The sequence below is a fragment of the Solanum dulcamara genome, chromosome 6 (assembly GCF_947179165.1).
Source record: "Solanum dulcamara chromosome 6, daSolDulc1.2, whole genome shotgun sequence".
Classification (NCBI taxonomy): domain Eukaryota; kingdom Viridiplantae; phylum Streptophyta; class Magnoliopsida; order Solanales; family Solanaceae; genus Solanum; species Solanum dulcamara.
Genome location: NC_077242.1, coordinates 31,560,962 through 31,611,572, shown reverse-complemented (window position 1 = coordinate 31,611,572; position 50,611 = coordinate 31,560,962). Strand labels below are relative to the sequence as shown.

The following is a 50,611-nucleotide window of genomic DNA, read 5'->3' as shown; positions in this document are numbered from 1 at the left end:
TCTCTCCGTCTATTTTTCCCTGCCAAGACCTTGTATGAAGCAAGAAGTTTATGTACTAATGATAGTATTATTTTCTGGGATAGTTTCAAATATTTATAATCAAGTAAATAGTTTATAATAAATATAATTATATTTTATTTACATAAAAAACAATCAAAAGTCATAAAAAGTATATAAGAATATACAATACAGCTTATCAAAAGTCATAAATAGTATACACTGGCTATACAATATATATTACTTATAATGAGCTATAAATGAGCTATACATTATAATACAATCTAAAAGCTTAATATATGTTAACTATACATGAAGTATACGTTAATTATTCAATTTCGATCAACTCAAATCACCTTTAAATAGTCTCAAATTTTAGATATGAAATTCTCTTGATGTTTGAATCTTTTGATATATAATTCGCTCAAAACGATTTTTCGTTTGTTGTATGTCAAATTTTAAAGAAGAAAGAGAAGACATAGCAGAAGAAAAAGAAAACTAAGAAGAAGACACAACGGACAATGTTTTAAAAAAAATTAGGGCCAAATGACCATTTTAGGTGAACTATAAATGGAAAATTAGTTGAGTGAGTAGTTTTTATTAAAGCAGTTGGTTGCTTGCTGACTTTAAATGGAACGAAGAGCTTCTTGACTATGTTAGAGCCTAGAGGGAAGAGACCATATTCTGGTGCCATAAATTAGATTTGGGCAACGAGGATTCTGACAATCATGTGTTTAGAGAAAAAATATTTTGTGACTCTTGAAATTCTCTTGAACAAGGGAGTCATGAATGTTGATGACTGCAACATACCAGTTTTTGAAGATTGTGAGTTCCTGCCCTTAATTCAACCTCTATTAGAGCTATTTCTGATAATATTGATACAAAGTAGAATAATGAATTATTTTTCAAAAAAATTGCTCAACGAATCATGGAGTTTTGAAAAATAAAATCGACTTACGAACCTCCCTAAAAATTTCAATAGTACCGTGTGTGGATCATACTCACTTGCGTTTATTGAACATTTGATAATGGAAATTACTTTGGAACCCAAAAAGACTTTATTGAATGATAATACTGTTAAAAAAATGTAATGAGTTTGGACTTCTGGGATAAGCATCTGGGAGCTTAGAGCCTTAATGTGTAAAGTGATATCATCTTTGTAATTAATGACAATATTTTATGTTTTGTAATTATCGTTTATTTTGTCAACTTCATGCAATATTTTATATTTATTAGTCATCACGGTTATGTTTATTAGTCATGAGTTGCAACATAATGATCATATGTTGCAACATAACACTCATGTGTTGCAACTCCTGAGTCATATGTCGCAATATAAGACTCAGGAGTCGCAATATATGAGACTTATGTTGCTACATATAAGCTTATGTTGCAACATATGACTCGAGAGTTGCAACATATAGGCCTTATGTTGAAACATATGACTCACGAATTGCAATATATGAGTCTTATGTTGCAACATGTGAGTCTTATGTTGCAACACATAAGTCTTATGTTGCAACATATGAGATACTGCGTTAATATATATGCAGTCATAGTCTATCACCAAAAAGGAACAAACACCTATTATTATTATAACTTATCAACAAAAAATTAACTCCAAGTTACAATTAACCATAACCAACGATCTACACTATTCAATGGTCATAAAATTTTGATCCGGAGGTATATTTGTTTTCTAGGCTGTCTTCGTGGATCTCCATTGTCACTAACATAGTCATTTTGAGCCTTTATAAATTCATAATTCCATAAAAGAGGGACATATCTAATATGAAGGGATCCAGGGACAATTCCAGAAGATGGTACTTATAGTCCATCACTTCAAAACTCAGCATATGCAGCAACAAAAAATTCACAATTCCTGCATTGTTTATCATCTATTAAAAAACTAATAGCATCATGTAAATAGTAAAAGAAAAAATTGTAATAAGTACAAACTATCACTTTCTTGCCGGGCAATGCCATCAACATACTTGATTTCAAATGGGAGAGATTTGTTATTGCCCTTGTAACATTCAAGGGCTGACCAGTTGGTTCGGTCTCTTTGCTCAAAAAAGACACAATATTGAAGGAACATTGACAACATTTGAATCTCACTAGATCTTCTAATTCTCTTCGATGAGGAACTCAAATCATACGCGTTTATGAACTGTTCCTTCAATACAACGACTGCTAAGGCCCGATGAAACTGTCAATCACAATTTATCGGGACACACAACTCATCTGTCAGGGGCCAAGACAGTCAAGCGGCTATATGAAATTCTTTGATAATGTCACAAATTCTCTCCTGATGATTCGCAAATGTTTTGAAAAAACAATTTGTGATGGTGTATCGATATTGAAAATTATTTAGTTTCTTCGACTTCTTTCGCAAATATTACAAAATAACATCCAAATACCGCGCACACACATAAACAACAACATAATGTATCAATTGGTTGTATAAATGTATCATTAGGTTAATCAAAAGATAAGTGTAAATAGTTATACCTCATCATTCCAACACTTGTTGGGTTGGGACATTAAGTAGAATCAGTCCTTTGTATTGGAATATACAATGACAAAATTTAGCCGTTTCAATCTAAGACTCGAGCATTTATCTGTATAGTGCTCATCCTTTGCATTCTTGTAATTGTATAAATATTAACTATAATTAATTAGTAGACAATAGAAACATTAAAAATAGTTGATTGACTTACTTTTGTGCATGTTACTTGTGAAGGTTCTCGCGTATCCATTTAGAGAAAGATGCCATTAGTTGAGTTGGACCCTCGCTGGAAATGGGATAACCTTCAAATGGATATTTTTTCAGCACATAAAAAGTGACTTTCTCTTTGGCTATTGAGATTGAGTTAAAATCTGTCAAAGGTATCACAAATAGTGGAGCAGCAGGAGTTGATAATGGTCTTTTTATTTTTTGATAGTGATCTGCAAATTAATTTTTTCGAACTCCTAAACTTCTTCGTCAAAAGATGTGCATTCTTCTTTGGTGGAATGACACTCCTATTATGTGTCAATTCCTTAATAGTATTTGTCAATTCAGTAACACACTCAATAAAATTCTCATGTTTATGTTGATATTTTTTGCATTGACAGGCAGAACATTTGTTAGAAGAGGAAGTAACAAAAGATTGAGTAGATGGTATTTTTCCTGACATTTTATCTACAAGGTAAAAAAAAGGTTACAACTGATTCAAAAAGTTCAGAAAAACTTCTTCAAAATGAGTTAGCTATTGCAACGTATAATTCATATATTGCCATATATGATCCTTATGTTGCAAAATATGACCCTCATACGTGTCACCAATTACAACAGATGACCCTTCTATTGTTGTAACACATGGATTATCTGTTGCAACATATGACCCTTCTATTGTTGTAACACATGGGTTACCTGTTGCAACATATGACCATCCTGTGGGAACTTCTACAAACATATGAGTCATCTGTTGCAATATATGACCATTCGTCCCCAAAAAATTAGGGTTTTGAGGGTTTCTCAATTTTCTTTCATAAACAAGAAAACACAAATACATTAACCCAATTATTCATGTTTCACAACTACAAAAACGAGTTCAACAGTGTACTTGTTCACAAAATCATAAAAGTTTCAAAAAAATGACTTACGATCAACGACCACAAGGTGAGGTTGTTGGTCGAACAAGAGGTGTCTTTTGAGTGTTTGGATAGAGTGACAGTGAAGACGAGGTGAGGTTGTTGTTTGTAAAAGAGACGAAGCGAGGTTGTTGGTTGCAGATGAGCAGTTTGAAAGTTTGAATGATTTTTATTTTTTCAATGAATATATTTTATTAAATGGGGTAGTTAAAGAATGGGGTGTCTTTGAATGTTAAAAAGATTAAGAAGTTTTGATAATATTAATTTGGTCCCAACTTAACTTAATTAAGTATTAAAGTGACTTTGACCCTTTCCTTGGTCAAAATGTTACCAATATTAAAAACAAAACTTGAAAGACACCTCTTGTTTAATTTTCACAACTTGCAAGGAGGCATAAGGGACGACTTATAAATATGTCTTGATGAAGATACAAGACAAGCTAACTCTCTTCATTCCTATTTATTTGTCAAATATTTTTAATTTAATTTCTTTTTTTATTTATTATTTTTGACAAATCAAAAAAAAGATATTTTTATTATATCCTCAATTTGTTAACATTGAATTAATGTCTTTGAAAAGTATAGTGAGTAAATGTGTTTGAAATCCTATCAATTAATAGGAATAAAATAGTAAAGTCACTATTTCAATTATTTTTTTCTTAATAGGTATACCAAGTCAAAATTTAACAAGTAAATAGAGATAGAAGAAGTAATAAAAAAGACAATTATTTTGTTTGTATCATCCTACATATATGTATTATACATATTTTGCACTTTACAAGAACAATCATGTTCCTCCTCTTGGCATAATCCTCACTAAGCGAATGAGCTAAATCGTCAATGTTATCAAATGCGAAAAAGAAAGCAGTGAAATCTAGGGAGATATGGAAAGGACAAATAAAGCACGAACTTTACTAGTATGTATGTTCAAAATTATGTAGACAATAGAAGGGGTGGGGGGAATCATTTACGCCCTCCACTTTGATTTAAAAAACATTTCCTTCCTTAATCAAACTTCTCTTTTTATTTTATTCATTGTCCATTTTATTTTTATGATATCACATATATGTAATACCTCTTTATATTATATATAATTTATTTTTTAATCTAAATGTTATAACTTTTTCTTTAAGTTCATTAACATTATAAGTAAAATAATATTTTTATGAATTTGTCATAAAATTTAATATTATTTTTGTGATCGTTATTTCAGTATAATATGCATTAAGTGTGTGTTTATGTATATATGCATATACTTTTGTCTTTCTCCACTCTCTTACTTTATGTATTTCATATTACTTAGATCTTGATATGACTCCCCTTAAAAAAAATTAATTAGAGGTGTATTTTACTAAACATACATTATTAATAATGCTTTAAAAATTTAAATTTGACTACTACTATTACTTTATGCAATTATTTAATATTAAGGATTGAAATAAAAAAATATTAAAAAATTCTTTTGATTTCATAAATTAGACAAATAAATTAATTAAAACTATTTTTAGAATGAGGGTCAAGTAATATAAACGGCGCGGGTATTCTATATTGGCTACATAAATAAATAAGTTTTGATTGAAATTGATAGAGTATTGCATAAATTATAATTTAAAATCTACATAAATACATTCTTTAAAAAATTGACTTTAAGGACAATTGACAACAGAATGCAATTTTAATCATTATTTTCATACTAATTAACATTTCCCACTAAAAATGTAGTCAAACAAAAATGAATAATTATCCCAAACCTTTCCTTCTCTCTTGAGGTTGACCCAAGAGACAACAGAGAGATAATCTCCATTTGTGCAAGTGTAGTAGTCTTTTCATTAAGAGTAACAAGTGATGATGGAGAAACAGATGCTTGAGGTGAAGACATGCAATCTAAGCTTAAACTTTTCTTCAACTGAATATCATAACAACAACAAGAAGATGAAGAAGAAATATCAATTAGTTGTACCCCAAAGAGCCTTAATCCACCAACAAAGCTAACACTAGCACCTAACTTGAAAGTGCTGCAAGTTCTTGAATTGTGACCTATATTCCCACAATGTGAACACTTTCTCCCCATTTTTACTAACATCCACAAAAGAGTTTAGATCGACTTAGGGGGGTATTGGAAAGAAGAGGAGATGGATCGTATATGGCAACAACTATATATTAAGTGCTTTAATTAATATGATACAAATAGGTTTTGTAGTACAAGTTGGGTCTTGTGAAAATAGGAGCACACCAAGTGAACATGATTGGATGGGCCAATAGGCACTAGCTATTTGTTTATGTGTCCAACTTGTTTCATCACTAGTAAGATAGGAATGATAAACTCTTGTTCGAGTGTTAAGAATGGACAAACTTCGTAACATTTTTTTTAGTGAGCCTTATATAGTGAAATCAGTAAATACTAAATACTGAATGATTATACTTTAAAAACAAAGTAGGACATGATTTAACTTTATCTTATGAGATATCATAATTACAGTACCAATTTTCTTGATTTCAATATGTATAGTTGTTGGTTATGGTTTGAAAAAAGAAGGAAAAAAGGGTCAAAAATGTTGGTTATCCTACATCAGTGGATAGCAAATATAAATAGCTTTTGTTAGCTATTTAAGGAGCTTAATTCCATTGTTTGCAGGTACATCAAAAATCTATCAAATACCAAAATATATAAAATATATGGTATAATGTTTTTTTACTATTGAGAGATTTGGGGAAGGTCTTTTGGAGATCTCTTAGGTATAGTATTTTAGGTATTTGGATGTGTGAGAAAAATATTGTGTATTATGTGGTTGTAATAATTTTTTCATATAGTAAATATTTTTCTGGGTGGTCCGTGATTTTTTCTGCATTAGGTTTCCACGTTAAATCTTGTGTTGTTATTCTCTTTAAATTTTTCTGTTATTATTTTCTGCTTAAAGACTGTTCGAAAGGGATGTGAATTAGTGGTGCTTTTTTTCCTAGTGGGGTACTTGCATATATTTGCCTTGATATTCCATGCATTGGCATGTGTTTAAGCATGTAAAACATAAACTAATTAAGATGTAGCCATAATATCTCATGTAATGGAATATTTGTCACACCGGCCATTATCTCATATCTCAACAACTATTTTTTATAAAATAAATGGTCATCAAGGTGATCATGTTCAGATCATCATCGGATAAATAACCTTATCTACAAAATTAAAAAAAAGGTTTTCTCTTGGAATATCTCTGGGAAATTTAAAAAGTTTTTTATTAAGCATTAGTAACACTTACTCTTAGTCTGACTTTTAGTGGTAGTCAGCTGTCCTCGTTCTCCTCTTTGAATTGCCCTATTGAGTCAGGGTCGGTGCTTGCAAAAATGTCATTGTAGAGTTTATTTTTTAAGCGATCACTCAACCAATAATTATTATATCAGAAAGTCATTTATTTTATTAAAGAAAATATAGAAATTACAAAGAAAAAGTAATTTTTAGGATAATAATTATTAGTTGAATAGCTATTTGAGAAATTAACTCGTTAATTATACCTCACAAAATTCATTATATTTGTTTAGGACAATATAAAAGTGCCCCAGATACGGAAAAAGGTGATGCCAAAATGAAATTATCTTTGTCCAGTGATCTGGAAGTAGGTTGATGAGCTTGAGGGAGGACTTCGATGGATAATAATCGAACTCTAGAAACAAAGGTGTCCACCGCCAATCAATGGAAAAGTTGAGCTATAGAATATTATTCTTTTTATTCATTTCTCACCGAACTAGCTCATTGACAAAATACATAATGGGAAACAGATTTTTACTGAAATAATGGAAAGCTTTCTAATTTTTTCGTATAAAAATATTAGTATTTTCTTTTATTTCATCGATTAATTATCAACTGTTGTTGACTTTTTAGTAATGGGAAGAGTATTGATATTGCTATCAATTATCAACTGTTGTTTGTTATAAAAAAAAACAATACATATGTAAGAGAAATTTTCTATTTGTAAATTTATTTATAATTTTTGCTAGAAAAATCAAAAGAGAAGTTCGTTCCAATAGGCTGGTTCAATCCTTTGAAGATAATATTTTTGAAATAAAGAGATCAACAACTTGGCATGTCAACTATTCTGGGTCTTACATTTTTATGTTTTATAATGTGTACTTTGTCTGCCAATGACTTGGCTGCTACACTATTATCATTAATTAAATCAATGAACTGACCAACAGTTTACTTAGATTAAGAGTGACATATTTTAGTATACTCAAAAAAAGTTTCGTGGATAGCTATCTTACTCAACTAGACTTTATCTCATAGTAGAGTTCTAATTAAAAAAATAGAGACCAATTGTTATTTTAATCAAATACTATATGTGAAAAAAGATAGCTTTTTTTAATGATTTTATCTCTATCCTTCTAGAGGATTATGTAATTTATGGTCAATGTACTTAAGCCCAACCAAAATCACGATTTGACATTATTTAACATTATTTTTGGTGGAGCTGTAATCTTTTAAATCTGTTTTAAAAAGGAAAAATTATCTAAATAGGTAAAATTTGTAACTTATTTATTAAAAACAATTATAGTTTAAAAATATTATAAGAAAGACCAATATTTTAGTTGTATAGCAAATTAATATTTTCTAAGTTGGTTCCTAATTTAAGTCATATTAAGGCCACATTTTAAGCATAAAACTAATTTTTTTCTCTCTCATTCAATTCTCTCACACACTTTCTCTCTCCGATTTTCAAAATATTTCAAAAGTGAAAATTTATCTCTCATCAAATTTTGCTCTTTTTTGGTTCTTCAATTTTCATTATCTCGCTTCTCTCTCGTCTAATTTTCTCTTCTTTTTTTTTTTAGAAATTGGAAAAATCTCCTAAAAGATTTACACAACAATCCGTTTGATTCATGTATCTTATTTTTTATACGTGTCATTTGCGATTTTTCTATATTTTACAGATTTGTTATGTGTACATGATCAAAAAACTAATGCTCCCCATAACTAATTTGTATTCCAATAAAATATGTATTCCAATCATCCAAAGATACAAAATTACAATTATAGTAAGATTAAGAAAAAAGTAATATTACAAACACATTGTATTTCACGACAAAAAATGAATTTAGTATTTGTTTTGTATTCCAACAAAATTTGTATTGCAACCATCCAAACATACAAATTTATAATAATATTCAGATTCAAAAATAAATGTATTACAAACACATGCATTTCACAAGAAAAAAAAATTCTTATTTTTTTGTATTCCAGAAATATATTATATTCAATGTAGAATTTTAGTATATTCAGCTAATTGTATTCTAATTGAATTTGTATTCCAACCATCCAACATACAAAAAACCAAAACATTTAACCAATCACTATTTGTATCCCAAACAGATTACAAAGTAAAGAATATATTTTGAATCTTAATTGTATTCTAAAGTGTATTATGTTGAATATACAATTTGTATGAAATTACCTATAATGACAATCAAAATGTATTTTGAAATAAAATTTTCAATTGCCATATTCAAAACACTTTGAATTCAAAATAAAGCGTTCAATTTATGCGTTCAATACAAATTCAATATGAAATTAAACTTTGAATTTTTGTATCCAAAAATAAATTGAATTCAAAACTTATTCCAAACTAATTCATAATTCATCATAATTAAACTTAACTAAACTTTTGATTTCATGCCTGATCGATTATAGCTCGAAGATCAAACTGAAATTGCTTGTCAATTATGTATTTCAACGAGTTTTTCCAATCGATTATCTCTTACGAATTTAATTTTGTATTCAAAATTTTATTCACTAATAGCGATCTCCTACAAAGAAGGAAGATCATTAAAGTACAAAATATTGATCATCGTTGTGCCTTTTATGAAGAAGGAGGATCATCAATGGAGTATTTGAAGAGGATGAGGAAGATCAGAGAATTAATCTTTGTAATCGCTAATTGTCGCCTATTTTTGTCTTCTACTAATGATATATTTTCAGCACTATTTACCTAATTTGAAATATTCTCTCCCCTGATTTTCTCTAATTTGTTTTTTATTGTATTTTATTAAGTTAAATAAAAAAAATGCATATGTCAGGCCTATAGCAATCAAAATATAACTATTTTCAATAAATATTAAAAGTATAGCTAAGGAGTTTTATTCAATGTTAAAATGTTGTTGTTTTGAAAAATTTTCCTTAAAAATAGGCCCAAAAGAGCCCAAAACAAAACAATCTGAAAAAACCCAATCTGGTCCAGTCCACAAAGGAATTGACCATCCTCTATAAAATGACACTCTAAGTAGTTCTTTGGATTGACTTATTTTAAGTGACTTTTGGTTTTAAAGCTCTTTTTTAGTTTTGCGAGTATTTGGGTAAAATCACTTTTTTTAGGTTGAAAAAGTGGAAAAAAGGCTAGAAGCCAAAAGTTGGGTGTCCCTAACTTATGGCTTTTAGCTTTTAGCTTATAAATCACTTTAAAAAAGTCCATCCAAACTCTCCCTAAGTAGGGTTTCCTATTTAGCTCTCCGTCTTCGCCTCCGCATTCCTCTCTACTATTTCTCTAAGTGCTTCTTTGAACTCCTCTTCCTCTTTTTGTTCTTTTTCCTCTTCTTTCAACTCTTTCTTCCCTTTCAGAGGTATACTCCAATGGATGCAGTGGATTTCAAGGTGGTTTGGACAAAGATGTCAAGTCTGTTGACAGAAGTCTATGTAAGTTTCTCAACTCTTTTCCTCCCATGTCTTCTCTTTTCCTCTGAACTAACATCCTTCTTTTCAATTGAAGCAGAAGTGGAGATTTCAAGATGCTCCCAGTCTCCTTTCGAAAAGAGTTCTTCTTCAGGCACAAGTCTAATCTTCCTTATTTGACTTCAAGGACATCAATTTTTACTGGTGGAACTTTTTGTAAGCTGACATAGACTAGGATAGATAGTTTAGTAATAGTTATAGCTATGTATGCCATGTAGTGGCAAAATTTCTTATGTACATATCAGGACCATTCTTTGTCATGTTAATATTTCTATTCCTACTCCTTATGTTGTGCATCTACTCCTATCTTTCTTGTTTTGATTTTTAATATTGATAATTGTGCTTTGTTCGTATTCACAATTTAATTACACTCATATGATAATTTTTGGAAAGACAGAACCTGTATTCGCCTAGTTTGATCGCATGCTTCATTTGTTAGTTTATCTACTAATTGATTTGCTTCTCTGAAAATATGTTGTATGTGTGCTTGTGTTGACTGCATTAGATCCTACATTTCCTCTGCTTTTTGCCATGGAATTCTCCATTCTCTTCTCACCATCTTTTTTATATTTAAAAAATCCATCTCCAAAATGATCCTTTCGAAGTTATTTCTCTTGCAATGCCCGACTGCTTGTAAAATAGCTATTGTTTCAACATCCACGTTATTCTCATTTCTTATTTCCTCTGCCTCTACGTACACATCTCCTCACTCATTGTTTAGACAAAAACTATTAGCACTTGCTATGAATTTTTCCTACTAGCTCTATCTGTATTTCATTTTAGTCTTTCTTGTTGTGGTCTCACCCATTTTACTATGTAATAGTGTAACTTAGGCCTATCATTCTTAAAATACCCAAAATTCCTTCTCAGCTTCTAGGTACACTAATACAAGAATATTTTATTTTTATAAGTTGAATTACAATGTTTTGACACTGTTGTTTGAACTTACAGATATTAATGTCCTTTTCATGTCTTCTGACTTTTCTTATCTTCCATAATTCCTACATCAATATAGTTGGTACCTCCTGGAAAATAACTTTCAGTTTAGGAGTAGTTAATGCCTCCAACCAAATGATTTGACATTATTATCCCGAAGAAATATTTTTTTTCAAAAGTTCTAGCATGTATATAAATCAAAACTTAATATCACACGGAAGATGATTGAGTTCAGTAGTTGCTCGTATAATATTATTGACTTTAGAGAAATAGTAATATGGATAAAATAAAGTAATTTCAAGCTTCGACATAACTCACTATTAAAAATAATGAAAAAAATCGACAAACAAGGTCGGTCAAAAACATCGAGGAAAAATCAATTCTGTGCGATGATTTCTTTTTGCACAAAAATTATAAATTTTAAAATTATTTTAAATAAAAATTGACGCCGTCTCTCAATTATTTACTTTTTTTTTTCAAAAAATAATAGACAAAGTCAATTTTTGAAGTGCAAAATTACAGTTGAAGTGTATAAATAAGAACGATTAGAATATTTCATCAAAGAGAATGTTGGTCGAGTCGTACAATTGTCCAAAGTTATTGATACTTAGTTTTGATTTCCAGTAGTGACATTTTATGTATATTTTTGAAGATTCAACCCTGTCCTTCAGTTTCATGAAAGCGACGAAGGCAAAATCGATGATGCACAGTCCATCAATTTGACATCATTTTTTTCTTTAAAAAATATCATTTCCATTGATTTTGACCCATTTTTTAATAGTGATCGACCTTAGCCTCGATAACATTATAGACTCATTTGATTGGAGAATAATTTATCTCGAGATTAGTGATAATCCTCAACTATACCTCTCATTTAAGGCATAATTGATCGTATGTAAAAACAATACACAACTTTTAAGGTCGGAGTTGATCGACAAGTACCGATAGAGAGGATTACACTTTAATTGATTTTCAATTCAAACTTAACTAACACAATGTTATCTCGAAGAAGTATATAAAAATGGAGAAATTTTGAATCACACTAAATTAATTCAATCACAAACATTGATAGCAAGAAGTTAACACAAATAGCGATGGAATTTCAACAAAATAGGCAATGATTAATCAATTCCAAATCAACCAATACATAGATAACATTTGGTCTATACTATATTTAACATTCTTTCGAACTATCAAATATATATCTTGACTTCTTTCGAACCCCAAGACCATTACAATCAAAACATCAAATATTGTTTTAATGGGTTAGACTATCTCTAACTCTAATCCTACGACAAGTTTTTGAAATCCATAATAATGAAGTCTTACCCAACTTTATTTTGTTTTCTCAAGCCAAAATCGTGTTAGTGAGTTCCATCAATGTTTGAACCATTGATTTTTAGATTGAAACTTAAAGTCAATAATAAATCTATGTATAACAACTGATTTTAGAACTATTTACTCATTACCCATTGAGTTTTACACCCACATCTTGCACACACACCCCTAGGTAGAAATTTAGCTACTCATAAATGGAGAAATGTAAATTATACTCATAAAGAAAAACTCTATTTCATGTATAATTAGTAACCAAAGTTAAATCCAAGCTTAAATATGTACAAATTTGAGTTATCTTCTTGAGCAAGTAAGAACTTCTAATGTTTATGCTCTACTACAATAATGGGTCTCTATTCAATTCTCCCCAAATTGGGAAGAAGATAAGAGGACATAATTATATATATCCCAATTTTGTCCTTAAAATGCTCCACAAGAAGCACTTTCAACATCTAGTATGAGTTTTTTCCTGAGCTTATGTATTTGACTTGTGCTTTGCCGGTGCAGAAACGTCCAACACCAGTTGCGGTGCCGCTTTAATGCCTGTCTTTTTAGTTAGATCTACACTTGGATTAGTGGAACATCGATGCATAATTATTCTGCACCAATGCTTCAGAAAGTTTCTTTTGTTCTAACCGATGTTGAGCCGATAAAACATCCATCTTGTTTTGCTGGACGTTGGTTCCTCACCGGTGTGTTCTATGAATTTTCGTTCCAAATTCTTCAATTTTTATTTTCCAAGAAATTCTTTCACATGAGAAAACTAGGTCCTAAAATCTCCTCCATTAGTATTAAAACATATCAATAATTCATGAATAAAAGTCTAATAAGTTGATAAAATACCAGCTCATCAAACTCCCAAACTTGAATTATTGCTTGTGCTCAAGAAAAGCATTCACAAAGCATAGGATTGACACTCAGTCATACTTAGAGATAGGATATGCATAAATACACACTAAGACTCAACAACATTAAAAACAAAAGCCTCTATATACAACACAACTCATAATTGATTCCACCATCAACAAAAGACAAATGCTTTCTTCTTTGGAAATCATTCTCATTTGAAATCAACTTTTCAAGCACAAATCTAGGACAATATTGCATTCAAGCAAAACTTAAAAGTATCTTAAGACAATGACATCAACCTTCAAGATTTTTCTAAGAATTTATAAAAGATTATCACATTCATGCAACTCAATAGAAATAAAGACCTCACCATTCACTTGAAGGATGCAATGCCACTCACACAAAAGAGAATCTCACTCACAATTATGAATATCGTATTAAGAAATTTTAAATCATGAAATTTCACTAAATCTCACAAATAAATTCAAGTATATACACTATTGAATCATAGGCTTGTCTGGTATGTAAATCGCCAGTAATTAGATTGACAAGGCTCAAAATCACAAAGGACTTGAGGATAACTTAGGCTCGAGCAAAAGATAGGATATCATTTGGTCAAAGTGACTTAGAAACTTCCTTAATGCTATCACACCTCACTTTAAGCATACTGCTCACATCATTAACTTATTTTCACCTTATTTATCTAATTTTGAGACATAAATCATTCAAACACCCATTTTTCTTTTCTCATGAGGATGTGCACAACACGAGCTAGCACCAAATTTTTGTCTTTCCTTCTTTTTTTTCTTTCATACATAAGTTCGCTAAGCACTTTCCAATTAAAGCTTATGGTGCTCGAAACACTTTTAGCTCATTCCTTTTTATTTTCTTGGTGTACACATCCCCAAATTTATGATTTTGTGTACATCATGTTTTCATTCTTTTCTTCTTACACAAATTTAATCGTTTAGCCTAGAATTCATCATTAGTAATTAGAGAGATTGAGGGTATCAAAGTAGAGGATTCAAAAGGTCAAGGTGTGAAACATGGTTAACAAAGAAATAGGTTAAGGTTCAATAGGGTTGGCAAGAAGTAATAATAGGGAAAGAAAAAATTGGCTAAAATGGCTAGTAAAAGAGGACCTAGGTTCATCTTTCAAGCCAATCCATATCTTGAATTTTATATTGAAGCACATTTTGGTGTAAGTTCTAGAGAATATGCATACACAAGAATTAATCAAAAACTCACCATACAAGTCTTCACAACCCAAAAAGATCTCAAGCTACTCTGAAAAACAATTAATCTGAATGACTTTTAACAAACTACAATGAGTTACTTAATACCCACTTGTAAATTACAAAGTCAAATGAAAAATGTATGATCCATGATAAGAGATCACTTCAAGTTCATTTTTTACCATCATTTTTAAAAATCTTTTATACCATCCTTTGTGTAACACTTCATACTATTCTAGCCTAGATCAAGTTTGAGAACCATGGAAAAAGTTTGAAAGAAGTCACTGCCTACTAACTATGAGTGGGAACCTATGATCCATAGGAAGTTCTACGAGTTGTAGGAGGCATTCGTAGACCCATCCCACACTTTGAAAAAAATTGAGTTTCCTCAACCCTACCTACGAATAGATTCTATGGCCTGTAAGAGTTCTTTCGTACCATAGGTGAGGTTTGTAGGTGAGGCTCAGAGACTCAGACTGTCTGATGTGCAGGATGAACGAGTAGGAGAGCCGTTGAGTGTTCTACGACATATAGGAGTTGTTCGTATAACCTTTTGACTCTTAGCTAAATACAATGGTCGAGGACTATCTCTACGACCCACGAGATGACCCTTAGGATGTTGTACGAGCCATAAAAAATTGCCCTTAGACTGCACCTTCAAGAGTCCTTAGGACCTTTCCTATGAGTTATTAAGAAGACCCGTCTAAGGGTCTACGACCCATAGGAAGGTGGTCGTAAACCCAAGATTTCAATTTCTAGTAAAGTCCAATTTTGGACTATGGCTTCTACGACCGACCTTCTAGTCCGTAGAAGTGCCCATAGACAGGCTAGAGTTAATTTTAATGAGAGTTAGTTTGGCCTATTTTCATCTTTCTCAAACTTAACCCAACCCATTTTGGGACTAAATTTAGTCTCTTATTAGTACCCAAAGGTTTTTTTTCTTATGAACACTTAGAACTTTTGAGAAAAAAGATTGTAGAGAAGAAGAAGAAGAGCTAGAATTTAACATTTTCAAGAGAGGTTTTCAATTTTTGTATAGATTGTCTTCGTCCAGGTATGTAAGGCTATTAGAATATTGGGCTAAGTTGGTCCTCATTCCCTACATGTTTATAAAGTCAAATTGAGTTATGAGTTTGAGTTGCCAATCCCGTAATAGTGAATTCTTATTGTATTTACTTACTCCTTTATTGAGTTCTAGTATGTATATTATATTATACTTGATGAGTTGATGTTTAATGTTATGGATTCATGCTTGCATTCGCATGAACCCTACTTGATTTTTGTATCAAAGTATTTTATTCATTGTTGATGTTAAAAGAATAATAATTTTCCATACTAAATAAATGATGAGTTGAGCATGATGTTGAGTTGAAGGAGTCTTTCTATGTCTATTTCCAGGCATGGATTTTAATACACTTGAATGTCATATTTTGAGAAGTTGATATATGTTTCCAAATGCATGATTGAGATGAGATCTTACCTATACTTAAGAGAAGAGATGATGATAAAAGAAGATGATGTAACTTGATGTATAAGTCCAATGAGACTAGATGGGATGTATTTTGAGTATTTTACTCACTTGATGTGTATGAGCATAATGATGTTTTGGGAGTAGTATTGAGCACCAAATTAGGTAAGAGTATAAATAACTCAATCCTCATAAACTACGTAGCTAGCGTAAGATAGGATCGTACGGTTCATTTGGGCGACTCCTCATACTCCCAAAAGAGGAATTTTTATATGGATCCAAAGATGATGTGACATCCTTTACCCTGACAAATTATTGGGCAGATGTGATAACAACATCGGTTTGTTGTATCATCAGTAGCTCATAAATGATAGTTATCAGTTAGAGAATCTCCCTAATGAAGTAAAAATAATATATTTTTATTATACTGAGTTACATCTATTATTGAATATCTTATAAAATATTATTTTATTACATCGCATTCTCTATTGAGTTAAATTATTTTTCAGAGATGAGTTCCTTGAGTTGAGTATCTTGATGTAAGTTTCATTTTTTCTATTTTTACATACTTGTACATTTCATGTACTGATGTCATTTGACCTGCATTATTTTATGATACAAATACAGGTGTTAGATATCATCAACAGGCGTACCATTAATGATCTATCTTTTTGAGCTTTTGGTGAGACCTCTTTGCATTTATAAGAGCTCCTTCATTATCAGTTTTCTTTTATTATGATTAGTACTTGTGAGGTCGCCGTTGAACTATCTCTGCACCTTCTTAGTTGTTAGTAAAGACTTCGTAAACTGAGTATAGTGGAGTCACATTGAGTCATTTAGAATCTATTTTAAAAACTACGACGTTCATTATTAAGTTATGTTATTGACTTATATTTTTCAATAAGTACTTTAAGGTATTTTTTTAAAAGACTGATGAGAATGTATGTGACTACCCATTTGATGATACTCTTTTATTGAGTTAAGTCTTTCACTAAGAGAGTTAGCCAGGCCAAATAGTTCTCTTGAGACGAACAATGATTTTCGAGTGCTGTCCATATCTAAGGTGTAGGCTCGGGGCGTGACAAATTTAGTATTAGAGAATAAGGTCTAAGAGTCCTAGGGTGTCTATGAAGCTGAGTCTTGTATAGTCCTTCTTGTCGGTGTGAAGCGCACCACATCTATAATAGGGAGGCTGCAAGACTTTAGGAACTATTTTACTTCTTTCAAATTCCAATTTGTGCTATAGAGTTTAACTTTACAAAAATATCCTAATTCGTGTATTAATGCTTTTAGATCATGCCTTCGAAAAAAACTTTAAGATAGAAGAAAGTCGTTGAGGATGAGATTCCCCAACCATCTGATATGCAGACTCCGTATCGAGCTCGAGCTGTTGAGAATGAAAATAAAGTCGAGAATGGGACTCAAGAAGTCCCACAAACTACTCAGCCCATGATGACTTCTGAGGCTGGATTTAGGGGAGCTATCTCTATGCTCACCAGTTGATGGCTGCACAGACTAGTCATTAGAACAATCCAATCCTGAGCTCTAGTTCTCAAGAGATGTCTGTTGCTAACAAGATTCGTAACTTTCTAATGACGGACACACCATTCTTCACTGGTCCTAAAGGTGAGGAAGACCCTCAAAGCTTTATTGATGATATATGGAAGAACATGAAAGTTATACATGCCACAGAGGTAGAGAGAGTTAAACTTGTCTCTTACCTGCTAAAAGATATTGCCAATGTCTAGTATAACTAGTAGGAGAAAAGTAGAGGTGTGGATGCTGAGCCACCAGTGTGGGATAAGTTCGAGGGTACATTACTAGATGACTTATTTCCGCGAGAGCTGAGGGAGGTAAAGATAGTGGAGTCTGTTAACTTGAAGTAGGAAGGGATAACAATCAAAGAATATATCCTTAAGTTCATTCAACTGTCCAAGTATACTCCATAAATAGTTCCTAGTGTAAGAGCTAAGATGAGGAAATATGTCTCAGGTTTAGGCAGACATGTGAAGAAAGAGTGTCAGGCAACTTTACTGATCTCAGATATGGAACTTCCTGACTGATGGTGTATGCCCAACAAGTTGAGGACAAAACAAATAAGGATAGAGAGGAACACCACAGTAAAAAGTATAAATCTGCAGGACATAAATCAAACCAACAGAAGGGAGAGAATGGAAATTGCTCTTTTCTTCAGAAAAGGTCCTTTAACTATGCACCATATGTAGACAGTACACCTATTATCAACACGAGGAATGATTAGAGGTCGCAGAATTTCAGAGCACATGGTTCTTAATCCTAAGAGAGTATGGACCAAGGTCCTATGCGGATGCCGCCTTATGGTAAGTGTGGTAAGCTCCACTATAGAGAATGTTTGATAGGAAAACAAGGTAGTGAGGGAAATAGATCCCACTCATCTTCGAAATCACAAACCAATAGAGGTACTTAGAGAGGTCCTTACTTAGGAACAGGCGGAGGTCCAAACCGTCTGTATGCTATGGCTAATTGCCATGATCAAGAGAACTCACTGGATGTTGTCACTGGTATGCTTTGAGTCCCATGATTTTTACACTTTACTAGATCCATATGCTACTTTGAATTTTATGACTCCTTATGTAGTCATTAAGTTCAGAATTCTTTCTGAATGACTCTTATAACCTTTTAGTGTTTCTACTCCTGTTGGCGAGTCTATTGTAGCTAAGAGAGTTTATTATGATTGCATAGTCCCCATCTATATAAAGACACTTTTTCAAACTTAGTTGAGTTAGATATGGTTGAATTTGATGTCATTCTTGTCATGGACTGACTTTATGCGTATTATGCCTCAATTGATTATAGGACCTGGATTGTTAAGTTCCAGTTTTCGAATGAACCAATTATAGAGTTGAAGGGTAGTCCACCATTACCTAAGGATCTATTCATCTTATACCTTAAGGCCAGAAAGTTAGTCTCTAAGGGGTGTATCCACCAAATTATTTGTAATAACCTTGAGGGTCATTTTTGGAAATATTGTGCAAAATTACCATTTTACCCCTATCATTAGTGCCCCAAATTTTACTTGTTCAGTTTGCATGGTTGATTGTGCTAAAACTCTTAATAGTTAGTGAATTGGGAAAAATCTTGAGTTTTATAGAGTTAAGAGGTGAAAAAGTAGTTTTCGAGACTAATCAGAGCTGCGGGTCTCAAAATGGGATTTCATCAGTTCCATCAGCTCCAGGATGTGGAAATTGGACTAGGGGAGTTGTTGAAATCATATTTGGGGTTGATATGTGAATTTGAGATCTCAATTTGGAAAGTTAGTTTTAAATGAGTTAAGTTTGACTTTGGTCAACAAATCAAGTTTGGAGACTCGAATTAGATTTCTCACGATTCCAATGGTTTTGGGGGTGATTCTAACACTAGAAATGACTTTATTATAATTTTTAGAGGTTTTAAGGGTATTTTGGATATTTCAAGTGCTGAAACTAGTTAAGTTGTGACTTATTAGATTTCGGGTCAAGGAGACCTCAAATTTGAATTTTGATATTCCATTGAGTCCGGAACGTCGAATTTAGTAGGAGTACATACATGGTTTGTGTATTCATGATTCTGAACGAATCTTGAGCATCCGATCGGAGATTTGGAAATTTGGTTTTTGAGATGTTGTTATGTTGCTAGTGCAAGGGTTCGCTTAAGTGGACCAAGCAAACCTTGTCATTAGCGAGACCCATCACTTAAGCAAAGGGTCTCACTTAGGCAGGGTTCGCAAAAGAGAACTAGATTCGCAAAAGAGAACTAGGTTCGCAAAAGTGAACCTCCGCTTTAGCGATCCTATGTCGCTTTTGCGACACCTAAGAGGTCCAAAAATGGGATTTGAGTCTTTTCTTTCATTTTTGATTTCCAAGAGCTTGGAGGGGCGATTTTTGAAGTATATTTTAAGAGAATTTTGTTTGGGTAAGTATTTATAACCTAAATCCTTCGATTTCCTTCCATTATCTTGTGATTTCACCTTGAAATTCATGGTTTTGAACTCAAACTTTGGGGTTTCTTCATGAAACTTTAAATGGTTATTTCTACCTCAAATCTTTCTCTATTTTGATGGTTTTTCAACCATTAATTTTTTATTACTAGTAGGATGTGTTTTTGAGAGACATTTTCAGATTCGATTATTTTCGAAATTTATTGATTTTTTTGGACTATTTTACCCTCGGTTCTGAATCTATCAATATAGTGTCATTGGACTCTTTGTGACATGTATGTTTTATTCTTGATAGTGGATTGTCAATTCAGATGTTAAATTCGAGGGTTGATCATCTGGTAGAAGTGTTTGAGTGCGGTTTTGGCAATTAAGGTAGGTTTGGCTATCCTTCTTGGGGCTGAGTTGGGGTGATTAATCAAATTCTATGATGTAAACTTTAGGATGGGGTCATAGTGTAAATTAAGACTGTTGAATTACTTTGAGATGCCGTGTGGGGGTTTATATATATTGCATTGCCCGTGTGAGGCCTTATTTGTGCTGTGTAGCCCGTGTGGGAGCCTTATTTGCTAACTTATATATTTTGAGCATATGTGATTCATGAATTATTTGTGAGAGATCCATGAGGAGAATATTTAATTTGAAATGCCTGCTTGATTTGGGGTTTTTGAGTATACATGAGTATTGAAATATTGTAGAAAATGGGTTTACACTTAATCTGAGATATTTCCTTTCCAGCACTGCCTATTGAGGGTGAATATCATGTTTATGTTAAGTTTTGAGAACTTTAAACCTTGTATTTCATATTGAGTTGAATATTGCCTCCATGCCTTATGTGTTGTGAATGCATTCATCCTCATCCATTATGTCATTGATCATTGGGAAGCTGAGCACTGTGGAGATTCTTTGTGAGAAAGAAAATATGATACCTTTAGACCTTTGTATCTTGAGTCCCTGACTGAGGTAGTTTTATGGTAGGGTAGTGGATACGTTGTGATCCTTTGACCACGAGTTAGGTGTCAAGCGGATGAGATATTAGTATTATGATTCCTTGGCCACAAGATAGGTGGTGAGGTAGTTGATATATTGAGATTGTGATGAGGTATATGGTCTGTAAGACCCTCATGGGTCCTGCTTGGTAGCACAACTCAATAGGTGTATACGACAGGTTGTGTGATAATCTTGATCCCATCATACCATCATATGTTTGCATAATTATTATGTATTACATTGCATTGATACCTATGATAATTGTTCTATCTGTTTAATTATGATATTAAACTATATTATGTGTTTACTTTAATTACGTCGTTCTATATAAATTGGCGGCAGAGTAGCCAGAGTTGGACTTTTCTGCGTGCAGGTGGAAGCGTTCCTTTGCTTATTTCATAGTTTTTGATTAATTTCTTATACTCAGTCAGTTAAACCCACTGAGTACATGTGTATTATAATCACTCCTACTTTTGTATCCCTTTTTGATGCACATCCTAGTTAGGGTATCCCGCGTGATGCATGATTTTCTTCTTTTATAGATATTTTATCATTTAGATTAGTGGTGAGGTTTTGGGATTCAGACTACCATTATTTCTAGCTTTTATTTAGTCTTTACTTTTATTCAAAAATTTATGATGTATATCAGACTCGATCATTGTACTAGATACTCTTTACACTTATGACACCAGGTTTTGAGATATTTTATTTATTTCTAGCTTTTGTTTATTTTGTGGCCTGACTTCCCCTTTAGGAGTCTCGTATGATTTTACTTTTAGGCTTACACATCGGGATGGGGCTTGAGATGTGTGCCATCATGACCTCGCTTTTATGGTCATGATAAATTGGTATCAGAGCGTTAGGTTCACTAGTCTCATAAGTTCAAGAGCAGGGTGTCTAGTAAAGTCTTCCGAATTGGTACGTAGACATCCGTACTTATCTTTGAGAGGCTACAAGATACCTAATAGGAGAAATCCCTTCCATTTATTCCTTTCATACAAGTTATTCATATCAAGTGTTGTAAACCTCTATTCTAACCTTTCCGCATTAAAGGTAATAGATGGGCTTGAGAGGGAAGCTCCTACTCGAGGATGATTTAGTGAGGCCCAACCCATGTCCGTTTAAAAGTATGAGAATGTGGAGCATTAGGCTGAAGAAGTGGAGAAGTGATCAGTTAGACCTTGATTATTTGGATTTCAAATTTTGTGTATCCATTCAGCCCCACTTTTTATTCCTCCAAGATTTGTGGCTTCACCTATTTTTTTCTACTAGTGTTGATATGTCTCTATCAGAGCAGAACAATTTTGAGAGATTCATCAGATCTTTGCTTCCCAAGTTTGATGGTATAACTGGTGAGGAGGCTTTTGACTTTTTGATCGAGTTTTAGGATAGGTTGTTCAATTTGGGTATTTTGGTGGCACATGAAGTGTGTTGCACCTCTTACAAAGTATCCTCGAGAGGTTTATGCCATACAATCTTCATGATCAGTTAGAGATGAGTTCGATGGATTAGAGCAGGGCTCCCTATTAGTATTAGTGTATGAGGCCCGCTTCCCTGAGTTGCCTATTATGCTATGTCGAGTATAACTACTGAGTTTGAGTGGATCCATAATTTGGTGAAGGGAGTCGCCAATGTGAGATCAATGGTCATTCATCCAGAGATAGAGATTATTTGGTTCTGATCACCTAGGGATATCAAGGTAGGCCAGTACATGTAATGATTTGGGGTATAGATAATGTTGGTGGATCTTTTGGTTACCTTCAATGAGGTTCTGCTCTTTGAGGATGCTTGTTGTGATGAGTTTGAGAATGAGGTAAAGAATTGCCCCAAGTGCGATTCCTCTTCTATTCAGCCAGGGTCACACTTTGTCCATGATACACCAGTTTCAACCATTGAGATGATTCATAGGGTACCAAAAGTGGAGCTTATAGAGCTCGAGATAGGGTCATGGTGGTTCTCATATTAGTAGTGGTGATTGGAGACTATGGTATGCTATATCGGGTGGATCTGGGCAGAGGCCTTTGATGTGGTGATCACATGTATCATCCCAATTTGCCATCCCTCTGTTTTAGTGTTATTAGATCCCGGGTCTACCTATTTTTTATGTCGATTTATTTTTTCACAGATACCGATTATGTGTATGAGCCCCTTGTAGTACCTATTGTGTCTCTACCCAGAAGGCGAGTCTTTAATGGTGGATCAGGTGGATCGAGGATGTGTAGTGACATTTATAAGTAGAGAGACTTGGGTAGACTTGATCTTATTAGATATGTTTGATTTTGATGTGATATTGCATATGGATTGGTTGTCTCCCTATCATGCGATTTTAGATTGCTATGCCAAGAATATGACCTTAGCTCATCTTGGTTTTCCTCGATCAGTATGGATGGGTAATTTGAGTTCTTATCCAACGAGGGTGATATATTATATTCATCCTAGTTGTATTCTAGAGGAAGGTTGCTCATCTTATTTGGCCCATGTGTGTTACATTACTAAAGAGTCATCTCCTTTGGAGACCACGAGAGTGGTGAGGAAGTTCATGAGTGTAATTCCCATAGACTTGCCGGGTGTTCCTTTGGACTGTGATATTGACTTTGTGATTGACTTGGAGCCGGGCACCAAGCCCATTTCTATTTCTCCTTATTAGATAGCTCCGACCGAGTTGAAGAAATTGAAGGAACAACTAAAAAATTTATTCAAAAATGATTTCTTTGGCCTAGTATTTCATCGTGGGGTGCACCAGTAATGTTTGTGAAAAAAAAGGTTGGTACTATGAGGATTTGTATTGACTATCTGCAATTGAACAATGTTATAATCAAGAGAAAGTATCTTCTTTCTTGCATGGATAATCTATCTAACCAACTCCAGGATGCGTCGAGGTTTTCTAAGATTGACTTAAGGGTCGTGTTTTAAAGATTGAGAGAGTAGAAGTTATATGCAAAGTTTTTTAGGTGTGAGTTTTTTCTTGAGTATGTGGTTTTCTTGGGTCATGTGGCGACCAAGAATGGTATTATGGTCAATCCGACCAAGGTTGCAACAGTTCTTAATTAGGTTAGGTGTACTTTGATGATTGAGGTTTAGAGTTTTATTAGGTTAGCGGACTATTATCGTCGAGCAGAGTTCTCCCTATCACAACCCCATTGACTAAGTTGACTCAGAAGTCCATAACATTTTAGTAAATCGATGAGTGTGAGGTATAATTTCAAAATCTCAAGAAGTTATTGACTTCGACACTTACTCTAGCATTACCCAAGAAGGGTGTGGCAATTGTAGTATTCTGTGATGCATCAGGCATTATTTTTGGTGGTGTGTCGATGTAATAGAGAAGAATCATTCCCTACGCTTCTCGACAGTTGAAGGTATATAACAAAGACTATCCTACTCACAATTTGGAGTTAGCAGCGGTGGTTTTTATTTTGAAGGTGTGGATGCACTATCTCTATGGGGTGCATTATGAGGTCTTTATTGTCCACTATAGCCTTAAGTATATCTTTTCTTTGCCAAATTTGAACATGATGCAACATAGGTGGTTGGACTTATTGAAAGACTATGACATCACCATCCTTTATCATCTGGGCAAAGCTAATGTGGTAACGGATTCCTTGAGTTCCAAAGCACCTAGTATGAGTAGTTTGGCCTACCTTAAGGTGGATGAGAGGCCTTTGGCTTTCGGGGTTCAGTCATTGGCTAGGCAGTTAGTCTGACTTGATATTTCTACACATCATAGCATTTTAGCCTTTGTGAAGGCTAGGTATACCTTGATGTATCAGATTCGTACACACCAGTTTGAGGATGATAAGTTGAGAGCCATTTGAGATAAAGTATTGAGTGGAGAAGCAAAATCAGCCTCTCTTGATCCAGAGGTAGTTTTGAGGATTAATGCTCGCATTTGTATGCCCAAGGTTGGTTATTGGGTAGGTGTTATATTGGAGGAGGCTCATTGTTCCAAGTATTCAATTCACTCGAGAGTGGAAAAGATATCTCATGACTTGAAATAATACTATAGGTGGTACGACATGAAGATGAACATTGTTGATTTTTTTGGCTAAATGTCTGAGTTGTCAATAGGTGAAGTATGAACATTTGAAATTGGGTTATTCTATGCAAAGGATGTCCATTCTCAAGTGGAAGTAAAAGCATATTACTATGGACTTTGTGTCGAGATTACCTATGGAATTGGGTAAGTATGACTCTATTTTGGTGATTGTGGACTGATTGACCAAATTAGCCCATTTCCTTCCGGTGAAGACTAGCTACAATGCAGAGTAGTTAGCTAGGATCTATCTTCGGAAGGTTGTTAGGTTGAATGGAGGGCCTATTTTTATTTTTTTGGATCGGAGTTTAGTGTTCACCTCTTAATTTTGGGAGGCATTGTAGTGAGGTTTGGGTACGCGACTAAAGATGAGTTCAACATTTCATCCCTAGAATGATGGCCAATTCGAGCAGACTATTTAGGTATTAGAGGATATGCTTAGGCCCTATGTGATTGATTTTGGTGATCGATGAGACCAACACTTGGCCTTAGAAGAGTTTGTCTATAATAACAGTTGTCATCTAGCATTCAGATGGCACCATTTGAGGCATTGGATTATCGTAGGTGCCGATCACCCATTGGGTGGTTTGATTCAGTTATGGTTGATGCATTGGATACTATCTTACTTAGAGATACTATAGAGCGGGTACGTTTGATTTAGGGTCGACTATTGACAACTCAGAATCATCAGAAGAGCTATGCTGACAAGAGGATTCATCCCTTAGAGTTTATGGTGGGTGATTGTGTGTGGCTTAAAATATCGCCCATACAGGGTGTGATGAGGTTTGGGAAAAAGGTCAAAATTAGCTCGAGGTTTGTTAGTCTGTTTGGGATTCTGAGGAGAGTGGGTGGGGTAGTTTATCAATTGGCCTAACCCCCTAGATTATCGGCTATCCATATGGTGTTTCATGTCTCTATGCATCGCAAGTACATACCAGATGAGTCCCATGTGATTTCTTATGATGTAGTAGTAGAGTTGGGTCCGAATTTGACTTATGAGGAGGAGATGGTAGCTATCCTAGACAGACAGATTCATAGTCTCAGGACCAAAGAGTTCGCTTTGATCAAGGAGCATTGGTGGGCTCGATACCCTCAGCTTTTTAAGAATCTAGGTACTTGTCTTTATCTTATGTTTGAGGCAAAACATCCTTTTTAGTGGTGGATGTTGTAATGACCTTGAGGGTCATTTTTGGAAAATTTATGCAAAATTATCATTTTACCCCTATTATTAGTGCTTCGAGTTTTATTTGTTCAGTTTGTGTGGTTCGTTATGTTAAAGTCTCAATAGTTAGTGAATTGGGAAAATTATTAATTAGGTAAATTAATAATCAAAGCTGCATGTCTCGAAACTGGATTCCATTAGTTCCATCAGCTCCGATATATGGAAATTGGTCTAGGAGAGTCATCAAAATCAGATTTAGGATTGATATGTGAATTTGAGATCTCACATTGATATGTGAAGTTGTTCAACAAATCAAGTTCAGAGACTCGGATTGGATTTATGATGATTCAAATGGTTTCAGAGGTAATTCCAACGCTAGAAATGACTTTGTTGTAATATTTAGAGGTTCTGAGGGTAATTTGGGTATTTCAAGTGTCGAAACTAGTTAAGTTGTGATTTATTGGATTTTGGGTTAAGGAGACCTCGAATTCAAATTTTTATAGTTATATTGAGTCTGGAACGTTGAATTTAGTAGGAATGCATATATGTTTTGTGTGTACAGGATTCCGAACGAATCCCGAAGATCCAATCGGAGATTTGGAAATTTGGTTTTTGATTTGTTGCTGTGTTGCTGGTGTAGGGGTACACTTAAGAGGACCAAGTTCACTAAAGAGAAACTTCTTTTTAGTGAGGCCTATCTCTTAAGAGAAGGGGCTCACTTAAGCGGGGTTCACAAAAGCGAACCAGTGCGAAACTCCACTTTAGGTACCCTATGTCGCTTTTGCGACACCTAAGAGGTCCAAAAAGGGGATGTGGGACTTTTCTTCCCAATTTGATTTTGAAGAGCTTGGAGGTGTTATTTGTGAAGTATATTTTTGGAGAATTTCATTTGGGTAAGTATTTATAAGCTAAATCCTTCGATTTCCTTCCATTATCTTGTGATATCCCTTTGAAATTGATGGTTTTGAACTCAAACTTCGGGGGTTTTCATGAAACTTTAAATGGTGATTTCTACCTCAAATATTCTCTATTTTGATGGTTTTTCTACCAAGAATTCCTTATTACTAGTAGGATGTGTTTTTGAAAGTAATTTCCATATTCGACCATTTTCAAAATTTATCAATGTTTTTGGACTATTTTACCCTAGTTCCAAAACCTATCAATATGGGTATCATTTGACTCCTTGTAATAAGTATGTTTCATTCTTTATATTGGGTTGTTAATTAGGACGTTAAATTCGAGGGTTGATCATTCGGTAGAAGTGTTCGCGTGCGGTTTTGGCAATTGAGGTAAGTTTGGCTATCCTTATTGGGGTTGAGTTGGGGTGATTAATCAAATTCTATGATTTATATTTTGGCATAGAGTTGTAGTGTAAATTGAGACTGTTGAATTACTTTGAGATGCCATCAGGGGGCTTATATATATTGCGATGCCCGTGTGGGGGCTTATTTGTGCTGTGTAGCCCATGTGGGGGCCTTTTTTGGTAACTTATCTGTTTTGAGCATATGTCATTCATCAATTGTATGTGAGAGAGCCGTCAGGAGACTATTTGATTTGAAATGCCTGCCTGAGTTAGGGGTTTTGAGTATACATGAGTATTGAAATATTGTAGAAAATGGGTGTACACTTAATTTGAGATATTTCCTTCCCATTATTGTCTATTGAGGGTGAATATCATGTTTAAGTTAAGTTTTGAGAACTTTGAACCTTGTATTTCATGTTGAATTGAATATTGCCTCCATGACTTATGTGTTGTAAATACATTCACCTCATCTATTATATCATTGATCATTAGGAAGTTGAGCACTATGGAGATTCTTTTTGAGAAAGAAAATATTACACCTTTAAACCTTTGTATCTCTAGTCCCTGACTGAGGCAGTTTTACGGCAGGGTAGTGGATATATTGTGATCTTTTGACAACAAGGTAGGTGGCAAGCGAATGAGACATTAGTATCATGAGTCCTTGGCCACAAGCTGGGTGGTAAGGTAGTTGATACATTGAGATTGTGATGAGGTATATATTCTATGAGACCCCCATGGGTCCTGCTTGTTAGCAAAGCTCAGCAGGTGTATATGACAGGTTGTCCGACAACCTTGATCCCACCGTACCATCATATTATTGCATCATCATAGTGCGTTGCATTGCATTGATACTTATGATAATTGTTCTATCTGTTTAATTATGATATTGAACTGTAATTATGTGTTTACTTTATTTATGTTGTTCTAGATCAATTAGCGCAGTTTAGCCTAAGTGGGACTTTTTTGTTTATAGGTGGTAGCGTTCCTTAGTTTATTTCATAGTTTTTGATTAATTCCTTATACTCAGTCGGTTAAACCTACTGAGTAGATGTGTATTATAATCACTCCTACTTTTGTGTCCCTTTTCGATGCAGATCTTAGTCAGGTTATCCCGCGAGGCTGTTGATCTTCTTTTCTCACAGATATTTTATAATTTAGATTAGTGGTGAGGTCTTAGGATTTGGACCGCCATTTTTTATAGGTTTATTTACATTTTTTACTATTATTCGAAGACTTATGATATATATTAGGCGCGGTCATTGTACTAGATGTTCTTTACACTTATGATACCAGATTTTGGGATATTTCATTTGTGTTCAGCTTTTGTTTATTTTGTGGCCTGACTTTCCCTTTGAGAGTCTCGTATAGTATTACTTTTAGGCTTACACATCGATATGGGTTTGGGATACGTGCCATCATGACCTCGATTTTTGAGTTATGACATTGTCCGAGTTAGAGATGATAGTGTGGAGACACCCTTCATTTCAGTTAGTTCCAGTTGTGAGTGAGTTTCCTGAAGTTTCTCTTGAAGATATACCTTGAGTCTCTCCTTATAGATATATAGACTTCGAAATAGATGTTCTTTCCGATACTTAACCTATTTCTATTCTGTCATATAGAATGACTCCCTCTTAGTTAAAAGAATACAAAGAACAGCTGAGAGATCTCTTAGATAAAAGGTTCATTAGGCCGAGTGTCTCACCTTCAGGTGCTTCTTTCCTATTTGTGTGAAAGAAAGAAGGTTTCTTAAGAATGTGTATTGACTACCGTTAGTGGAAAAAGGTTACTATAAAGAATAAGTACGCTTCCGAGAATCGATGATCTGTTCAACCAACTTCAGGGTGCCAGTTATTTCTCCAAGATAGACCTCATAACAGGCTATCATTTATTGAAAGTAGAAGAATGTGACATCCCAAAGACATCCTTCAGAACTAGATATGGTCACTATGAGTTCCTAGTTATGTCCTTCGATTTGACTAACACTCCTACAGTATTTATGGAACTCATGAATAGAGTGTTCAAGCAGTACTTAGATATGTTTGTTATCATGTTTATCGACGGTATTCTGATATATTTGAGGAATGAGGAGGAGCATACCAACCATCTCAGAATTGTTCTCCAAACTCTCAAGGAAAAAGAGTTGTATGCTAAATTTTTGAAGTGTAATTTTGGATTGCATTCATGGCATTCTTAGGCCATATTATTTCTAGTGATGGTATTCAGTAGATTTGCAGAAGATTGAGGCAGTAAAGAACTAGCGTATATCCATGTCCCTGACTGATAGAAGAAGTGTCTTGGGTTTGGTTGGTTATTATAGGAGGTTTGTTGAAGGATTTTCATCCATATCGTCACCATTGACCAAGTTGACTCATAAGATGACTAAGTTCCAATGGCCCAATGTGTGTGAAAATAGTTTTCAAGAGTTGAAAATGAGGTTGACTTACTGCTCCAGAACCTGAGGGAACAGATGAATTGGTCATATACTGAGATGCATCTAAGGTTGTATTGGGTTGTGTGTTGATGTAGAAAGGAGAAGTCATAGCTTATGCTTCCAAATAGCTTGAGATTCACGAGAGAAATTATCCAACTTTTGATCTAGAGTTTGCAATGGTACTATTTGCTCTTAAGATTTGGCTTCATTATCTTTATGGCATGCATGTGGATGTGTTCACAGATCACAAGAGACTGCAATACATATTCAGTCAGAAAGAGCTGAACCTAAGGTAGATGAGATGACTTGAGTAGCTCAAGGATTACGAAATAAGTATTCTCTACCTCTCAGGTAAAGCTAATATTGTTGCTGATACTCTTAGCAGATTGTACATAGGGAGCACCTCTTATGTTTAGGAAGTTAAGAAAGAGTAGGCCAAGTAAGTGCATAGACTTGCACGCTTGGAAATTCATCTTGTAGACTCTGATGAGGGAGTTACGATTGTTTAGAATGGGGATGAGATTTCATTTGTAGTTGAGGTAAAGGAAAATCAAGATCAAGATCCTATTCTTCTTCAATATAAAGATGACATTTACAAATAAAAAGTGATGGAATTTGCAAAAGGAGGGGGGATGGGGTGTTTAAGTAGCAAGGCAGATTGTGCTTTCCGAGTGTTGATGGTCTTAGAGACAGAATCATGGCAAAGGCCTATAGCTCCAGATATTCGATACATCTGGGCTCCACAAAGATGTATCATAACTTGAGAGAAGTATATTGGTGGAATGGTATAAAGAGAGATATTGCAGATTTTGTTTCCACGTGCCTAAATTGCCAACAAGTTAAAGTTGAGAATCAAAGGCCTTTTTATGTAGCCTAAATATAGTGTTTCTAGGATAAAAGTGGGGGATTATCAATATGGACTTCATAGAAGGTTTACCTGGGTCTTGCAGACAACATGACTCCATTTGGGTGATTGTGGATAGAGTGACCAAATCAGCCCATTTCTTATCTATTAAGACTACAAATTCAACAGAAGATTATTCAAGGTTGTATATTCGTGAGATAGTCAGATTGCATGGAGTTCCCTTGTCCATCATTTCAGACAGAGGTACTCAATTCACTGTTTAGTTTTGGAAGTCATTTTATAAAGGTTTGTGTTCAAAGGTAATTCTTAGTACCACCTTTCATCCATAGAAAAATGATCAGGCAGAGCATACAATTCAGATCCTTGAAATTATGTTGAGAGCCTGTGTTATCAACTTTAAAGGTAATTATGATGATCACTTTCCGCTTATTGAGATTGCTTACAATAATAGCTTTCATTTGAACATTCAAATGGCTCCATATGAGGCTCTTTATGGAAGGAGATGTAGATCGTCAATTGGTTGGTTTAAGGTTGGTGAAGCTGGGTTGATTAGGCCATCCTTGGTTCATCAAGTTATGGAGAAGGTAAAAGTTATTCAAGAGAGGCTAAATACTATGCAAAGTCGTTAGAAATTCTATACTGATATTAAGAGAAGAGACTTAGAGTTTGAGGTAAATGATACCCCGTACTATTATAGCCTAGATCAAGTTCGAGAAGCAAGGGAAAAGGTTGAAAGAAGTCATTTTCTAGTGACTACGAGTGGGAACCTAAAACCCGTAGGAAGTCTTACGAGTTGTAGAAGGTATTCATAGAGAACATTTGTGTTTTCTCAACCCTACCTATAAGTAGCATCTATGGCCTGTAGGTGAGGTTCATAGGTGAGGCTTAGAGACTCAGACCCTCTGATGTGCAGGATGAATGAGTTGGATCAGCCGTCGAGTGTTCTACCACCCGTAGGAGTTGGTCATAGAGCCTCTTGACACTTAGCCAAATCTAGTGGCTCATAGATTCCACCTACAGGACATTCTATGAGCCATAGAAAATGGCTTGTAGACTCCACCTTCAATAGGGTCCTCAGGACCTTTCCTACGAGTTAGCAGGATGACACATCTAAGGGTCTACGACTCGTAGGAAGGTGGTCATAGACCTAATAGTGCAATTTCTAAGGAAGTCCAATTTTGGACCATGGCTTCTATGAACGGCCTTCTACAGTCCGTAGGAGTGTCTACAATCTATAGAACTGCCCATAGGCGGCCCAGAGTCAATTTTAAAAAGGGTTAATTTAGCCTTTTCCCGCCTTTTCCAAACTCAACCAAACCCATTTTGGGACTAAATTTAGTCCTTTATCAGTATCCAAAGGGGTTTTTCTCTCATTAACACTTAGAACTTTTAAGAAAAAAGATTGGAGAGAAGAAGAAGTGCTAGGGTTCAAGGTTTTCAAATGAGGTCTTTAATTTTTGCATAGATTGTCTTCGTTCCAGGTATGTAAGGTTATCAAGATGTTGGACTAAGTTCGTCCTCGTTCCCTATATGTTCATAAATTCAAATAGAGTTATGAGTTCGAGTTTCCATTCCCATAAAAGTGAATTCTTGATTAATTTACATACTCTTTTATTGAGTTCTAGTATGTATATTATATTATACTTGATGAGTCGATATTTGAGGTTATGATGCTTGCATTCATATGAACTCTAGATGAGTTTTACATCAAAGTATTTTATGCATTGTTGATGTTAAAAGAATGATGATTTTCCATACTAAATAAATTTAAGACACCAGAAGTCGGAAAGTTAGAATCAAGGGGAAAGATCCTAAATATTTTAACCTATACCCATGTTTAAGACTCACTCTACAACTCGTAAGGGTGATTTGTAGAGTGACCCCTCGAGAAAAATAAGATGTTGCCCTCAGGAGAGGTTCTATGAATTTTCAGGATGAGTCGTCGAAGTTGTTACGGGTTATAAGAATAACTCATGACAAAATTTAGAGAATCTCCAATTACGGGTTTTTGGGATCTATAGGACAAGTCCAAAGAATGACCCATAAACGCTTTTTTCAGGATTTTTCTCAGACCTATAGGATGAGTCATTTAGATGACTCGTCATTCCTTTGACGGCCCGTAAAAGGTGATCCGTAGGTTCAAAGTCCCTTTTCCCATGAAGTCGATGGCGTTACACCATCGGGATACTTTGAATAAACTTGAGTACATATAGGATACACTAGTGCTAAAACCTTTTCTCAAGATATCTTCCAAACTGCTGGGGTCGTTGCTCCGAATCTTGTTCTCTAAAGTTTAATGAGGGGTAATTGTGTCTTTTCCAAAGATTGATTCAATGAACCTAGACACTTTTATGGACAAGTTCAAAGTCTATTAATATTCAATTCTTCAAATTCCCCTCCTATTCAATTCACTCTTCCAAAATTTCCTAAGTCAAGAACTCTCAAAGTCTCTCAAGTTTCTCTCCAAATTCAAGCTAGGGTTTCATATTTCTTCCAAGGTTTCTTCTCAATTTGTTGTTGGTTCAATCAAGGTATGTGGGGATTGATTCATGAGTCCTTTCACCTATGAAGTCTCAAATATTTCTCAAGTTTTCATTCAATTTTCTATTGACTATGAAACCTAGTTTTGATGAATTGCATTGGGCTGACTAAATTCAATTTTTAGATATTATCAATGATCATTATATGCATCTTCTCATATGAATTATAATATTTTAAGTTGAATTATGAATTCCCATGCATAATTAAAGATGATTTTATGAGTTGATCTTGAGTTAAATAATTTTCAATGAAAGTTTTATAAGTTAAAGTTGAGATTATGATTTTGAAAGATGAAGTTATTATGATGATAAAAGTTAAGATCAAGGATGCTATTATAGTGTGATAAGTCCAATTCTCATCCAGTCATATTAAAGATAGTGATAAGTACCATTCTCACCGAAGTTATGGATCCTTATAAATTACTAAAGTTAATGAGCTATTACTAATATATTTTATAAAGATAGATTGATAGGTACTTACAATCTGTCCCTACTATGTTATGATCATATTTTATGAGTTTCCGTTAGATATTGACTAAGCACCGAGAGGATTTCTAGGTGGGGTTCATTCCGATAACACAAGTAGTTACCGAAGGGAATCCTTCTAGCAACCTAAAGTTTCAAACTACGTTGTCCTTATAGGATTGCCTTCATGGCCTAGCTAGTGGATCCACATATAACATAATTGAGTTGAGATGAGTTACCTATAGAGTATGCCATGACGAGGTACCTCCCTTGTTTCGATGCAGGAGTCATCAAATTCTATGTAATAGCTCGCATGGTGTTAGATGTCGGTTAAAGGTCTTATCCCACACAATTTGAATGCTAAGGTATGAGATTTACTATAAAGTTTTATGATATGCATTGACCATGAGTTCTATATGTTTTCAAATGCTTTTAAGCTCTATTAATGTTTATTATGATTGGTCATGAATCCTATGGCATATTATTCATGTTCCTTTACGTGTTCATGCATACCTAAAATACTTAGTACATTGATACGTACTAACTCATAGTTTGTCTACATTATCTCATAATGTAGGGGCGGATGACACTCACGACCATCCTATTCGTGGCTTAAGTTTTCCCTAGATTCTCAAGGAGTTGGTGCATCCTCATTCTATCGAGGACATGACTTTTATTCATGTTGCTATTACTTTGACCTTTCTTCTATTGTCATGGTGATCTAGGAGCTTGTCCTAAGCCCCGTCAAAGACAAGACTAGAGGCATTATTAGATGACTTATGATGTAGTCCGATTTGGACATTTAGTGAGTTGATTTTCCTTAGTCGTGTTCCCCACTTGATGATTTTTCTTTTCATGTTCTTTATCTTATGTATGTGATGTATGATAAGATGGCTTATGGTTGGTGTCCCTCGCATTTCGATCGTCGTGTCGAGGATTGGCCCTAGTTCAGGGCGTGATAATAAATGGTGAGTTGAGCATGATGTTGAATTGAAGGAGTGTTTTTATGTCTAATTTTTAGGCATGAGTTTTAATACACTTGAATGTATTATTTTGAGAAGTTGATGTATGTTTTCAAATGCATGATTGAGATGAGATACTACTTATATTTAAAAAAAGAGATGATGATAAGAGAAAATAATGTATGTAAGCCCAATGAGACTAGATGAGATATATTTTGAGTATTTCACTCACATGATGTATGTGAGCATAATGATATTTTGGGAGTAGTATAGAGAACCGAATTAGAAAAGAGTATAAATAACTCAATCCCCATAAACTACATAGCCAGTGTAGGATAAGATCATGTCGTTCATTCGGGAGACTCCTCATAGTCCCAAAAGAGGACCTTTTATATGGATCTAGAAATGATGTGACGTCCCTTACCCTGGCAAAGTAATGGACGGATGTAGAAATGACATCACTTTGTTGTATCATCATTACCTCATAAATATTGGTTGTCGATTAGAGAATCTCCCTAATGAAGTAAAAATACTATATTTTACTATACTAAGTTGCATCTATTATTGCATATCTTATAAAGCACTATTTTATTATATTGCATGCTCTATTGAATTGAGTCATTTTTCAAAGATGAGTTCCTTGAGTTTACATCAAATGCATGATGTAAGTTTCCTTTTTTGTATTTTACATACTCGTACATTCCATGTACTGACGTTATTCGGCCTTCATAATTTTAAAATGCAAATACAGGTGTTAGAGAACATCAACAGGAGCACTGTTGAGAATCTATCTTTTTGAGCTTTTGGTGAGGCCTCTTTGCATTCAGAGGAGGTCCTTCATTATCATTTTTGTTTTATTATGATTAGTACTTATGAGGTACCCGTGGAATTGTCTGACACCTTCTTAGTAGTTAATAGAGGCTTCATGGACTGAGTAGAGTGGAGTCATATTGAGTCACTTAGAGTATGTTTTAAAAGCTACGAATTTCACTATTAAGGTATGTTATTGATTTATATTTTTTAATGAGTACTTTAAGTTATTTTCTTAAAAGATTGATGAGAATGTCTGTGACTGTCCATTTGATGATACTCTTTTATGGAGTTAAGTCTTCCACTGTGTGGGTTAGCCAGATCAAGTGGTTCATTTGGGTCCAGGAATAGTTTTCAGTGTCGGCCACGTCTAGGGTATAGAATCGGTGCGTGACACTTTGCCAAATAATTTTTTTGGTGGTCTTCCTTATGAGAGGTGTTACACAAGACTCAAAGTAAAATTAAACTTGCGATTTTCCTTTAAGAAAGTCCCCTTTCAATCTATCATAAATAAATGCCAACCCAGTTTGACACATAAATAAAGACTCAAGAAAAACAAAATTAATCCTTGAAATAGAATCATGGTATGAAGAAACCCTGGGAGTTTATTTGATTACCTACTATTCACAAAGATGATTTTTGAATCACGCGCTCATAAATTCATTGAGAGAACAAAGCCTATTGGGGGAACTAAGTGCAAGTACCAAGTACGGATAGTAAAACAATGGAGAAATGTAAGAACAACCCAACTAATAACATACAATTACAATAAAAGATAAAGCCTGAAAGGGGCACATATTAAAACATTTCCACCAAGGACCTGGAATATCCAATATGCTCTATAAGGTCTTAAAAACAATCATCCACAAATTATCAACACCCCGACAAAGTCACAAACCAATAAGAAATAATAAAAATATTCAAGCAACCCGGCATAAAAGCCATAAACGAAGAACCCCAACTAAAAATTAGCATTGCCCTCAATGCTATCATAATAAAAACAAGGGGGAAACACTTCTTGATTCACTTTTCTTCTTCATCATCATCATCCTCTTCCTCCTTCACATCAACCCCTGAAGTTTCCATGCCACTCATCAAAGCATCTATCATCTCAGGTGTATTTATTGGTGCACCTATTATCTCCTCTAGCAAAGACATGTCTCTAGGTTTCATAGGAGCCTTTCCTTTCACTATGTTAATGTTAGCTCGAAGAGTAGTGACAACACCTTCATTAACATTAACCTATTTGCACAAGTTTTTCACGTTATCCATCAAGCTATTACACTTTCTTCTGCAATGACAAATACGTCAGGTAATTCTTTAGCAAGCTTTTTAAGTTGGCTCTCATTGGAATAAATCACTTTTTCCAACTTGTGGTAGGTACTTTGAATAGGGAGAGGATGCAATGGAAAACTTTCAAGCATTGTGTCCTTTTGAATGGAAGCATTTCCCATTTCGTGGACATTTGGCATCTGGAGGGGCATGGCTTAGTGACTCGTCCTTGATTGGATCGTAAGTATTTTGACAGGTGGTAGGCAATTGTCCGAGCTACCTTTGGAGTCAACCGTATAGGCCCGCAATATATCGTCTAACGTTTAGCTAGTAAGCTTAGTCTGTCCATTAGTCTGAGGGTAAAATGTTGTACGAAGACCTATATATCTTCCCAATCTCTTTGTAAACTGATCTTCGGTAGTTAACTATAACTTGGGCTCCTTCGTCTAGGACAATAGCTATGGGAACTCCGTAAGGTCCTACCACCTTTTTGACCTATAATTTCACACCATCTCGACTGAGCAGGTAGTTTTTGATTGGAGGAAGATCTTGTTAATCTGCAGATAATATTCCATATAGAATTATTTGTCCAGGGAGTACAAAGTGAGTCTTGTAACCAAGGTCATGCTGTGGAATCTTCGACCTCGTATATTACTTATTACCTTCTTTAGATGAAATCAACTGGTACCCTCACCTTTTTGGGTTTTTCTTTTTGCCCATCAGAGTCGTCTACCAATTTGTGTTGAAGTCCCCTCACACAATGACCTGTATAGCCATTCCGTGGTTTGCCTATCATTAACTGGTATTATGTTGAACAACTGTGGCATACAAGTGCGCCATTTGTTAGTAATCAGCTAATCCTGCTTGCTTTTCTTAAGCCCTTTTATAATTCCCTTAACGTAACTTATAACACTCTAGGTACATAATCTCGTGTCTTTGCTTCACCTCTAGTTCGGATTTTCCATCTTATGCGATCATAGTAGCACTAACGCACTGGATCCCACCGGAATTTTGAAGTTAAACGTGCTTGGGTGAGAGTAGTACTAGGATGGGTGACTCCCCTGGGAAGTCCTTGTGTCACGTTCCATTGCAATCCTTGTAATAATGTGCAAAGGCACTCAACCTAGCCCAAGATTTACCTTAGCATCTTCTTGCTAGTCTTCATGCTTCTCCTTGCCCTCTCCGCCCCTGTCTTACACTCGACGTCGGGATAGATCATTAGTTCAACCACGGCTAGGTCCTATTTTCCCCTTAGTACTCACCCCATCTCGGTAGTTTGGTCTAACCCATCTTGACACGTATCCAAAACATCCTAGCTCCTTTTCTTGTGTAGTTCTCACTTGACCCTATAATAAACATATACATATCCATAGGTTGCATAACCATTATGATACAACCTGTATAAGATAGACATAATCTTTTCGTTTCCCGGCCCATCTTGCTTTACATATTGACTTCACACTAGAACTTGCTCGCGCCAATGCTATTTTGTCCTACTCCTTTCTTTTCTTCCTTTACGTACTCCTTGGTCTCCTCATTTCCTACTGTAAGAGATTTTCTATTCTTTCTCCTTGCTACTTGTATGTCACCATATCAATGGCCAATGACGTTGTTTCCATATCTTAATCTTTACCCAAATACGACCCTACTACCCTTTACATGGTCCTTAGTTTGCTCAATCCTACTCTCTTATCGTATTCACCCCTTGTGGTAGGCACCCATCCCTTAGGGTTCTACCAATGATTCTTCGCACGGTCTCAGATACCGCGGCTTCTATCTGTTTATTATTGGCCTCGAGCTCCTGCTAGCTTGTGCCAGTTTGGGATCTCACTTGAAATTTAAGCGTTCCTGTCAACATGTGATAGTGTCAGTTGATTTCATCTCACGTGTGTATTTCTCTCATCCACTTTCCCTCTTTAGGGCATACCCATGTCATCCTCTGTTTATTTTCAATGTTCATACGCATATGATTTTGTTCCAACACATTTGATATACTGCACCATGTCTACACCTTCTGTTAACTTATCTATACTTTAGGTTTCCCCTGTAAGAAACCTTAATACAACCATGGGGTACTTAAAATTCTCGATAAATAGTACATAATCTAGTCCAAGTACTGGTACTTGAGTCATATAACTAATGTAGTAGCTTAGTTGAAGCCGCATTTCCTTCATCCTAAAAAGTACATCACTAGTGCTTATAATCGTGTCTGATTCTTTATTCGGGGGAACTTATACTCTGATGACACGTGTTTTTAGATTTACTATAACACTATCTGCATCCCAGTGAATAACACTATCTGCATCCCACTGAATACCACTTGTTCCTCTTGATGGAGCCGCAACGCATCAATGGTCTTGTAGAGCTACCTCCCTCATCCTTGAGGGGTCTTACTATTTTCCACGGTGGAGGCACATATACACAATACCCCTTTTTGCTTCATGTGCTTTCATCCTTATCGTGTACTCGATGCTGATTCCTAATCTTACTCACAAACATATTCTTTAGTTAATTCGTTACTAGGCCCTACGTACTTCCATGATGATCCTCATTATATTCACACTATATTATGCTTATGGTTAATCCCGGAGGGTAATATTTCTTAACCTTTATTCACGATCCTTACTCTGGACTAATTCCACTTGGTGGAGCAAGCGTACTTAACCCCCTTATCCTTCCACGTCATTCTCATCCTTAATACCTCGCAGGCAGTCTTAAGACGTTCATATCTATCACCATTCTTCTCACCATATCAATATTGACCTTCTAATTACCACCCATACCGCAATTTACTTATTTCCCAAAGTTAGTTGTACTCCTAGTTTAGTCGGATCTTATCATTATCATGGATACAATCTCTCAAGATATACTACAACCTTATATCTCATTTTCTTTTTATTTAAAAAAAAAATCGGCAGAGTTTCCTCTATATTCCTTACTATCCCAAACCTGCACTCAGGAAATACCAACAATGCCTCACAGGTCCAACATATATATATTCAAATCACCGCCACACAGGGAGCCCAATATCAACAACAATATAAAATAATGGACTTACCTCATATGTCCAACTCGAACTGCACCCGTTACATTTTCTTATCTACTTTTCCCTTCAATCTTCAACTTTATATTTCAATCATATTTCAATCTTCTTACCTTGTCCAGCATGCCTCCTTCACACCATTACTTACCTGTATACTAGGTAGCTTCCACTATTATCTGTCATTTTCTACTGTGGATGTCGTTCTTCAGCTGAAACCAAAGGTTAGAAAAAGGAATTTCATGTCCTATGGCTAGGCTCTATCACACGATCTTAGATATGAAAGAAAGGTGAAATCCTAAATGCCCTGTAGCCTCTTATTTATCGATGTGGTGTGCAACACACCGATAAATAAGACTCTACTAGACACGGTCTGTAGATATTCTGAGAAAGGACCACTGTGATACCACTTCTGTCATGACCCAACTCCGTAGGCCGTGATTGGGTCCGACCTAGACCCCCATATACATAAATCTCAACTATAAGAACTATACAGAAGAATCCAGAGGGTGATAGAAAATTCGTCTACATATAGCCTCTTTCATTTGCACCATATCATGTAAGGGCCGACAAGGCTGCCTTAACATAATAACATTTATAATATGTCATATAGGCACAACTTAATCAAACTCGTAAACAACCCACCTACATATGTCTACAGACCTCTAAAAGTATTAATAGTAACATATGGCGGGACAGGGCCCCCACCGTACCTCTGAATAAATAACTATATACATTATACGATCAATACCAAAAGCGAGGCTTCAGAATAACGAAGCACTACCAACATAGCTGAGTGGGAGTCCTAAGATGACGGACTCCAAAGTAAGTATCCGTATCTGCGGGCATGAAACGCAACCCCCCCCTCGAAGAAAGGGAGCCAGTACGATATATGTACTGAGTATGTCAAAAATAACATAGCATAGCTGAGACCATAACTGAAACAAGGATGTAGGGGACAAGTGTAACAATTAACAAATTAATGTACCTGCACCTTAGGACACGTAGTCATATACATCATTATACGCTGTGCCCGGCTCGCTAAGAAACCCGATATCATAGCTATTTCATCATATTACCATATCACCATATCATACTCCTTTCTCATCATGTATATTATTTCATCAGGTCATTATATACGGCATCATATCATCGTATACGGCATAATCTTATCGTATGTGTCATCATAGTACATCCAGTCCACTATGGGGCTCGGGGTCACAAGTGTATCCCTATATTTTCATATGTATGCCTACGTAAGTATCCAGCCCTTTAGTGAGGGACTCGATGAAAGAGTAGTGTACATAACGTACCGCACATGACCCTTTATGGGACTCGGTGCCATTATCACATAGTAAAATATGTCGAGGAACGTTCGGCCCGATCTATAATTTAAAACAATGCCAAGGAACATACGGCTCGATCCACGTTTTTATCATATCATCATATATATATATATATATATATATATATATATATATATATATATATATATATATTTGGCCCGGGACTCGATAAATAACTTCATCACATATAATATCATCATATGCTTCAACTTTATCATATATGGCATTTCATCATCGTATACTTCATACATACATATACATAGCCAGCCCGGGACTCGGTGAAGGAGTAATAAAGTTGTGCACGATAACATTCCCAGCCTATTATAGGACTCAGTGAAAGAAGGGTTACCGTATGCACGAGTAGAGTAGTGAAAAACCATATGTAACTAGGTCATCTCCTGAGACTCAATGAAATAGTCAAGTGAACCATCACTTGAAGACTAGGGAAGTAATTCTCCGAGGTACCCTTTAGATATTATTAGGGATTTCATCAATTAGGGCCTCACGAACCACAAGTGTGTACCAAGATAATGCCACATAGTTTATGCAATCAAAGACAGAATTTATGCAATCATACACATAGCTTATGCAATCAGAGATACAACTTATGCAATCAGAGATATTTCTCCTCTCATAGCCTTTCAGAATAGGAGCTTATATTTCCACTTACTATTCAACATATAGGTGGCTCGAGAGTAGTAATCTAACTACTTTAGGACCCTTAGTATTCAGAGGTGACTACAAGTCATGAATTATGTCCAGAACCTCTAAATAGAATTATCTTTAAACTCATATCATACATCATTTCCCTTATCTTAATCCTCTTTCAAAGAGAGAAATATGCAAGCTTTATATGTACTACTTATCATCCTATAGAAGACTTGAAAGGCGAGGACTCTACTTATTGAAGGAGTTCTAACATCTAGAACTGAACAAGGGTCTTGACTCCTACTCAACGTTTTATGAATAGAATGACTCCCATACATAACTTAAGGCTAAGACATGCCAAAAGAAATGAAAGGGTAAGCTTCACATACCTTTTGTGGATTAACTATAATCCAGCTCACCTCGTTACCTCCTTGACCTAATAACATGAGAGTAATACTGAGGTTAATGACCTTTCGCTTTCCGATTTCCAACTCTACAACCAATTACCCATAGGAATCATTTCCTTATCCAATACCCTCGACTAGTTTGTTACTAGTTCCAAAGTAACCGAAAATCGGGCAGCATCTCCCCTATAACTTCAACATCCCTGAGATTTCACTCGGCCAAAATTTCAACAACCATACCAAAACCAACAAACAGTAGCATATATATAAATAAATTACTTCAACATTACCCCAATACAACTCCAAACAACTAGCTCAAAACTACGATACCAAAATAGAGTTTTTAACCTTTTTTTCGTAAAACCTTTAACCATACTAAACGGGGGGTCGTATGGATGAAACCAGAAGTACCCACACCCTTTTTATAAATCTTTAAATCCCTTCAATACACAACCACACCATCTACAACCGCGGCCCATAATCACAACACCCTATGCGACTTTGATTTAGCTATGACGACTTTAATTTAGTTTGTTTCTAACGTCAAGAATACTTATGCCATTTTTCCACTTCCAACCTTATTTAAGATATGTAATATACCTTATAACATCATCATAAACTCTAATTTTAAAGTGAAAACCTTACCTTGCCCGAAACGCGCCAAAACTTACCTCGGAAGTTCCTTTAGCGTGACTAAAACTTTGTGGCTGCTTGCTAACATTTTGGTGCTGATCCAAACCATAAATTTATATTACTAAAATATTCATAACATTGTGGTATACCCTATATAATTAATTCATGGAACAAAATTGGAGGCTTTCCTTTCTTTCTCCTTGGCCGAACCTACTCTCTCTCTAGTTCTAGATTTTTCTTCTCTTCTTTCTTTCTTTAGAAGTCTCTTGAACTAGGAAGATAAATGACTTTCTTGTAGATAATAATGATTCATAACATATATATAGAGGCTAGTTTAGGGGGGTGACTCATGTCAATCCCTAAGTGGTGACACATGTCAAGCCCTAAGTGGTCCTTATTGGGCCAACACATCCCTTCCTCCTACCATAGGCTGCCACGTGGTAGGTGGGGGTCCACCCCCTTTCTCTATATTCTACATGTGGAACTCTCCCTTTCTTCCACGTGTCACTTTCTCATGCTTTCATATGTCACTCTCTCATGCTTCCATGTGTCACTCTCTTTTCCTCCTCCTGAGTTCGTAATCTCATCTTAATTTATGAACCTATGTAATCCTTGATACATAACCTTGGTATGTAATCAAGTAGCTTAAGTATGTAATATTTACAAATTGGTATCTTACATAAGTAATTCGAGTCCTACGACTCATTATTTTGTCTCCAACTTCTTTCGAATTCTTACAATGCTATTTCCAATATTTCCTATCATGAGGTGTCACATTCTCCCTTCCTTAGAGTTGTTTAATAGCGTTATGGACTATCCGGCTCCTATGGTAGCCTCTAAGAAGCTTGAGAAGCTTTAAGAAGCTTTAAGAAACTTAAGAATCCTTCCAAAAACTTAAGAACCTTTCAAGGTACTTAAGAAGCTTAAGAACCTTCCAAGGTACAAAAGTACGGGGTGTAACATTCATACTCCAAATTTGTGTGGTAGAGTTTAACTCTATCAAATCTTCTTCTGAATCATGTGTTTCATATTTTCAAATCATGCCTTCAAAATGCACTCTCATTTAGAGGAACGTTGCCAGCAACGATATTCCGTTGACCATTATGCTTCCTCTATCTAGAATGTAGATAAGAAATAGAGCCCGAGTATCTGAGCCTTAGAATGACAATGGAACTCAAGAAATTCTAGAGACACCTACTTCTCAACATATCCTTACTTCTTAGGCAGAATTTAGAGAGCTATCACAATGCTCACCTATTTAATGGTTCTTAGTCAGGCTATCAAGGAACCCCAATTAATTGCTATAGTTCTCAAGAGCCATCTATTGCTACAAGAATTAGAGACTTTTTAAGGATGAACCTACCAGTCTTCACAGGGTCCAAGGTTGAGGAAGATCCCCAGAATTTCATAGATGAGATATGGAAGTTCCTCAAAGCTATCATGCAACCGATATCGAGATAGTTGATCTTGTTTCCTATCAACTCAAAGATGTTGCAAATGTCTGGTACAACCAGTGGGAGGAAAGTCTTGGTGATAATTATGAGCCTGCTGTTTGGGATGAGTTCAAGAGCGCAATCCTACACCACTTTTTTCCCTAAGAGTTGAGGGAACCAAAATTTGAAGAGTTCATGAACTTAAAACATAAGGGGTTGACAATGAAAGAGTGAAACCTTAAGTTTATTGAGTTGTCGAGGTATGCTCCAGAGTTGATTCCTGATGTGAGATCGAAGATGAAGAGGTTTGTCTCCAGCGTAGAAAAATATGTAAAGAAGGAGTGCAAGTCTTCCTTATTGATTTCTTACATGAACACCTCTAGAATTATGGTATATGCACAACAGATTGAGAAGGATAAGAGGAACGATAGGGAAGAGCATCGTCATAAGAAATCAAAGTCTACATATAATGGACCAACCATCAGAAGAGTGGTATTAGCAACCGATCGTTCTTTCAAAGGAGGTCTTCTATTATGAACCATCATCAGCAAGTGTACCCACTTCTAACAATAGGAATGACCAGAGATATCAAAGTAATCAGAACTTTAGAGCTCATGTTTTTCAGTCTCAGGGAAGTATGGCCTAAGTTTTCTCACATAAGCCGCCCTATAGTATGTATGATAGATTGCATATGGGGGAATTTTGTAATGGCACTAATGGCTTCTATAAGAGTAGTCAGATGGGTCACTTTATATGAGAATGACAACCGGAGAGACAAGGTAATAGGGGCAACAAGGCCCAATCTTCTTCAGTAGTACCATCTAGTAGAGTCGCTTAGAAGGGTACTACTTTAGGGGCAGATAGTAGTTCAAACAGTCTGTATGATATGGCTAGTATCCAAGACCAAAAGAACTCGCCAGACATCATCACTGGTGTGCTTAAAATCCTTTCTTATGATGTATATGCCTTAGTTGATCCATGTGCAACTTTGTCCTTTGTGAACCCATATGTAGCTGTGAAGTTTGGGATTATTCCCAAATGTCTTTTAGAGCCCTTCATTATTTCTACTCCTATTGGTTAGTTTATCTTAGATAAGATAGTCTATCGAGATCGTACAGTTTCCATCTATCACAAAGACACCACATCCAACTTAGTTGAGTTGGATATGGTAGATTTTAATGTCATTCTAGGTATGGACTATCTTCATTCTTGTTATGCCCCAGTCAATTGAAAAACTCGAGTTGTCAAATTTTAGTTTCCAAATGACCTAGTCATAGAGTTGAAGGGTAGTCCTATAGTTCCTAAAGGTCATTTTATTCATACCTTAAGGCCAAATATTTAGTTTCTAAGGGGAGTATCTACCACATTGTTTGAGTTAGAGATGGTAATATGGAGATACCATACCTTTGGTGAGTTTTAGTTGCAAATGAGTTTCTTGAAGTTTTTCCTAACAATTTACCTTGAGTCTCTCCTGAAAGGGAGATAGACTTCAGAATTGATGTTCTTCCTAATTCTCAGCCTATTTTTATTCCACCATATGGAATAGATCCAACAGAGTTAAAAGAGCAGTTGAAAGATCTTTTTGATAAGGGATTCATTAGGGTGAGTGTCTCATCTTAGGGTGATCCTATCATATACGTGTAAAAGAAAGAAGGTTCCTTTAGAACGTGCATTAACTGTCATCAGTTAAATAAGGTCACCATAAAAAATAAGTACCCTCTTCCCAAAATCGATGGCCTATTCGACCAGTTTTAGGGTGCCACTTATTTCTCAAAGATAGACTCCAGATCAGGCTATCATCAGTTGAAAGTGAGATGAAGTGACATCTCAAAGACAACCTTCAAAACCTAATATGGTCATTGTAAGTTTCTTGTCATGTACTTTAGTTTGAATTATGCACCTGTAATATTCATGGACCTCATGAATAGATTTTTTCAAGTAGTATCTAGACGTGTTTGTTATTGTATTTATTGATGATATTCTAATCTATCCTATAAATGAGGGGGAGCATTCCAACCATCTCAGAATTATTCTCCAAACTCTTAAAGACCAAGAGTTTTATTCTAAATTCTCTAAGTGTGAGTTTTGGCTTGCATTTGTGGTGTTCCTAGGCTACATTATTTCTAGTGAAGGTATATATGTTGACTCGCAAAAGATCAAGACTGTAAAGATTTGGATCAGACCCATATTGCCAACTGACATAAGAAGTTTCTTGGTTTTGGCTGGTTATTACACAAGGTTTTTAGAAGGATTCTCATCCATATCATCTCCATTGACTAAGTTGACTCAGAAAAAGACTAAGTTCCATTGGTCAAATGCTAATAAGAGAAGTTTTCAAGAGTTGAAAACTATATTGACTACTTATCTTGTGTTGTCCCTACCTGAGGGAGCATATGAGCTTATTATTTATTGCGATGCATCCAAATTTGAACTAGGTTTTGTATTAATGCAAAGAGGTAAAGTTATATCTTATGCTTTTGAATAACTTAAGATCAAGAGAGGAATTATCTGACTCATTATCTCGAATTGGTAGCAGTAATATTTGCTTTGATGATACAACATCACTATCTCTATAACATGCATGTGGATGTGTTCACTGACCACAAAAGTCTTCAATATTTTTTCAGTCAGAAAGAGTTGAACCTGAGGAAAAAGAGATGGATTAAATTGCTCAAGGATTATGACATGAGTAAGCTCTACCATCTAGGTAAAGATAATATTGTTAATTCTCCTAACAGGTTATCCATGAGAAGTACTGTTCATGTGGAGGAGGAAAAGTAGGAATTGGCTAAGAAAGTGCATAGACTTGCATGTTTGGGGGTTCTCTTTGTGGACTCGGATGAAGGAGGTGTCATTTTGTAGAATAGGGTTGAGTGTTCGACCCTATTCTACTTCAGTTAACAGAGCATTTTCTCAAGTATAAAGTGTCTTCTTTTGCCAAAGAGGGAGATGGTGTGTTGAGGTATCAAAGAAGACTGTTTGTTCAGAATATTAATGGTATTCGAGATAGAATCATGGCAGATGCCCATAGCTCTAGATATTCAACTCATTCGGGGTTCTACCAAGATGTATCATGTCTTGAAAGAAGTTTATTGGTAAAATAATATGAAAAGAGATATAGAAGACTTTGTTTCTAAATGCCCAAATTGTCAACAAGTCAAGGTTGAGCATCAAATGCCTTGTGGTGTGGCTCAAAATATAAAGATTCTAGAGTGGAAATGGAAGATGATTAACATGGACTTCATTACCAGCTTATCGCAATCTTGCAGACAACATGACTTAATTTGGGTGATTATAGATAAGATGATCAAATCAACCTACTTCTTACGTATTAAGATTATAGATTCAGTAGAGTATTATGTCAGATTGTACATTTGTGAAATAGTCTGACTTCATGGATTGACTTTTCTATCATCTCAAATAGAGATTCCCAATTCACTGCTCAGTTTTGGAAGTTATTTTAGAAAGGTTTGGATTCAAAGGTAAATCTTAGTATCGCTTTCCATCCTCATATCGATGGTCAAGTAGAGCGTACGATTCAAAATCTTGAGGACATATTGAGAGATTGTGTCATCGATTTCAAAGGTAATTGGGATGATCATGGATGATCACTTACCTCTTATAGAGTTTTTTTACAATAACAATTTTCACTCGATTATTCAGATGGCTCATTTTGAGGCTTTTTATGGAAGGAGATGTATCGCTAATTAATTGGTTCAAAGTTGGTGAAGCTGAGTTGGTAGTACCATACTGGTTTATCAAGCTATGTAGAAGGTGAAGATCATTCAAGAAAGGTTAAAAATTCAAAATCGTCAAAAGTCCTACACTGATATTAGGACAAATGACTTAGAGTTTAAGGTGAAAGATAGAGTATACTTGAAAGTTTCTCCCATGAAGGGTGTTATGAGATTTTATAAGAAAGGAAAGCTTAGTCCCCGTCACATTTATCCTTACCAGATTATTAAAAGAGTAGGAAATGTAGCTTATGAGTTAGAGCTACTATTAGAGTTATCTACTATTCATCCAGTGTTTCATATTTTTATGCTTAAGAAGTGTGTGGGAGATTTGTCACTCATTTTTCCTATAGAAAAAAATGGTGTGAATGAAAGCTTGTCTTATAAGGAATTTTGGTTCAAATTTTTGATTGCCAAATTTGAAAATTGAGGACCAAAGAGGTCCCTTCAATCAAAGTTTTGTGGAGAAATCAGTTTGTTGAAGGCTACATGGGAATCCGAAGAGGATATGTAATACAAGTACCTTGATCTATTCATTCCTCCCGATGTTGATGTTGAAGGTAATATTTTGTTCCCTATCTCAGAGTTAGTGCCTTCTTGAGTATTTGAGTATTAATTCATGAGTTTGAGTCTTTGAATTCTTGCATTTCATTCGTGCCTTGTGTAAATTATTAGCTTGGTCATCATTCAAGGACGAATGATCCCAAGAAGGAGATATTGTAACACCCTGCTTATTGTAACTTAGATCAGTCTTGAAGAGCCTAGAATAAGCGAGTAATAGTGCACTGCTAGTGAGCCAACATAGGCCCTTACGACCCATAAAAGGTTCTATGAGTCGTAGGTGGGACTCGTAGGACCCCTGGACTTAGTGAAATCTGAGTTTAGTAAAGCTCTTTCTATGGATGTTTTTGATGGAACGTAGAAGTTTCTATAGACCCTTTAATGAACCTGAGCCCAGTCTTCACACCCTTTTTACACAAACCTTTATACAACCCATCAAATGGTCGTGTAATACCCTTGAAGTTCCTAGCCTAGTCTAACTCTAAAAAGATAAAAAAAAATGAAGTTTGCAGACCATGAACCTTTCACGTGACACTTCACGATCTATGGTGAGCACCAAAAACCATGAAGAGAGTCATACAGTTAATGTCCAATTGGAAATTTTCCCAAGGGAGGGCCACATACCCCTTCATGGACTATGGTGGGCACTATGACTCATGGAGTTCATTTGTGAACCTCTTCTCATGAGCCATGCAAGTCTCCACAGGCTATAGTAGTGTTCCATGAACCTAAACCCTCGGACCATTTTTACCAATGCCTCTTTACGAGCCACGAAGAGCTATATGGCCTGTGAAGGGCCTCTCGTGAACCTGTCCTACCCAGTTTAATGAAGGGCATTTTGATATTTTCCCACCTCTTTACCAACTAGGCCCTGCATGTTTAGGGATAAAAATTTACTCCCTTAATTTACCTAAAAGGGTTTTCTCTCTCATTAATGCATAAAACTTTTAAGAGAAGCGATTATAGAGAAGAAAGAAAACTATGGTTCAAGATTTTCAAGCAATCCCTTTGAGTTTCGATCATTTTTTTGATTCCCGGGTATGTAAGGCTATCACAACATTAGATTGAGTTCATCCATGCGCCCTACATCTAAATTCTATCATCAAAGATTTGAGTTTAGTTTTAGCCCTAGTTTCCTTGAATTCCAAAAGAGTAATTTCTTCATTCATTGAGTTCTATATAATTATGCATTGAGATTATTATTGTTTCTACACCTTGAATTCTTGAGATTGTAGTTCATGATTTTATTCACATGAACCCTAGTTGAGTTTATGATCATTATATTAACATGCATTTATTTTGAGTTGATGAGAATGGTTTTCATGCATCAAATGAAGTATGATTTTAAATTGAGTCGATGGATATTTTATTAAGTTTTTAAAGAGTACGAGCATTGAGTTTAAATGATTTTGAGTATTGAGTTAAATGATTTGAGAAAGAGATTTAATAAGATGTGAATGGTTTTTAAAAGTGTATTTTGAATGAAAGAGCATGATGGTTTGAGATGAGATTCAGTTTTGAAAGGTCTATTGAGACTAGATGATATGATTTGATTATAATGATTTGATTGAGGATATGAGCATATTAAGTCTTTTGGAAGTAGTATTAAGCACAGACTTAGTTAAAATTAAATAACAACTCGAACCCCATAAACTACATTGCCAGCATAAGATAGAGGTTATGCCTCTCTAGTCCCAAAAAGAGGACTTTGGTTATGGATCCAATGAGGTTGATCATCACTTACTCTGTCAAGGTATTGGACAGCTGCAATAACGGTAGTGCAAAGCATTGTATCCTTACTAGCCAATAAGTGATGGTTGTTGGTTAGAAAAACTCCCTAAAATGAATGGTTTGATT

The 50,611-nt window shown here is 35.1% G+C and overlaps 1 long non-coding RNA gene and 1 pseudogene across 1 annotated transcript; both read left to right on the top strand.

The window, feature by feature from the left end:
- Nucleotides 1-10,066: 10,066 nt before the first annotated feature.
- Nucleotides 10,067-10,634, top strand: LOC129892502 (uncharacterized). Its single transcript, XR_008767328.1, has 2 exons — nt 10,067-10,311; nt 10,388-10,634. It is a non-coding gene; the product is annotated as an uncharacterized LOC129892502 (long non-coding RNA).
- Nucleotides 10,635-37,921: 27,287 nt separating this feature from the next.
- On the top strand, nt 37,922-38,041 carry LOC129893696 (5S ribosomal RNA; annotated as a pseudogene).
- The last annotated feature ends 12,570 nt before the right edge of the window (nt 38,042-50,611 follow it).